Below are 71728 nucleotides of genomic sequence, written 5' to 3' on the forward strand. Positions count from 1 at the left end.
TTATTCAACATGATACTAGAAGTCCTAGCATCAATAATCAGACAACAAAAAGAAATAAAAGTTATTCAAATTGGCAAGGAAGAAGTCAAACTCTCTCTTCACAGATGACATGATATTTTATGTGGAAAACCCAAAAGAAAACCCAAAAGACTCCACCCCTTACTAGAACTCATTAAGCAATTCAGTGATGTGGTAGGGTACAAAATCAATGCACAGAAATCAGTTGCTTTTCTATACACAATGTAATTATAAAACAAGAAATTAGGGAATTGAATCCATTTACAGTAGCACCCAAAACCATAAGATACTTAGGAATAAATCTAACTAAAAGGGTAGAGTATCTATACCTAGAAACTACAGAACACTTATGAAAGAAATTGAGGAAGACACAAAGAGATGGAAAAGCATTCCATGCTCATGGATTGGAAGAATAAACATTGTTAAAATGTCTGTCCTGCCCACACCAATCTATACTTTCAATGCCATCTCTATAAAAATACCTTTGACATTTTTCACAGAGCTGGAACAAACAATCCTAAAATTTGTCTGGAACCAGAAAAGACCTTGCATCACCAAAGGAATGTTGAAAAATAAGAACAAAGCTGGAGCCATCACATTGCCTGATTTCAAGCTATGTTACAAAACTATGATCATCAGGACATCATGGTATTGGCACAAAAACAGACACATAATAATGAATACTGTTATGCTGAAAATAAATAAAAAATAAATAATAAAAAAAGACACATAGGTCAAAGGAACAGAATAGAGACTTCAGAAATGGATCCTCAACTCTACAGCCAACTAATCTTTGATAAATCAGGAAAACAATATCCAACGGAAAAAAGTCTCTTCAATAAATGGTGTTGGGAAAATTGGACAGCCACATGCAGAAGAATGAACCTGGACCATTCTCTTATACCATACACAAAGGTGAAGTCCAAATGGATGAAAGACCTTGATGTGAGACAGAAATCCATCAAAATCTCAGAGGGAAATATGGGCAGTAACCTCTTCAACATCGGCCACAGCAATTTCTTTCAAGACACATCTCCAAAGGCAAGGGAAACAAAAGCAAAAATTAACTTTTGGCACTTCCTCAAGATAAAAAACCTCCTGCACAGCAAAGGAAACAGCCCACAAAACTAAGAGGCAACCCACAGAATGGGAGAAGATGTTTGCAAATGACATTACAGATAAAAGGCCAGTATCTAAGATCTATAAAGAACTTCTCAAACTCAACACTCAAAAAACAAATAATCCAGTCAGACAATGGGCAGAAGACATGAACAGGTACTTCTCCAAAGAAGACATACAAATGGCTAACAGACACATGAAAAAATGTTCAACAACACTAGCCATCAGGGAAATTCAAGTCAAAACCACAATGAGATACCACCTTACACCAGTTCAAATGGCAAAAATTAACAAGGCAGGAAACAATAAATGTTGGCAAGGCTGTGGAGAAAGGGGAACCCTCTTGCATTGTTAGTGGGAATGCAAGTTGGTACAGCCACTTTGGAAAACATTATGATGGTTCCTCAAGATGTTAGAAGTAGAGCTACCCTATGACCCAGCAATTGCACTACTGGATATTTACCCCAAATATATGGGCACATGCACCCCAATGTTCATAGCACCAATGTCCACAATAGCCAAACTGAGGAAGGAGCTGAGGTCCACTTAAACAGATGCATGGATAAAGAAGATGGGGTGATATATACAATGGAATATTAATTAGCCATCAGAATGGATGAACGCCCACCAGTTGTATCGACAGGGATGGAACTGGAGGGGTTATGCTAAGAACATAAGGAATAGCGAGAAGACCACGGAGGAAGGGAGGGAAAACTGAAGGGGTGGAATCAGAGAGGGAAACAAACCAGGAGAGACTCTCAACTCTAGGAAAACAAACTGAGAGATTCAGAAGGGAGGGGGTGACTGGATGGGGTAGCCAGGTGATGGGTATTAAGGAGGGCACATGTTGTGATGAGCACTAGGTGTTATACGCAACTATTAAATCATTGAACACTACATAAAAAACTAATATGTTGGCCAACTGAATATAATAGGAGATAAATTTTTTAAAAAGAATAGAATACCTAGGAATAATTTAACCAGGGAAATGAAAGGTCTGTATTCTAAATAGTATAAAACACTTGTGAAAAAAATTGATGACACCAATAATTGGAAAGATATTCTATTCTGTGCCCATGGATTGGAAGAATCAATATTAAAAAGTCCATACTACCCAAAGCAATCTACAGTTTCAATGCAATCCCTATCAAAATTTAAGGACATTTTTCACATAACTTGAAAAAAATAATATCTAATTTCTATGGAATCACAAAAGACCCCAAATAGCCAAAACAATCTTGAGAGAGACAAAGCCAGAGGTATCATATCCCCTGATTTCAAACTATATTACAAGTTTATAGTAATAAAATAGTGTGGTAATGGCATAAAAATAGACACATAGATCTAAAGATCAGAATAGAGCCCAGAAGTAAACCCATGCATATGGAGTTTACTTGCACAAGGAGGCAAGAATGTACAATAGAGAAAGAACAATGTCTTCAGTACATGATGTTGAGAAAACTGGATAGCTGCATTCAAAACCATGAAACTGGACCACTATCTTACACTGTATGTAAAATTCAACTCAAAATAGGGGTGCCAGTGTGGCTCCATTAGTTAATTGTCTCACTCATGAATTCAGCTCTGGTCATGATCCTCAGGGTCATGACTAAGAGATCAAGCACTGTATCAGGCTCCCTGATCAGTGGGGAGTCTGCTTGATATTCCCTTCCTCTCCTTTGCCCCGCCTCTGCCTCACATGTGTGTGCTCTCTCTTTAAATAAATAAATGAATAAAATCTTAAAAGAGAAACATTCCTTCTCTCCTTCCACCTCTCCCCTCACCCATTCACATTCTCTCTCTCTCTCTCAAAAAAAAAAAAAAATCAGGGGCACCTGAGTGTCTCAGTTTGTTGAGCACCCACTTTTAGCTCAGGTCATGATCCCAGGGTTCTGGGATTGAGACTTGTGTTGGGCTCCTTCCTCAGCAGGAAGCCTGCTTCTCCCTCTCGCTCTGCCTGGTGCTCCACCTGCTTTCACTCTCTATCTCTGTCAAATAAATAAATAAATAAATCTTTAAAACAATCAACTCAAAATAGATTAAAGACTTGAATTTAATACTTGAAATCATAAAATGCTAGGAAAAAACATAGGTGGTAAGCTTCTTGACATTGGTCTTAGCAAATTTTTTTTCTGTGACTCCAAAGACAAGGGAAACAAAAGCAAAATTAAACATATGGGAATATTTCCAATTAAACAGCTTCTGTACAGGAAAGAAGACCATCAAAAAATGAAACAACGAACTACAGAATGGAAGAAGATATTTGCAAATCATATATTCAATAAGGAGTTAAAATCCAAAATATACACAGAACTCATACAATCTAGTAACAAACAAAATAAACAGTCATTAAAAATAGGCAAAGGATGTGAATAGACATTTTTTTTTTTAAAGAAGACATTCAGATGGCCTACAGGCACTGGAAAAATGCTCAATATCACTAAACATCAGGAAAATGCAAATCAAAACCACAGTGGGATAACACCTTACCCGTGTCATACTGGTTATTATGAAAAATACAGCAAATAACAGATCTTGACAAGTATGTGCAGAGAAGGGAACTCTTGCACACTGTAGGTGGGTATATAAATTGATACTATCATTATGGGAAACAGTGTGGAGGATCCTCAAAAAATTAAAATACTGGGGTGCCTAGGTGACTCACTTGGAGTAACTGACTCTTAGTATGGGCTCAGATCCCATTCTGAGGGTCATGGGATCAAGCCACACATCAGGTTCTACAGTCACCTGGAGTCTGCTGGAGATTCCCTCCCTCTCCCTCCACCCACTTGAGCACTCTCTCTCTCAAATGAATAAATAAATAAATAAAATCTTTTTAAAAACTTAAAAATAGGGCTATCATATGATCATCAATCCCTCTTCTTGGTGTTCATCCAAAGCAAACAAAATCACACTTTGAAAAGATATGTGCACCCTATGTTTGTTGCAGCATTATTTACAATAGCCAAGATATGAAAACAATTTTAAAGTCCATCCATAGGTGAATGAATAAGGAAGATGTGACATGTATATAAAGTGGAAAGCTACTCAGCCATTAAAAAAAAATGAAATTTTGCAACAGCATGGATAGACATGAGGCTAAGTGAAATAAGTCAGACAGAGACAAATTCTGCATGATTACATGATTAGTTATATGTGGAATCTCAAAAACAAACAAACAAAAGAAAACAAAACCCAGACTCCTAGATACAGAGAACAGATTAGTTGTTGCAAAAGGGGGACAAGGAAGAATGAGTGAAGAGGATTAAGAAGTACAAACATCCATTATAAAGTAAATCATAGAGATGTAATATAGAGAACAAGAAATATTGTCAATAATATTGAATTAATTTTGAAAAGTGACAGATGGTAACTAGGCTTGTTGTGGTGACAATTATGCAATGTATATAATTGTCAAGTCACTGTGTTGTACACCTGAAACTAATGTAATATTGTATGTCCATTATTCCGCAATAGAAAATGTAATTTTTTTGAGGTATACTTAGCATACAATAAAATAAGTAGATTTTAAGGTGGACCTTGAGGAGTTTTGATTTGTTTGATTTGTAAACACATTTTAGCTTCTTTTGGCCAGTATAAAAAAATAGTAATGACTGGATGGCTTCTTGTTCACAGTTGTGAAGAGAGGAAATCCAAAATCAAGTCACCAGCAGATTCATTGTCTTGTGAGGGCGCTTCTTGCTTCAAAGATGGTTCCTCTTGCTGTAAAGCCATGCGTAGAAGAGGTGAGAGATCTCTCTGGAGCCTCTTTTTTATAAAGATCTAATCCCATTTCTGATGATTCTACCCTCATGACCTAATCACCTTCCACAGGCCCCACCTCCTACCACCATCATGCTGGAGTCTAGGATTTCAACCCATGAATTTTGCAGGGACACAAACATTCAATCCACAGCACATCCCCATCAGTTTCCTCCATTCTTCCATTGCCACAGCGGGAAACTACTGATTTAAATTCTAGTCTCAGGGGCGCCTGGGTGGCTCAGTCTATTAAGCATCTGCCTTTGGCTCAGGTCATGATCTCAGGGTCAAGGGATCAAGTCCCAAGTCCAAACCTTCTTCCTCTCCCTCTGCCCCTCCTCCCCACTCGTGTTTCTCTCCAGCATGCTCTGCTCTGTCTTTCAAAAAATAAATTTAAAAATCTTTTTAAAAAATTCTAGTCTCATAAATTAAGCCTATTCTAGACTATTCCAGAATTGATTCAAATTAAATCCTATATTAAGTTCCTTTGGTCTGATTCCTTCTTTCATCATCATACTGTAAGAGAAATCCATGTTCTTACATGGATCAGAATTTAGTTCTGATTTAATAGGGATTATTCCAATAGACGAATATGCCAGTTTGTTTATTCATTCATCTGTTAAGTGCTGGTTGTTTTTTCCCAGTTTGTGGAGTAAGTTCATGAATCCAGCTGATGTGGACATTCATATTCTAGTCTTTGTGGGTAATCTCCTCAGGCCAGGATCACTGGGACGTAGGGTAGATACAAGTTTGATTTTATAAGAAATGGTTGTTACAGATTCTAATTGTTCTACACATGAACTCTATTTACTCTTTCTTTACACCAATCATCCCAAGTGCACTCAATTGTTGTAAAGTATGAGACCTAATTCTCCTCATTCTTTGAATTCTTCAAAGAATCCTTTGAAGAAACTTCCAATCTCCTCTCCATCCTCTGTTTTAATTACTTGTTGATCCCTTATGCCATTTAGGTTTGAGAAAGAAAAGCCCTTCCCTCACTGAAAATGCTACCAAATGCGCTTATTTTTCCCCTGCGACTTCTCCAAGAGACCATGGGACCTTTCAGCCCATGGGAACTACTGTTCCCAGCTCCTCCTATTTTCTTCTCTTCTCTAAGTCCCCTGGGCTAGGATGCCCAGCTCACTGAGCACAGCCTCCCCTGATGAGCACACCATTATTACATAATAGCTCCCCACCCCCTTCTTGGGGAGCCCGTGCCCCCAGTCCCTCTCTGCTCTCCTCCAGACTCCCCTACTAGAAAAGTTGCTGTATGGGTGATCATCTTGCCTACCTCCCACCCGACTGAATCTTCTGCGGTCACAGGCTCCTTCAACCATGGGGCCTGCCTGGGCCCGGGCCCACTCAACAGGTGACCTCTGGCTGCCTCTCCTCGGGCTACTCCTGTCTGCAGTCTGCTGTTCTCATACCCTCCCAGGATGGCGCTTCACTTTCTCTGAAGTTGTGATCCCCAGGAAGGTGTCCCACAGGGTGGGTGGAACTGAGAGACAAGGCCAACTCTCCTACAAGATTTACTTCAGGGGCCAAAGACATGTGGTTCACATGAAAATCAAGAAGAACTTGCTGCCCAGGCAGTTTCCTGTTATCACCGATAACGATCAGGGCGCCATGCAGGAGGACTACCCCTTTGTCCCCCGAGACTGCTACTACTACTGCTACCTGGAAGGGGTTCCTGGCTCCATGGGCACACTGGACACCTGCTACGGGGGTCTGCATGGCATGCTGCAGGTGGATGATTTCACTTATGAAATAAAACCACTGGAAACTTCTTCCAAATTTGAGCATGTGGTTTCTCTGCTCGTGTCACAAAGAAGATTATCGGGGCTTGAAAGGTGTAAGATTGAAGAGCACAATACAGATCAAGAATACGAAGAGACAATTCTTGCTGGAACTCCTAGAGCCACCCCCGTGTATTTGTGGTGGCCACATAAGAAATACTTTAAAATCCACTACACAACTTCTAAGTCATTAATTGAATTGGACACTAATCTCACACATGTAATAGAGAGTGTGATGATTTTGAACAACATATTACATACCATCTACAAACCAACTCTCCTAGATGTCTACATACGTGTTTTGTGCATATGGGATAAAAGGGATAAGGTAGATTTATATGAAGAGCAAGATATTCAAAATATCATGACTGATTTTGCTTTGTGGAAATACTGGGGTTGGTATAACGATATTCCTCATGATACTTCAATGCTTCTTACAGGGGATAGAATTGGTGGGGCCTCATACTATGGCCAACCCAATGGAGTGTGCAACCCTAAGTGGGGCGTGGCATATGTATATATGACAAGATACCATGTATTTTTGGCTGCGGCTGTTGCAGCACATACCCTAGGTCATAATTTGGGCGTTGATCATGATACACCAGGTTGTCAATGCTTTCGAAGAAAGCACTGCGTCATGGCTCCTGAGCCTGGTTTGTTGGATATGATGAGCAACTGTACTTACGATAAAATACATCACAAGGTCACTATATGGGATCCTTGTTTGAGCAGACCAAATGTACGGTACACCAATTTTCCTTACATAGCTGCTCGTTGTGGTGACCTGTTCGTGGATCAGGGGGAAGAATGTGACTGTGGCTCCTTAAAACAGTGTTCTACTAATAAGTGTTGCAAGAGCGATTGTATCCTCACCCCTGGCAGTGATTGCAATGGAGGAACCTGCTGTGTCGACTGCAAATATGCTCTACCTGGATGGCTTTGTAGAGATAGGCTTGGTATTTGTGATCTCCCAGAATACTGTGATGGGAGGTCGCATAATTGTCCTAATGACTTTTACACCCAAGATGGAACTCCATGTTCACCATTGGCTGTCTGTATGAGAGGAAACTGCAGCGATCGTGACCTGCAATGCCAGTCCCTCTTCGGCCACCAAATAAAAGATGGTGCACCAGCATGCTATCAAAAATTAAATGTCTTAGGTGACCGATTTGGGAACTGTGGGGTGAAGAGGATACAAGGAGGAGGAAAACCAGTGAAGTGTGAAGAGCGTAATGTTTTTTGTGGACTACTGCACTGTCGTGATGTCAAAGAAATTCCTGGTGGAGGTGAGCACACTGTATTTCGTCACATAATAGTACGTGATGTCAAGGAAGAGTTATGCTTTGGATACGATGCACACCATGGGATGAATCTGCCAGAAATGGGGCTTGTCGTGGATGGGGCAATGTGTGGCCCAGGAAGGTACTGTTTCCAACAGAACTGCACTTTTATTCAAGACTTGGGGTTTGACTGTGATGTCAAGACATGCAATTTCCGAGGGGTGTGCAATAACATGAAGCATTGTCACTGTATGAGAGGTTGGAAACCCCCAACTTGTGAAGAGAGGGGAGTAGGTGGTAGTATAGACAGCGGCCCTCCACCTGACAGAGAATTTAGTCTTCGGGCCAATATCATTTTTAATGTAAACCAGACATTACTTCTACTGATAATTCGCTTGATTATTTTACTGATTTCAGGCATCATTGGTGCCTTTCATCATTTAGAAGAGATGACGTAAGAAGAGGATAAGAAGCAGAATTGCCTACACAGAAGTCAATAGTGACCGGAATGCGCCAGGTGGAGAAAATCATCTTGGCAGGGACTAAGAGAAATGACGAGAATCACTCTGATGATTACAGAATCCTATAGCTACTCGGAGGTTGTCATCTTAAAATAAAATGACTTGCCAACTTAACATGAGGTCTACACAGTTAAATTTAGTACCATCTCCTGTCTAGTCCTAGTCTTCTGATTGCTTTAAGACAGTAGAGACTCTTAAATACATTAAGATGTGGATTCTGGTGTTTCACAGATGCCCGTGGAGCAAATCTTGTTTGCACTGGGACGCACTTGGTTTTGACAAGGGGACCATTTCCCAATCGGTTATATACTAGATTTCTGTTCTTTGTTCATTTTATGGCTCCTGTTAAACAAATAACATTCAGAGTGACAGTTGGAAAATACGGTAGGACGGTAAGACCTTTTTCCTCAAGGCACAGGGGTGCCAAAAGATCTACCACCCACCAAGCATGAGCTCTTGGATAAAGTCTTAGGCCATGGGAGTTTCAAGGTCCATGTTACATTGAGAGTTGGAATGCACTGGGCCAGGATTTTGTAATGATCAAAAGAAAGCACCCAAGAAGGGCCTGGAACATGGGAGGCAGTGACTATGTGCCATTACTCTCATTCTTACTCTTGGGCTATGCTCAGCCTGAGGTATTCCAGGATTATGAGTTTGGCTTGGCGTCTTTATTAGAAATAAAACCCACAGGAGGAGCCATTGATCACTGACTGAGAGATCACTGCTTAAGGCCTCTGGTCATTAAAGTCATAGTAACTCACATTTAAATTCTGGGGAATTGCCTGAGCACAGCCTGTGTGTAAAGCACAGGGTAGAATTGGCTGTCTGACACATGTACAGAGAACAAACTCACACAAAAGGAAACAGGAAGCAGTCGCTTCAGAGATCATGCAAGAGAAGACGAGGGTCTCATAAGGGACATGTGTTATCTTTGTGCTGTGTAAATGCCTCAGGCCTCAGATCCAGATTCTTTCAGAAAATACACAATCCGGGTGAGAATAGCGCCGAAGGGTCAGGGAAGTATCCAGCATGACAGACTCAACAGGGGTGCTATTCTGTGCCATCAAAACCTGTCCACCTTTTCTAGAGCTCTCTTACCTTCTTGTCCAAGGGGCGTACGTGGTGGAGTGGTCTGGATCTCCATCCAAGACAGATCTGAGCCCCTGTTCACTATGCCCTTATCAAACGTGTATTCCTGCATCTACACTCAGCACCCGTATCTACTACCCACCGATGAATAAATCATGGAAATAAAAGGCACAGCATAGGGGATCTTGTCAATGATGTTGAAATAGCACTGTATGGTGACAGATGACAGCTTCGCTTGTGGTGAGCACAGCAGGACATGCAGAGAAGTTGAATCACCGTATTGTACACCTTAAAGTAATGTAACCCAGTGTGTCGACTATCTCAAATAAAGGGAACATTTTTCTTAAAGATTTTATATATTTATTTGAGAGAGAGAGACAGAGAGAGTTGGACGGCGAGGCAGACAAAGTTGGGAGTCTTCGAGGGAGCCTCCTGGGCTTGGCCCAGAGTCCAGTGTGGTATAGTCTGAAGTCTATGGGAAAGTGCTTAAAGGGTGGGTTCATGTGCAGCACTGATCTCCTCCGAATGCCGGACAACCTGCCCTCTAGTCAGCCACCACCCCCAAACCCGCCTCTGCACTGGCAGCTGGGGTCTTCCATGCCCCTAGGCCCGAACCCTAACCCTGGGTTGGGTTCTCAGGCTTCCATCCACAGAGGCCTGGCCCTCAACCCCTACAGATTGGGGGCCCATGAGCCATACTGTAGACCTCTGCCTGCCACCCAGGAGGAAACCGTGCTGTTGGGAGCTGTGGGAAACAGAGCAGGAGAAACTTGCACACCCCCCTCAGGCCGCCTTCACCTTCGGTGCCCCCTTCTGCCAAAAGAAGCTGGAACCTGAGGTTCAGGCTCACACCCTAACTCAACTCTGCCCCCAGAAGCTCGCCTCCATGGGAGGCCTCCGGGAGCCCTGTAGCCTGGCCTGTGGTCTCCTATGGCCACAGCATGCACCTAGCAAGAAAGCGCTCTCAGCACGGGGCTGGGCGCAGCCCGAATCACTGCCCAACACAGACCAATTCTCATGAGCTTTCTGCCCAAATCAGTATGTCCACAGAAATCTGCAAGCCCAAATTCTCACAGGAGCTAAAGGTTCAGGACCAGGGTGACAGAAAGGGGAGGCCAATAGCAAGGAACCAAAGGCACACGTCATGTGCATGTGAACTGGCCCACTTCTCTACCTGTCGGAAGTGAGCCATGCCTGACAGGAGAGAGTCCCACCTGCACCGGGTCTGTCCATTTGCTGCCCTTGAGCATCGGGGGAGGTGGCCAGCTGGCCACAGATGCTACCTGTCAAGTACCTATAGGACCAGCTCCCGGTCCTCAGCTAAGATAAAACAGTCTGTGTAGTGACCTATTTCTGGGGGCAGGGCATGTGCTCAGTGCTTTGGTGACTCTATCCCCTCCCTTTGCATTTTTTAAAAACACCTTAGGCAGGGAAAACTGACATACACAAAGCTGTCCATAGTTAATGTATGTAACTTGAGCCTGACCCTAACCCTCATGTATAGTTAAGATATACTCGATTTAGAATATTGCTTGTAATTAGAGGATGGTTTTTAGGAGCTAAGGAATCCAGGGACCAACCTTCTTCGGTCTTCTTCTCCCTTAAATCTGGTAAATGGGAACACATTCAGCTACGTGCTATCTGGAGAGTGACCACACGGGGACAACAGTGAGTCAACGTGCCCCAAAGACCACTGCAATGCCCATTCTTCCTTCATCTGTCAAGCCTAGTTCATTCAATGTTTACAGGTCATTGTACAGATGATGAGAAATGTGACGCTGTTGAATTTTTAAAAAACCAAACTAATTCTTTCAACCTGTTAAGCATAGAAGATGTTTTCTAAAATCTTGGAGTTGGAGAGCACGTGAAGGCCCAGGACCCTGGAAAAGGGCTATGACCATGGAATCTGTTCAGGTCTACTTGGGAAACAAGGAAGGCTTCTATTCCACTCCCTTCCGGGAAGAATCTGTGTCAACTAACAGCACTGAATCCACACCAATAAAACAGTGCAAAATGGTGCAGCTTAGAAGAAATAAAAGGAGAATCAACAGCCTCCAGAAGCAGAGAAAGAGCCACCCCCAGGAACAAAAAGACCTACCAGGAAGGGTCTGCTCAGGCCAATTTGCATTTCTGGAGATCCTCTGGAGCTAGAAGGCCCCCAGTGCCCCCGGGGGTCATGGGTCAGGCAGAGCTCACACCCTGAGGCTGCCCTGTTGGAGCCTGTGACCAGCCTCTTCCTCCACGAGACACCCCCTACCCCCTCACGACTCCAGCCTGCTTCTTGGAACTCCCAATCCCTTTCGGACCCCATTGTTCCCTTTTCCCATCCCTGCCATCATACAGAGTACGTTGAACTACTTACTGTTCTGTAATTTACATGTTTTTTGTCATGTTTGCTCTGAAACGATATCTTGCATCATCTACCCTGATGTAGAATCCCTTGTCTCATTGCTTGACTTCTCTGTGCCCTCACGGTGTCATGGGGCTAGAGTCCTGGGCAAGGTCCTCACTAAGCCAGCTCAGCAGTTGCAGTGAAGACCTGCCCCAGGCACTGCTATTTTTGTGCAAGTCAGGCAGCACAGCCAAAACCTTGGTTTGGGTTCAGGATGGCTCATGTGCCCCTCAGCCACATCAGATGGTCTGGGGGCACACCCTGAAGTCACGGGCTAGTCCATTGTTGCCCTGGGGAATCTCCGTGGAAGAGCCTTTGTGTCCTATGGGGGACCCCATAGGAGCCGGTCAATGGGAGTCTGAACTCCTGAGATAGAATCCATCCCGGAGACTGCCCGGAACTTTCCAGGACTTCATTCCACCGTCTTGCGAGTGGAAGCTGAAACCATTTCCTCCCCTTAGAAAGCATGAGTCTTAAGCTCCAATGAAGGGACTCTCCTAGGTCATCTTAGAAATCAGCGGAAGAGCCAGACAGAGATGGGAGATGGCCTCCAGCAGGATATCCCAGAGTGGCTTTATCTAGAGCCGAAACCACCCATGTATTTTTCCTGGGCTCCCAGACTCTCCTGAGACACTACCTGGGGCATATTCTGGGAACAAAAGGTCACGGCAGGGCCCCAGAAACCTCTGACACTGGTTATAATGAGACTCTGGGATGTCAGTGGAGTCCCAAGCCATGGGCCGTCTGAGTTTGTCTGCAAAGTCATGGTTGGTGGGAAACCCAAATGCTGACAGAAGGTAGAGGAAGATGGAAAAAGCTAGGCTTCTCCATCATGACGGCACAAGTGGCCTAGGCCAGGCCCATGCCAGTGCCACACAGGGTCCAGGGAGCCAGGTGCTGCATAACATTGCTGAGGGCTGAATCAGACTCATCTGGAATTGATGTCGATTTGGGCAGAAAGCTCGTGAGAACTGGCCAGAAAGCCCAGATGAACTCGCTTCCGGCAGCAGAGGCCTTCAGGGGAGTCTCCTGTGCCCAGGCCGGGGCAGGTGGGGCCTGCCATGCCCCTAGGCCAGAACCCTAACACAGGGTTCGAGTCCCGCATCAGGCTCTCTGCTCAGCAGGGAATCTGCTTCTCCCTCTCATTTTCCCTCTATGTTCTCTCTCTCTCTCTAATAAATAAAATCTAAAAAAAAAAAAAAAAAAAAAAAAAAGATGTCAAGATACAGAACTATCTCATCAACACAAAAAAACTCTTTTGAAAACTTAATCTTCAGGCGCCAAGGTGGCTTAGTCGGTTGAGTATTAATTCTTGGTTTTGGCTCAGGTCCTGATCTCAGGGCTGTGGGATCCAGCCCCACGTCAGGCTCCACACAGAGGGCTGAGTGTGCAGCCTGCTGAAGGTCGGCTCTCTCTTCTCCTTTCCTTAGCTGCCCCTCCCCGACCCCCACTCACACACTCTCTCTCTCTGAAGAAAAAATTGAAAGCATAATCTGAGTACGATTCTCACCCTAAATAAATCATTCCTCACTATCACCAAATCCAGCCATTGTTCAAATTTCCAATTATTTCTTTTTGTTTACATTTGTTTGAAACAATATCCAGTGGGTACCTGGATGGCTCAGACGGTTAAGCGTCTGCCTTGGGCTCAGGTCACAAACCCCGGGTCCTGGGGTTAAGCCCTGCATCAGGCTCTCCACTGAGTGGGGATCCTGTGTCTTCCTCTCCCTCTGCCTGCTGCTTTGCCTGCTTTGCCTGCTTGTGCTTGCGCGCGCTCTCTCTCTGTCAAATAAATAAATAAAATCTTAAAAAAGAAATATCCAAGTAAGATCCATACATAGACCCATATGAATCTATAGGTCTCTCTGTCTCTTTTCTCTTTCTCTAGCTTCTGGCTTTTATTTTCAAATGTGTTCTTTGAGGAAAGCAATTTGCCCTGTAGAGTTTCTCTCATTTTGGATTTTCTGATAATATCTTCATGGTGTTGACATGTTCCTCCCTGAAGGCTTAATAACATTCAGATTCTCAGTTTTTGATGAGAATGTTTCTTCAGGAAGCACCCCGTGCCTAGTTACCTCTCTCTCTCTCTTTTTTAAGTAACAGCTTTACTGAAATACAATTCACATACAATAAATTCACTCTTTGAAATGTAACAATTCATATTCACAGAGTTGTGTGGCCAACACTCCACTATTTAATTCTGGAATTAGATAAAATTCCACCACCCCAGAAAGAAATCCCAGACCCCTTGGCAGTCACTCCCCATCCCTCCGCCTCCACCCCTGCTAACACTAATCTACTACTTCCTGTCACTATGTTTGCCTACTCTGTGTGTTTCAAATATGGGTGACCCTTGAGTAATGCAGAGGTTAGCAGTGCTGACCCCCCCATGCAGTAGAAACTCCGTGTATAAGTTGTAACTCCCCCCAAACATAACTACTAATAGCCTTCTATGGACTGGAATTCCTCACTGATAACAGAGTCAAATCAATATTTTGTATGTTACATGTATTATGTGTTATATTCTTATAATAAAGCTAGAAAAAAGGAAAATGTTATGAAGAAAATACACGGCAGAGAAAATATATTTATAGGAATATATATATATATATATATATATCTGTATCAGTGGACCTTCGCCAGTCAAACCTGTGGGGATCAAGGCTCAGCTCTAAGGGAATCATGTAGTATGTGTTCCTTTGTGTCTGGATTTTTTAAAAAATTACTGATTTATTTGAGAGAGAGAGAGTGACAGCAGGAGGAGGAGCAGAGAGAGAGGGAGAAGCAGACTTCATTCTGAGCGTGGAGCCCAATACAGGGCTCAATCCCACAACCCCAAGATCACGATCTGCACTGAAACCAAGAGTCAGATGCCCAACCAACTAAGCCACCAGGTGCCCCTTGTGTCTGGATTTTTTAAGTACTTAGCGGAATGTTTTCAAGGTTCATCTGCATTGTAGCTGGTATCAATACTTCTTTCCTTGTTATCGCTGAATAATATTCCATTGTATGGGTAGGCCACATTTTAAGTGTCTGTTTATTTATTTATTTATTTATTTATTTGGCACAGAGAAACAGGGGGAGAGAGCACAAGCAGGAGGAGCAGGAGAGGGAGCGCAGGCTCCCCAATGAGCCAAGAGCCCAACCCGGGACTCAATCCCAGGACCCTGGGATCATGACCTGAGCCAAAGGCAGATACTTAACCAACCGAGCCACCCAGGTGCCCCGATATGCCACATTTTTAATCCATTCAAAAGTCGATGGATATTCTGGTTGTTTCTCCTTGTTTTTTATGAAGTGCTGCCATAAACAGTTGTGTACAAATTCTTGTGTGGACATATTTTATCAGAATTCTTGTGTACGCACTAAGGAGTAGAATTTCTGGGTCATTACTTAAATCTGTTTAAGTTTTCTTGCAGCTCTTTTTGTTCTTAGGATACATATCTATGAGAAGGTGCAGTCAAATTATCTTGTCTTAAAGTCACTTGAAATAGTTTCTGTTTCTGTGGTCATGCCACAGCTCAATACACAGATGTTATTTTATTTTTTATTTTGACTTAAAGGATTTCTTTTTTAAATTTAATTTGTCTTATGTTTATGTGAGATATTTGTATGGGCTCCCCGTGTTCCTTCTCTGCTCCATTCCCTAATAATCCAGCTGAAAAGTGATTGGGCAGGTCCAGACAAGGAAGACAAACCGGTCTGGAGGTACTCAGCAGGTCAGCGACCTGGCAGTTGGGGCCTCAGAAAGGTAGGTGGCCAAGTTGGCCAGTGACACAGCCGAGCTGGGAGGTTAGTTACATGAAGGCGGATTGAGCAAATACAAAACTATTTTGAGGATAATGGGTAATGGGAGGCAGGTTTCTCAATGTCAGGAGGGAGAGTTCCAAATCTTTTATTTTTTAAGATTTTATTTATTTATTAGACAGAGAGAGAGAGATTGAGCACAAGCAGGGGGAGCAGTGGGCAGAGGGAGAGGGAAAAGCAAGCTCCCTGAGGAGCGGGGATCGTGACCCGAGCAGAAAGCAGACACTTAACCAGCAGAGCCACCCAGGTACCTGAGAGCTCCAGATCTTATAAAGGAGAAATCTAGAACAAACCTTTGGTGTTGGATTGGCGTTGGAGGTATTGCTGAAATCAGTTCCTCAAAATAAAAGATAGCTATGGAAATAGACGGCAAGGAACAATGACAGCACTCAGATCTTGGATTCTAAATGCCATTTTTTCCCCCTAGCCAAATGAACAAGGGACACTTAGAGAAGTTACTGATTCTGGGAGTGGGGCACAGGAAGTATACAATAAACCTGAAACATGCTGGTATCAGAAAGCAAGGAGGTGCTCTCATGAAAGCGACCTGCCAACAGGACAAAGAAGCCAGATTCTAGGACACTTTGAACATCACCACAGCGGGAGAGACAGGTGGTGCTCCGTTGAATGACACAGGAATCCATGAATCTATACACTGATGTCCGCAAATGAACGGATGAGTGAAGAGAAGAAAAAGCACTTCCTAGGGCGCCTGGGTGGCTCAGTGGGTTAAAACCTCTGTCTTTGGCTCAGGTCATGATCTCAGGGTCCTGGGATCGAGTCCCGCATCAGGCTCTCTGCTCAACGGGGAGCCTGCTTCCCCCCTCTCTCTCTGCCTGCCTCTCTGCCTACTTGTGATCTCTCTCTCTCTCTGTTCAATAAACAAATAAAATTTAAAAAAAAAAAAAAGAGAAGAGAAGAGAAGCACTTCTTGCAGTGGAGTGTTACCCAATAAGTGTGGGAGGAGTGGTGGGACTGTAAAACCATCATTTGGCAGTCATTGATTCGGGCACAAAACATCAATGGATGCTAAATTCAGAGGGTGAACCTTGGAAGAGAAAGAGGGATGGCGGGCTTCTCATTGTGTTCCCACCCGGCGGGGAGGGGAGAGCTCTCTGGAAACTTTTCCTAAAAGGGGACTAATCCTATTTAACAGGGCCCCACTCTTATGACTTCACTTAACTACCTTCCTCCAGGCTCTGTCGGTCTCCAAATACGGTCACATCGGAGGTCGGGGCTGCAATATATGAACTCATGGGGGGCACATGATTCCGTCCTGTCGGGGAGCAAGAATTCTTGCCTCCTACAGGGTCCTTCTAACTAGGCTAAGAATCCACTGGACATGAGAAATGGACCAGAGAAACCAAATTTAATTTCATATGTATGGGGAAAGCCACACAGACATGGGAATTCCAAAGATGGTCAGGCAAAATGAGGTACCTACGTCCAGCCTGAAGGAGGGAGAAGAGGCAGGGGTCTGGGGCTTCAAGGGAAGGAACGCACCTCACGAGGCAGTAAAAAAGCAGATGTTAGGTAACTAGATGTTTGCCCTACCATAGGTCACCCCAAGAACATATATCTCTGGCAATCACCCTTATTCTTGCAAAGGCCTTTAATTTAGATTCTTCTATTTAACTGAGGGAGGGAAGAAAGTTTCTCCTGAGCGCACCGAATCCCAGCGTCTCAGAGCTGGAAGGGACCAAGGACACATTTAACACATCTAATTCCTTCGGGATTCCTCTGAGCTCTCTCTTGATGGGGCATGGGGAATGACCGGGTGAGGCTCTGCTTACCCTCTTCACACTCCTCAATCAGGACTGCTCCACTGTGACACATTTTATATATGGGGCATAGACCTAGGATTTCCTTTAAAGAGTTTTATGCATAACGATCACTGCAGATGAGGAAACTGAGGAAGTCCTGAGAGTTCAAGGGAGCTGTCCACAATGCCAAAGCACGGCACAAAACACTGCTTGTTGATGCCCAGGCATGGGCTATAGCCTCTTCTCCACCCAGCCTTGCTGCTAATATAGGACATTATGGGGGTTGGGGACCTCTCAGCAGGAACAAAGGCAGTCTAAGAAGTGGCATAGATGGGGGCCTAGGAGGTTTCATCAGGGGCTCAGGGCAGCTAAGCATTCGGATGACATGAAAAACACAGAATTGGCCTGCCCCATCTGGAGGAACTTCCAGACAAGTACGGGATTATGAAGTTTCTGTTCATCATTCAGGGTCAGCTCATGGAAAGATTACATGCTGTGCTCTATAAATGAAAGGATACAGCAGCACCCCTTTTGCCTGTCAAGCCAGATAGAATATACACACAGACAAACATACATATGTATATTGTAAGTACTCAGTGCCTCCTAATGCTGGAAGATAAAAATGCACAAGTTTCGTTCTTCAGATCTGTTTAACCAGGAAGTATAACCACAGAACCCAGGAGCTGAAGGAACATGGAATCTTCAAATGAGGGTCACAAAATCCCTAAGGGATGCCTGCACCCACGGGACAGGTAATGGAAATGAGGAATATCATTTGATCCCAAGAGGCAAGACCACAGGACATGGGGAATACATTTAGCTTCCTTGGGTATTCAAAGTTAAAAAATAATGAATGTTATTTATTTTCAAAATGGAATAGATTCTCATGGTAAAGGGCACAATTCATTGAAGAATAAACCTTCTTCTCATCCCTGACACCCAATCAACTTTCCTCCCAGGAGACAAAGAAAGTGCTCCTCGAGAGATAAACCCCACCCATAAAAGATGTTTTACACATATGATAGCATATATGAACACAGTTTTTTCCCCTTTTTATTTATTTATTTAATTTTTTAGCTTAACATACATTGTTCAGATCTTGGAGCTCATTTCCTATCTCTACGTTAGCGCTTCTGTGGTGTTTTTAAACAACTGTATAACATTCCATTGGTTGACTATACCCGGATTTTTCTTTCTTTTTTAATTTCAATTTATTTTTTTTTAATTTTTTTTTATTTTTTATGTTTCATAAACATATATTTTTATCCCCAGGGGTACAGGTCTGTGAATCACCAGGTTTACACACTTCACAGCACTCACCAAAGCACATACCCTCCCCAATGTCCATAATCCCACCCCCTCCCCCCAATTTATTTTTAAAAGATTTTTATTGTGTTATGTTAGTCACCATAAAATGCATCATTAATTTTTTGTTGGTTTTTTGTTTGTTTGTTTGTTTGTTTGTATTAGACAGAGCTCACTAGTAGACAGAGAGGCAGACAGAGAGAGAGGAAGGGAAGCAGGCTCCCTGCTGAGCAGAGAGCCCGATGCGGGGCTCAGCCCCAGGGCCCTGGGATCATGACCTGGGCTGAAGGTAGAGGCTTTAACCCAGTGAGCCACCCAGGCTCCCCACATCATTAGTTTTTGATGCAGTGTTCCAAGATTCATTGTTTATGTACAACACCCAGTGCTCCGTGCAATCCGTGCCCTCCTTAATACTCACCCCCGGGCTCACCCATCCCTGCACCCTCTCCCTTCCAGAACCCTCAGTTTGTTTCTCAGAGTCCACAGTCTCTCATGGTTCATCTCCCCCTCGCTGAAATCCCCCAATTCACTCTTCCTTTCCTTCTCCTAATGTCCTCCATGTTATTCCTTACGTTCTGCAAGTTAGTGAAACCATATGAAAATTGACTTCCTTTCCTTGGCTTATTTCACTCAGCATAATCTCTTCCAGTCTCATCCACGTTGATGCAAAAATTGGGTGTTCATCCTTTCTGATGGCTGAGTAATAGTCCATTGTATATATGGACCACATCTTTATCCATTCGTCTGTTGAAGGGCATCTCAGCTCTTTCTGCTGTTTGGCTATTGTGGACATTGCTGCTATGAACATTGGGGTCCATATAGCCCTTCTTTTCACTGCATCTGTATCTTTGGGGTAAATACCCAGTAGTGCAATTGCCAGGTCATTCCCTTCGGGTTGCAAGATTTCCTTTAGTATTTATTATACATTACGGTTTTTTTATTATATATTATTTACTTATTATATATTATTCATATGATTATATTACTATTACTATTTATTTCTCATAAGGCAGATCTTTTAGCCACAAATTCTCTCAGTGTTTGTTTGTGTGGGAGTGTCTTTATCTTGACTTTGTTTTTTTTTTTAATTTATTTTTTTTTAATTTATTTATTTGACAGAGAGACATCACAAGTAGGCAGAGAGGAGGCAGAGAGAGAGAGAGAGGAGGAAGCAGGCTCCCCGCTGAGCAGAGAGCCCGATGCGGGACTCGATCCCAGGACCCTGAGATCATGACCTGAGCTGAAGGCAGTGGCTTAACCCACTGAGCCACCCAGGTGCCCCATCTTGACTTTGTTTTTGAAGGATCATTCTATTAGAGAATTCTTGTCTGACAGCTTTTTTCTCCCTCAGCGCTTTCAACATGCCATTCCACTGCCTTCTCTCTTCCACTGACTTCTCTATTGCTCCTGATATGACATCAGCTTTTATTCTTGTGCTGTGTATGTGATGAGTCATTTGAAAGTCAGGCTCTTTACAAGACTGCCCTGCCTTTTATTCTGCTGGGTTTTCTAGTGTCTCCTCCATATCTATGTAAGGCTTCATGCTGAGGAAGGGTGAGTAGAAAACTAGGGCCATCTCAAGAGTCTTCTGAGCTTACACAGCCTTGCACACAGCCTCCCAGACCGCCAGTGCATGTGGGAGCTTATAAAGTCCATTATAACCATCTCTGGTTATACTAAACTGCTAAACTTCTAGGAAGCCTTCTTGTTGGTTGTTGGACCAAACAATATGGCAACGGCAGGCAGTTGCAATGCTGGCATTCCAAACAGAGGCTTCCCCTTTGTCATGAGGCTTTTCTGGCTCCACTCCAAATCAAGCTGCCTTCTTCGGCTGCAAAGCTGCTCGTTTCCCTAGTTTCCCAGCCTTTGAAGGACAATCTCCATCCAACTGGAGGGCAAGACTGGGAATTGCTCTGGGCTAAAATGTCATACACTCTCACTCTTCCTACCCAAAGTTTAGTAGCTTTACTTGAGTAAATGTTCCTTAATTTGTGCTATGCCTGGGATTGATTTTCAGGGAGTTGAAATTTTTTTTTTTAATCGCAGTTTTGTCCAGTCCCATCATTGCTATTTGGAGAGAGAATTTGGTGAGTTCTTCACTCCGCCATTCCAAAAGTCACAATATAATTGGTTTATAATTTTATTCTTTTTTTAAAAAAGATTTTATTTATTTGTCAGATTGAAAGAGAGAGAGAGCACACAAGCATGGGGAGTGGCAAGCAGAGGGAAGAAGCAGGCTCCCTGGGTTCATTACCTGAGCCGGAAGCAGATGCTTAACTGACTGAGTCACCCAGGCATCCCTAAAATTTTATTCTTAAGCTCTATTCAAATTTATCCTCCCTGGTCCCTGGAGCAGACCAGCTTGACTGCACTAGAGATTTAAAGCAGAAGCTGGGGTCTCCATCTGGTCTTCACATACCTTGTCACCTCTCTTTTTCAAGGAGTTAGCTCCTCTGGTCCATGAGGACAGGGAGGGCGGGAAAAGAAAAAAGCCAATTTTCTTAGCTACTGGAAAAAGTTGTAACCTCTTTCTCTTAGTTGTGCTGTTTCTGTGGCTAAGCCAGTCTGGCCCCAATGACTTCAGAGTGGCAGATTTCTATATGCTGACTGTCTTAGGAAGTACATGTAAAAATTCTGGAAACATTCTTTCGGAGTTTTCCAGAATGGTGGAATATGCTAATTCCTGCCAATTATATTATATATGACTGCTGATATATTTACCACTGCTAATACATTTGACGTGGAGATTTGACTCTGCTTCAACTTCTTTCATCCTCACCCTTTCAATGGATAAGAGCATCGTCTGCAGCCACACTAAGCTGGTTTGAATCCCAGATGCATGACTCACATGCTGCATGCCTGAGCAGCTGCACCCTAGCTTAAAGTCAGCGAGGGTGGCTGATAGTCTGGTGAAGTCAAAGAGCCAGAGACAGTGATTGAGACGTAGGTTTACTGGGGTAACTCACGGGGAGTCCAGGAGCAGCCAACTGGACAAACTATCCGCTGCTGGGATCTACATGCAGCAAGTTTTATATTAAAGCAACTTAACTTAGCAATTATCAGGGGCCTTCCCTTCTTTGCATGGCCAGCGTTGATCAAGGCCTGCCAGCTGGACACTCTTCGTTGCAAGGGAGACACTCTGGGTTGGCCACCCCAGAGCCCCGACCTTGACATTCTGCTGCACATTCTCCTTGACAGGAATATAGACAGAGGACAAGATCTCCACATTTTCAAGATAGTGATTAACATGGACATTCAGAGTATGTTTGCACCACCTAGCTATCCCACATGTACCATACAGTGACCATGGGAAAGGAACTAAACCTCTCTGAATCTTAGCGTCTTCATCTGTGAAATGGGACTATGTATTAATCATATTTCATTCGGTAAGTCTGTGTAGGATACAGCCCCAAATTCCAGTGGCATCTAAAAAGCAAAGGTTTATTTTTCACTCCTATGACCTGTTAGAAGTGGGCTGCTTTAGCGTGTCTTTTTCCTTCCAGGACCCAGTGGGTGGTAGCAGCTCTATCTGAACTAGCCATTCTCATGAGAGAGAAAGAAAATCAAGAGAGCTGATGGAAATACAGAATGGCTCTTAATACTTTGGCTCAGATGTGGCAGAAGGCCTTCTGTTCCCATTCCACTGGCCAAAGCAAGTCACATGATCAAGCTTGACATCAGTGAGGCTGGTGAGGTCACTCTAATAGGAGGCATTGCGATCCTCTGGCAACAAGTAGTGATGTATAATCCTTAATAGGAAGAGCTATTTAATAGTTGGGGGGAAAGGCCACCTATCACAGGATAATAACAGCATCTCCTTTACAGTGGTTGTGAGAATGAAATGAGCTGAAGCACGTCTAGTGTGGGACAGTGTTCTGCACTTAATAAGAGCTCAAGAACTGTTATATAGTATTATTATTCCTGCTGCTGCTAAGTTTTCCCATTCACTAGACGGGGCTAAGCCGACTTGAGAAGAGAAAAGGGAGTTGTAATTACTCCCAATATTCAATTGGAGAAAATAAAACACTGAGTCTAAAGGCAGAGGCTTTGGAGCAATGTGGACTCCTCATGATCTTAGACAAGTTACTTTACTCTCCCCAAGCCTTAATTTCATCAATCTGAACATGGGGATCCCTGGGACTATATTGTGGGCTTGTCATTAGTGGCAAATTAGCCTAAGCCTGAGCACTATAGTGGGAGCTGAGTATTTAATTACTGAATGTGGATTTTAGGCTAATTTCAAATGCTCAATCAACTGTATGCATAACATAACAACAACATGGCTAGACAGAAAGACCCTTTGCAGGTCTTTTCCATCTTTTGGGTCTCGGCTCAAATGTCACCTCTTCGGAGAGACTTGCTCTGATCACACCATTTAAAGTGTTTCCCGACCGCTTAAAATCGTCCCGTTCCATCATTGGTTTATTTAATATCTGTCTCTGCCACTAAAAAGGAAGCTCCGTGAAACCAGGGAAACTGTTCTGTATTCTCATCTCCTCCCCTGGGTCCTCAGCATCCTCCTCCGTAAAACCCGCAGGCAAAGGAGAAGGCTGTCTCGCCCACCTGGGTCTCCCCGCCCGCCCAACTCAGGCCTCAAATTCTTTGCGGGCGGGGCACCGCGTGGGTCACCCCCGCGCGCGGCAGCGGTCCCGCCCCCATGGTGGGCGTGGCCGACAATGTTTTGCCAGCCGCGTGCGGGCCGTCTCCACGGGAAGAGAGCTACGTCACACGCTCCAGGCGGAAGAAGGGCGTGGCCAGGAGCGAGGACCCCGCAGCCGCCGGCGCCGCCGCCTGAGTCGCTTTCAGGTGGCTGCTGTCGGCCCGGGCCGCTCAGGCAGCTCGGAAGTCACTCTGTTTTGGGGTCCTCGCCGCCCTTCCACGTCTCCCGGAAGAGTAGCCGGGCCGCCGCTTGGCCGGGACCAGGTTTACTCTGCCGGGCCCTCTTGCCGCCCGCTCCTGAGTTGGGGGGCGGCCCGGGAGGGCGACGAGGCAGCGTGCACCCCCTCCGCGGTACTCAGGTGAGGCGGCAGCGTGAGCCCTGCTGGCCGGACGGGTCCGCCTGAGGCGTTAACGGCCTTAGGCGCGGGGCTGGCCTCCCCTCAGCGGAGACTCTGGTCTCCCCGCTTTGAGGGGGGTTAAGAGAGGGGACAGGAGAACCCCCTGGGGCCCCAGCTGGGGTGGTTTAGTGCCCTCCCCTCTTCTTCCTCCCCCGCCCCAGCCTGGTTGGACCGCTGCTCCCGCTCCAGGGGCTCTGCGAGCGGGGTGGGGAGCGAAGTGGGGGTCTGTAACTCCTCTAGTTAGGGTCCACTGATGACAAATCCCTAGGACGCACCGGCTGACCCCAGCCTCCCTTCCTCTGTGTTGACATCTGGCCTTCGAAGCAAGTCCTGCCACTGCTGTCCGTGGACCCCTCCCCATGCCACCACGGTCACCCGCTCTTCGCCTCCGTGTAGGCCATTTCTTGGGGGCAGTGTTGAGAAATTACTTGAGGGCACTGCACCTCTAAAGTCCGCTGTGGTTTGTTTGTCACTGGGGCAAGCGCCTGGGGCCCATGTTTGTATTTAAGTTGGGTAATCAATATTAAGCCACGGGTTTTTGTTTTAAAGCCCTATTAACTTTAAAATGGGAGGCGAGATATTAATAAGAATTAATAATAAGAGTGTTTAATTGCCTCATTAGTAAGGACCGCTTGTTGCCCAGTCACCACCACTGTCTACTTGAGAGTAATACTTTACATCTGTAGGGAGTTTTACATACCTCCATTTGATGACACATAAACGGAAATACGCAGGCATGTAATCGTCCCCTTTTGTACAGAGCAGGTTTAGAAAGTTAATTTCTTCTTGAGGTTATTCAGATCCTGAGAGGCAGGAGTTCAAAAAAAGTGGCTTTGGCTGACTGAGATTTGAGTTCCCCAGCTGCCATCTACTCCCCATTTGTGGAAAAAAGGATGTTGTTACCGACCACATAATGTGGTTGTGAAAATGATGTGTGATGAAGATAATGTGACAAGAGAATATCAATAAACCATGAAGGGAAAAGCGTAGCATATGAACAGAGAATGATACGACCTAATCTAGATGGAAGGAAAGAAAAGAGCTGTGTTTTGGAGCCGAAGACTTTCAAGGGGAGACTAAGAACAAGAAAGAGTTAACAATGAAAAAGCATTCCAGGCAAAAGAAACAATGTGCACATTCAAGAAATGGATGTTGATTTTTTTATATAGTACACTTCTGTGTCTACAAGGACTAATTACTTTATCGTTCTGATTCATTCTGGCACACCATAAGCTCTCAGGTCTATTTATCAAATAAATGGCTATGCAGCCTTTTTTTTTTTTTTTAACTTCTGAACTTAGCCAGTGTGCACATAGTGAGTACTGAGTATTTAAATTATTGTAGGTGCAGTTTACACAGGTTATGTACACCTAAATTATCCGTAATAGTGCTGCATTTTAACATGAAGATGGTTTTAGTATCAGGAGTTTCTTTAGGTTTTAGCACCTTAAAGCAAACTAAAGGGAATTGTTTTTATTTGGCTGTACTGCCATTTTGCCATATTCATGATTTTCTATTTGAATGCTTTTTGCTATATTAACATTTGCCTTTTGTTGAAATAGGAGTTGTAATGGTAGTGATAGGTGTAATGATTATGATAGAAGAGCAACTTCTAAAATGATGTCTGCCATGTGTCAGGCGTTTTGCAAAGTTGTTTTTGTTTGTTTTTTTACATAATTTCATCTTAAAACTGTCCTATAATGTAAGTACATTTAGTTTCCTCGTTTTCTATATAAAGCAGCTCACTTTCAGTGAAGTCATTTGCTCAAGGTTACATAGTAAGAGGCAGGGTTCTCCTTTCCGTCCACACGACTGTGTGACTCGAGAGTCTGGTCTTCTTAACTGCTGTGCTCTGCTCTTAGGCCACACTGATGCCATTATGTCCTCTTTATAGGTTCACCAGTAGGATTTTTCTGCTCCCATCATGTCTTGGTTTGCGGATCTTGCTGGAAAGGCAGAAGATCTTTTAAATCGGGTTGACCAGGGGGCCGCCACAGCTCTCAGCAGAAAAGAGAACAGTGGCAACAGCACCTACAACAAAAATGCTGACTATCCTGAACTTCCGCAGAATACGGATTTGACTTACCAGACTGGACCCAAAGCTGCATATATTTCCTCAGCAGCTGATAACATTAGAAATCAGAAAGCCACTCTTTTAGCTGGCACTGCGAATGTAAAAGTCGGATCGAGGACATCCACGGAGGCTTCCCATCCTGTTGAAAACGCATCTCTTCCTAGGCCTTCATCCCAGTTCGTTCGAAGAAAAAAGTCAGAACCCGATGATGAGCTGCTGTTTGACTTTCTTAATAGTTCACAGAAGGAGCCTGCTGGGAGGGTGGAAATCAAAAAAGAAAGGAGCCGGACACCTGTTCCTCCGAGTTCTCGGACAGCGAGCGCCAGCTCTGTGACCACCAGCATAACCGCCGTTAAAGCCACGGAGGAAAATCCTTCTGGGAGCCAAAGCGATGGTAGTTAATTGGCCCTCTGTTTCTTTTAGAGTTAAGCAAATTGGATGTGTCACCCTAGTCTAAGACGTTTTGGTAGTGTTTCTCATCCGCTGTTTTGTTACCTTTCCCTACTGGTGTAAAGGCAGTCTCTGAAGCATGCTATAAACTAGGGAGACCACTTGGCGTGCTACTAGTCAGCACAGGTCAGGTCACGACCTGTATAATAGGGACCTTTAAATGCTGTTGGGTAACTTTACAAGAATTTCTGTCCAGAATGATTTTCCAAGATATTTTGAAACACAGAAAGAACAGTTTTAAAATATGAAAGAAAACATCATTTTGGATTTGGGACGGTCTCATATCATTTCTTTCTGGGATTATAAAAGAGGAGGCTGTACTTCACATATATTCTGGATTGTGAGAATTTTTTTTGTGTGTTTTTCTTTCCCCCTTGCATCCCTGAGCGTAAAGCTGAGAGGCTGAACTTCAGGTTGAAGGGTTGAAGGCATTGACCTGGTAGTGAAGTAACAGTTTAGACTTCTGGTATTCAGTTGTTTAATTTGCTGTGAAATTACTCTATGCGTGTATCTTCTCACCTGCAGAAATGGGGTTAACATGGTACCTACTAACCATTTTATTTTATTTTTTTTTTTTTAATATTTTATTTATTTATTTGACAGAGAGAGATCACAAGTAGGCAGAGAGGCAGGCAGAGAGAGAGAGAGAGGAGGAAGCAGGCTCCCTGCCGAGCAGAGAGCCCGATATGGGACTCGATCCCAGGACCCTGAGATCATGACCTGAGCTGAAGGCAGCGGCTTAACCCACTGAGCCACCCAGGAGCCCCGCTACTAACCATTTTAAAGGTTTTATTTATTTGTTGGTCAGAGAGAGAGAGAGAGAGCATGAGCAGGGGGAGCCGCAGGCAGATGAAGAAGCAGGCTCCCTGCTGAGTAAGGAGCCTGATGCGGGACTTGATCCCAGGACCCTAGGATCGTGACCTGGGCTGAAGGCAGACACTTAACCAACTGAGCCACCTAGGCATCCCCTTCCCATTTAAAAATAGCCATGTACATGACCAGTTTTTGCAGAGATTCTTTGTATAAAGTGATGAATGGAAGCTTGCTATTTTCTTAAATGTTACAATGTCTCCCACAGTCTAGGCTGCTGGTGAATAAAAATAGGTCTTGTATCTTTGAGGTTAAAGTGGTGAAGAGGCAAGTGTTCAAGGCATTCAAGACCAGATCAGGCAGTAGCTGTTGACTAATTATGTGCACCCACACGGCTAAATTTCTCCCAGCAGGGTCTGATGGGTTGGACAGACATGCAAACAGATAATTTACATATATATTAGTGTCTAGGATAGTAAGGATAGCGGCTGTGATACGGTAAAGTATTGTGGAGGCACTAAGGAAAGTAGCTAATCGTCCGAGGTATTTAGGGAAGGATTCACAGAGGCCTATAATTTGAGATGGGTCTTGAAGAATGAGTAGAAATTTTTCAGCTGAAAAGAAGAGGGGTTGGAAATCTGTTATCTCGGCATCTAGCATCATTCATTGAAAATATTTCCTTTCCCTTTCAATCTGCAATATCACCCCAGGCATATTATCAAGCATCCATCTATACATCACTCTGTTTCTGGGCACTTAATTCTGTTTCATTGGGTTGTCTGTTTTTGTGCCAATGCTATCTTTTTTTTTTTTTTTTTTAAGAGTTTATTTATTTATTTGACACAGAGAAAGAGACAGCGAGAGAGAGAACACAAGCGGGCCATAAGCGGGCGGAGTGGAAGAGGAAGAAGCAGGCTTCCTGCTAAGCAGGGAGCCCGATGTAGGGCTCAGTCCCAGGACCCTGGGATCATGACCTGAGCCGAAGGCAGCCAGACATCAACTGAGCCACCGAGGCGCCCCGACCCATGCCACACTATCTTAATTAATGCAGTTTTATAGTGTTTTGATACCTCCTAGAGGAATTTCTCCCACCGGGTCCTTCAAGAATGTTTTGGCTATTCTTGGATTTTTTTTGTACATCCATATTCATTTTCGAATTTGCCAAGTTTCACAAAACTTCTGTTGGTCTTTTTATTGGGAGTCCATTGCTTCTATGTGGACGGTTAGTTGAGGAAGAATCAGTGTCTTTACAGTACTGAGGTTTTTCACCCATTATAACGTGATATAATCTCAATTCTGTTCTTAAGTGTCTTTCACTAAGATTTTATTGTTTTCTCCGTGAGGGTCTTGCATACTTTTTGTCGAATTTAGTCTTTGAAACTTTTAGGTGATATCTTTTTAAAATTTTTGCTTTTTGTGTGCCTTTGACACACAGTAACCTACACAGCTCTTAATCTTCATATTTTTCTGTACATTCATTTAGATTTTCAGCAGTACAGTATCTGAATAATGACAGTTTGGTTTCTTAACCTGTTTATCTTAAAAATCTTTTCCTTGCCTCACTGCATTGGCTTATGAAAACCAGTTTTTTATCTTTGTCGTCAACACAAGGCTTTGGCTGTTTCACCAAATATAATGTTTGTGTAAGGTTTTTCATAGGTACTTTTTTTTTTTTTTTTTCCATAGGTACTTTTTATCAGTGAAGAATGTTTCTATATATCTAGTTTGAGTTTTTCTGTTAAATTTTAGTAACTTTTTTTTCCTGGATATAATGAGGTAACTATGATTTTTTAAAAACTTTTGTTCTTTAATATTGATATGGTATACAAATCAATTGATTTTTTATAACTTAAAACCAAACTTAACTTTCAGTTTGCTAATACTGTGGTTAGGATTTCTGCATTTATTTCATAAGCAAAATTGACTGGTAGTATTGTTAGGTTTTGGTATTCTGCTTATGTTAGCCTTATAAAATGATTTGCAAAGTGCTCTCTCCTTTTCTGTTGTCCTAATTATTTGATGTAAGATTATTTATTCCCTGATTGTTTGCTAGAACTCAGTGGTAAAACCATCAGGGCCTGGGCTATTCTTTTTTTTTTTTTTTTTAAGATTTTATTTATTTATTTGAGAGAGCATGAGCAAGAGAGAGCACCAACGGGGACGAGGGTGGGGAGAAGGGGAGAGGCAGAGGGAAAGGGACAGGCAGAATCCCCGCTGAGCAGGGAGTCCAAAGTGGGGCTAGATGCCAGGACTCTGGGATCATGAGCTGAGCTGAAGGCAAATGCCCGACTGACTGAGCCACCCCAGGGCCCCTGGGGTATTTTTAATGGAAGATTTTAACTACTGATTGCATTGGCTTTCCATTTCCTCTGTTTTTGGTGAGTTACATCTTTTCCTAAGAATTTGTCTATTTTATATACATTTAGGGGGATTATATTTATTTTAATTTCAGGAAAATAATGAAAGTATCACAGCCAAAAAAAACCCATTTGTACATTAATTATTCATATTAACCCTGCAGAAACCAAAGCTTGATCACAGATACTCACAGAAAAATAATAGCTGGCACTGTGCTAAATGCCTTTTTTTCAAATAGTGTTAATGAAGTGTAACTGACAGATAATAAATTATACATACTTAAGTATATAATTTATAATTTATAGTGTATAATTTATAATTTATATAATTTGGTAGGTTTCAACATAGTATACATTTAAAAATTTATTGGCATATTGTTTATGATATATCCCTCAGAAGACCATTTTAATTCTCTCTAGCAAGTTTCTTTTCTATTTTATTAGTTTCTGGTCTTTATTGTTAATTTCTGCTTTGAGGTTTATTCTGCTGTTATTATAGCCTTTAAGGTGGATAGAAAACTCATTGATTTTCTTTCTTTTCATTTTTAATGTAAATATTAAAAACTATAGATGTCCTTTTATTTTTTTTTTATTTTTTTTTAAAGATTTTATTTATTTATTTGACAGACAGAGATCACAAGTAGGCAGAGAGGCAGGCAGAGAGAGAGAGAGGAGGAAGCAGGCTCTCTGCAGAGCAGACAGCCCGATGTGGAGCTCGATCCCAGGACACTAGGATCATGACCTGAGCCGAAGGCAGAGGCTTTAAACCCACTGAGCCACCCAGGCGCCCCTAGATGTCCTTTTAAATACTACTTTGGATGTATCCCATAAGTTCGGATATACAACTTTATTTCTTTCGAAAAATTTTTATTTTGGAAATTTCAAACATACCAAAGTAGATTTTGATGACTCCCTCCAATATTACGTATTGTCTGGCTATATTAATCAACATGGCCCTTCTTGTTCTATTTATACCTCCCACTTTCCATCGCTTTTTACCTCTACTGTCCACAGAATTATTTTGCAGCAAATTACAGATCTCATATCATTTCATCTAGAAATAATTCGTTTTATTACCCTAAAAAAATGCTAACTTTATTTTTTTTTTAAGATTTTATTTATTTGAAAGACAGGGAGCGTACAAGCAAGGGAAGGAGTAGAGGGAGAGGGACTAGCAGACCCCCCGCTAAGCAGGGAGTCCAAGCTTGATCCCAGGAGCCTGAGATCATGACCTGAGCCAAAGTCAGATGCTTAACCCACTAAGCCAGAATGCAAACTTTAGAAACAAACATCCACACCATCATCACCCTGAAAATGTAATAATTCCTTGATATGATCTAGTGCCTAGTCATTATTTAAATTTCCATTCCTCATAATTTTTTCTGTATGTTGAAATGCACAGATCTTATCTATCCAGAGAAACGGCTATACCTATGTAACCCACACTTTTGTGATAACGCTTCTTTGCCCCCTTCCCTCATGTTCCTTTCAGTTAATCTTTTCATCCCACTTCCCCAACTACCACTGATCTGATTTTTTTAACCTTAGTTTTTGTCCTAAAGTTTCATATAAATGGAATCATGTAGGATATACACCCTCTTCTCTGACTTCTTTTGCTCATCATGTTAGTAAGATTCATCCGTGTTATTGGGTATATCAATAGTTTGTTCTTTTTTATTTTGTAGTATTCTGCTGGAGATATACCATAGTTTATCTCTTCTCTTTTATGTACAATGGATTGTTTCCAGTTTGGGGTTATTGTGAATAAAACTGCTATGAACATTTTTGTATTTGTCTATTTGTGGGAAAATGTTTTCATTTTCAAGCCTGGCAGGGGAGTCACTGGGCAAAATGTCACCGGGAGTATTTAATTTCATAAGAAACTGCAAAACCTTTTCCCACAGTGGTTTATACCATTTCGTACTCCCACCAATAATCTGAGTTCTGGCTGCTCCACGTCTTTGTCAACGTTTGGTGTTGTCTTTTTAATTTTAGCCCTTCTAGCAGGTGTGTACTGGTTCTCACTGTGGTTTTAATTTGCATTTCCTTGATCACTGAAGGTGTTGAGAGCTTTTTCATAAGATTATTGATCATTTGTTTATCTTCTTTTGTGAAGTGTCACCTCTTTTGTCCATAGTTATTTAGTCCATTTTATCGAGATACAGTTCACTTTTTAGCACAAATATAATTTTTTTTAGAGTGCGTAAAAATGCATTTGGACAGACACCTGGGTGGCTCAGTTGGTTAAGTGTCTGCCTTCAGCTCATCAGGTCATCAGGTCGGGCTCTCTGCTCAGCAGGAGCCTGCTTTTCCCCCTTCCCTCTGCCTGCTGCTCCCCCTGCTTGTGCGCTCTCGGGTGCTCGCTCTCTGCCAAATGAATAAATAAAATCATCTTAAAAATGCATTTGGATCACGTTTAGTCCAAAACAAGATGAATCTGAATTTATGAGTCTCTGTCTCTTTGTATAAGGCCTTTTAGATTCCAGTTTGGTATGTAACAAATTGGCTCTGACCTATGATTACTGTCTTTTGCCTTGAAACCCACAGCTCTTCTTTTGTGCTTTTCTAGTATTTTCATTATTGAGACCTTCCTCTTGTTTTAGAAAATGCTTTAGAGATGGAGGGAGACTGAAACCCTTTTTTCCTAATCCCAACCGTTTAGATGATCTCTTGATTTTCTTCTTTCCAGAACTATATTCTTGTGTCTGTTGTTTATCACCATTTATTCAGTATATCCAAAATTTGAGATCCTTAGAGATCTATAGCCTCCATGGAGGTGAATGAAATTTCATCAGAAGGAAATCTTTTGAGAATATAAGTTTGAAAAAAAAAAGAATATTTTTTCTTTTTTCTTTTTTTTTTTTTTTAATTTTAGCTACAGCAGTCAGCTTGAGCCAAAAGGCATTCTACCAAAGTAAGCTACTAATGTGTATGTGGTGAGTGTTCCAATATAATAAAAGTGGATTCTTTTTTTCTTTTTTTTTTTCAGTAACCTCTAATAATTCAGAGTCTGGCCATGAAGTTCAAGAGGATTCTTCAAAGGAAAATGTATCATCAGGTGCTGTCCCTGCTGACCACAGCCCAGCACCTAGTCACGATGGCAAATCACATGAACTCTCTAATCTTCGATTGGAGAATCAGCTGTTGAGGAATGAAGTTCAGTCTTTAAATCAAGAAATGGCCTCATTACTTCAAAGATCCAAGGAAACTCAAGAAGGTAGAGCCTTATTTAAATTGTGGAGGGTTAGGAATTTAACATTTCAAAAATAAACTGAAAACCTGATTACATCGAAACTCAGCAATATTTCACATTAGACTTACAAAACCCAGTTTTCATAGAAATATAGGGCCCAGATTTAGAAATAGAACCAGTCATCCTCCTACTAATCTGAAACAGAATGTTGCCTTTGTGTGGCCATTCCTTGGGAGTCATGAAATTTAAGAACTGGGGCGGTTAATAATTATCTGGTTCATTTGATCTCTTCTGAACCTTCAGGGGAGCCGTTGATGAACCAGAGGTGGGATTAAACACAGGAGTGGATACCAGTAGACAAGGTCACAGTGTTGTACTGCTCTGGGGGATATAAAGTGGGCATGGAATTCAGTTTGAATGATACCCTCTGGAAATACGCAGTGAAGTGGCCCTAGAGTAGAAAACTCTTGGATTCCTCAGAAATGGGTAATTTAAAAGTAAATAATCTCATGAATGAGGTGACGGGGATGGACTGTGTTAGTCTTAATACAAGTGTGGCTGAGGGAAAACAAAAGGGAGAAGCGAAGAGGTCTCTGCCTTTGTCCCTGGCAGCAATTAGAAAGGAGTGTGGGGACAGTAGGAAAAGTTTTGCCAAGACATGGATGGAGGCCCAGAAAGTTTAGGGCTTGTTGGACTGACTTCAGAAAAAGCTTCACTTTACCAGACTAGTAAAGACCTAGAAATAGAGCTTTTCCTGAGACCCTGTAGAGTTTGCTTCAATATAAAAAATATTTTTTTTTGCTTGCAAACTGGTATTATAAATGTGTGAGTATGGAAATCTGCACCACATTGCTCTTCTGGCACCAGTGTCCTAGATATTTTTTTTAAAATACCGTCTTTTTGCTACAGTAATCAAGAGAAAAACATTCTCTCCTGTCTTTTATCTTCAGGTTTTGATTTTGTTTGTTTTGGTCTTACTGTGCCCTTGATTTGTATTTGCATTCTTCCTGTCACTAGCAGAACTCAGCAAATTCACCGACTGGGCTGCTCTTCTGAATGCTGCCGTATACTGGTTTGGATTCCCAAATGCTTTAGGATATGTCTCAGAAAGATTGGTTTTGTAGAAAAGCAGCTACTGTTGTGCCCTTTCCAACCTATTAACTGTGATACAGGTGGGAACATTGGCCTTGAGAAGTGGGTATCCCATTTGAAGCAAATAATTTGAAGACACTTGTAAGCTCTTGATTTTGGTAGTAAGCACTACAGGGACACAGAGGAGAATCTGTGTGCTCTGAGAAAAGTGTGTCTGCTTGAAGAGAGAAATCTCTTTCATTATTATTACTATTTTTTTTTTTTTAAAAGAATTAACCAAAGCAAGAGCAAGAGTTGAGAAGTGGAATGATGACCATTCAAAGAGTGATCGAATAACCCGAGAGCTCCGCGCCCAGGTCGATGACCTGACTGAAGCCGTGGCTGCCAAGGACTCGCAGCTGGCCGTGCTGAAAGTGAGGCTGCAGGAGGCCGACCAGCTCCTGGCCACGCGCTCCGAAGCCCTGGAAGCCTTACAGATGGAGAAATCACGGTAGCTCATCCTGGTGATAGTGACAAAGGGAATAGAAAGATTTTTCCCCATGCAAGTAATGATGAACACTGTAGTGTAGATTGTTTTATGAAAACTTAGCTTTCGAAATTTAGGGAGGGATAATTTAGCTTTTGGTAATGTTGTAAATGTGCGTGATTACAAGTTGATTTATTACTTTATTACTTGCAATTGAGATGCATTGTTAGCAAATTCTGAATTTAAAAATATTTGAAGAATATAGTGTCCTTAACTTTTTTTGGCATATAATGATATGTGGTCTGTACTTCTATTTGGATGCCTAAAAATATAGGTTACATTCCATTAAAAGGCAAAAAGATTTCTTTAAGAATATTTTAGTCAAATCATCTTTTTTTTAAATTTTTTTTTTTTTTTTAAATTTTAGGGAGAGAGGGGTGGGGGAAGGGGCAGCAGAGGGAGATGGGGAGAGAGAATCTCAAGCAGACTCCATGCTGAACATGGAGCCCAACACGAGGCTCAGTATCATGACCCTGAGATCGTGACCTGAGCCGAAACCAGGAGTCAGATGCCCAGCCCACCACGCCACCTCGGCGCCCCAGTCAAATCATCTCGTTTGTGCCATCAAGCTGATGCCTTGAAAGTTATTGCATCTTCTCACTTGGGCACGGTGGCAATAAGTCCTTTCAAGTGATGCCTTTTCTTGTAGAATAATGCAGGATCACAGCGAAGGCAGCAGCCTGCAGAACCAAGCCCTGCAGACGCTTCAGGAGAGACTGCACGAGGCGGACGCTGCCCGGAAGAGAGAGCAGGAGAGCTGCAAACAGATGCAGGTTAGAAAGGAGCGATGCCTTTCTGCTGTCTTAGGACACAGGCTGTGATAAAATCCTGCGGCGCGTTCTCAGAAAAATCTGTTTCTGTGACAACAACTAAGTATTTGAAAAGTTAGCCTAGTAATTTGCTAAATTTACTTAACCTTATGTATTAGATTACAGTGAAAATAAATTTCAACATCCTCTATGATCCATCAACAAGGCATTGACAGGAAGCGTGGGCATTTTTCTTCTGAGACAGTCTTTGACGGGGTGGTGCACAGGTTGGGCAGTGGTCCTAGAGCAGCCCCTCAGCACCCCTTTAAGAAAGGAATACACTTAAAATAGTTTATATTCAGTAGAGATAGATATTTTTCACTTCATTTTGTTGTGCAGCCAACATTACCATTATTTGATGAGAAGCTGATTTGGGGGGCACCTGGGTGGCTCAGTGGGTTAAGCCTCTGCCTTTGGCTCAGGTCATGATCTCAGGGTCCTGGGATGGAGCCCCTCATCGGGCTCTCTGCCCAGCAGGGAGCCTGCTTCCTCCTCTCTCTCTGTCTGCCTCTCTGACTATTTGTGATCGCTCTCTTGCTGTCAGATAAAGAAATAAAATCTTTAAAAAAAAAAAAAGCTGATTTGGGCCCTCTTTTTTTTTTTTCAAGATTTTATTTATTTATTTGACAGAGACAGAGATCACAAGTAGGCAAAGCAGCGATGAGAGGGAACACAGGGGGAGCAGGAGGAGAGGGAGAAGCAGGCTTCCTGTCAAGCAGGGAGCCCAATATGAGCCTCAACTCTGGGATCATGACCTGTGCCGAAGGCAGCCACTTAACAACTGAGCCACCCAGGCGCCCAGTCATAAATTTTCTTACATAATACTTGGTCTATATTTAGATTTCATAAATTTGATAGGTAAAAAAGTAATTCCCATGCCCAATTGTTCTAAACAGAAGTGTTTTCCACTAACAGTGCCTCAGAATTTAGGCATAGAGTACACCATATGGTGTAGCAGTTCTGTTCTAAGTGTGTACCCAAGAGAATTGAAAATATCTGTCCACACAGAAAATTGTACACAGATATTCACAGCAGCATTATTCACAATAGCCCCAGACTGGAAATATTACACATATCCTTCAGTTGCTGAATGGGTAAACAAAGTGTACTATATGCATACAAGGAGATACCATTCAGCCATAAAAAGGAAAGAAGTCCTGATTCATGCTACAACATGGACGAACCTGTAAGACGTTAAGTGAAAGAAGGCAGACACCGAAGGCCACGTATTAGATGATTTCACTTATATGAAGTGTCCGTAATAGATCTACAGAGAAAATAGATTCATCATTGCCAGGGGCTAGAAGGAACGGAGAAGTGGTTAGAGGATCTCCCTTTGGGGTGAAAATGTACTGATATTAGGTAGTGGTAATGGGTGTACAATTAACTCTGAATACAAGCAAACCACTGAACTGTACACTGTAGAAGGGTGAATTCTATGGGGTGTGAATTATATCCCCATGAACGTATTATTAATTGAACTAAGTTTTTTTATGTTTAATTAAAGTGAATTAACAAAAATTAAAGTTAATAAACAAAAATTCCATTCTTAGTTGCATTAAGCACATTTCACGTGTTTAGTAGAGATTAGCGTAGTCCTCTTGCTGTATTTATTTAAAACAGGAGTTAATATTGGATCAAAGGTTTGTGGCTTTAGCTAATGTTGTGTGAACTGTAAATGCTTTCAGACTTCTGCCTCACCTGAGTGTTCTGGTGATGAGAACTTTGGAGAACAAAAGTAAAATAAAATCTCAGAACTAGATAGGCTAGTAAGTGATAGGCATGTGTTTTTCTAGAATGTGCTTTGGAAGTTTCTTAAGCTAAAATAATTATATTTAATAGTTAATTAGAAAATTTGAAATAGAAGGAAAATGTTAACATGCTATTTAAAAAGATGTAGCTGTTTACTTAACTCTTCGGTTTGCTTTTTTTTTTTAAGATTTATTCTATTTATTTGAGAGTGAGAGACTTAAGCAGACTGCGAGCTGAGCGCAGTGCCTGATATGGGGCTTGAACTCCTGACCCTGAGATTGTGACCTGAGCTGAAACCACGAATCAGATGCTTAACTGACTGAGCCATCCAGGTGCCCCTTCATTTGCTTTCTGATAGACTTTCTGTTTTATTGATTGATCAGCTTGTATCAGGCTCACCAGATTCACCTTGGAAATATCTTAAACAGATTTCCATTTCTAAGCATCATCTTGGAAATTCCAAGTCAGTAAGCCTAGGGAAGGCTTTGGGTGGTGGTTATTTGTTTAAAACTCCTTAATTGGGGCATCTACCTGGCTCAGTCAGTGAATTGTCTGCCTTTGGCTCAGGTCATGCTCCCAGGGTCCTGGGATCAAGCCCTACATTAGGCTCCCTGCTCAGCAGGGAGTCTGCTTTTCCTTCTCCATCTCCCTCTGTGCTGTCACTCAAAATAAATAAATAAAATCTTTTAAAAAAAGAAAAAAATAAATCTCTAATCGATTCTGATGCATTGCCGTGTTTGGGAGCCAACAGCCTTCGAGTCCCTAGTCTTCAGTTCCTAAAAAATGAGGTGTTTTGTTTTATTTTTTAACCTCCCTGTTATGTTGTTGGGCTGAACTAAAAAAAAAAAAGAAAAAAAAATCCTATAAGACATCTGATTGGATGGTTGGTAAGATATATTTCAGAGGAGATGATCTAAAGATGATATAAAAATTTGTCACAGAGTGAGTTTGCAGCGCGCCTAAATAAGATGGAAGTGGAACGTCAGAATTTGGCCGAAGCAGTCACTCTGGCAGAAAGAAAATGCGCGGAGGAGAAGAAGAGGGTTGAGGAGCTGCAGCAGCAAGTCAAAGTGTGCAAGGCCGGCTTGGAGTCCTCCAAGCAGGAGCTGACTGACTACAAGCAAAAAGCTACTAGAATCCTCCAGGTAGGCAGGAAATGTCTTGGATGTTAAGATCTGCCAAGTTGGTGATGCTTTCGGACTCCATCTAGATCTGTGAGAGGATTCATTCGTGTTTGCCCGGGTTGGCTCACTTCAGCTAACTTCCTGCACCAAAATGGCCCTTGTTCCTACTGCCTTTCTTTCTTTTTATTGACAATTCATTCTGCCACGGCCTGGCGCAGGTCTTCACCTGTCACCTTAAACATGGCAATATCGATGTTTGTCATTAGGCAGCCATTTTACTCTTCCTGGCGGATCCCCCATTGAGTTTTTCAGAGCTAGTGGTCTTGGCCTCACGCAGCTTCCCCCGTGTCACCTCCTGTAGTCCTTGGTTTCTCCGTCCTTTGCCTCCTGAGGGGAAGGTATCCATTCATCTTTCTCTAGGAGGGTTTTCTAGCCTGTGCGCTGGTTCCTATTCTGCTGTATGGAAGCTCTCCTCCTAAGTCTGTCCTGTCTCCGTTTCTTCTTTTCTGCCACCATTTTCTGGCTCAGCTTACTCAAGAGCATACGGTTGCTTGGTAGAAGATCAAAGACTAGGTCCTGGAACTCCTGCTTAAGGAGAAAACAACCCTTTGTCTTTTTTGACTGCTTGGATCCATTTCCCTGTTGTTTTCTTCAGTATCAGACTTACTAGAATTTCCGTAAATATGCCGTCTTTATTTTAGAGCTGTTAACTCTAACTCCTTCGTGTAATTTCTGTCCCTGATACATTTCTGAAACTGTCTTCCCAGATATCTTCAATGACCTGAATACATATTTTCTTTCTTTTCTTAATTTCCATCCACTTTGATTGGGATAGAGCACTGGACACCGTTAGTCCTGCCTTCTTAAACTCCTGCCTCTGGTCCCACTCGAGCTGCCTTCTCTCCCTGCTCCCGAGTCTCCAGAGACCAAAGAGTCCTTTCAAAATCAGGCCCCACCCCCCTCACTGCTTCTTAGGTGATGTAATCCTGTACTCACTCTGTTTCTGTCTGTCACCTCGATGTCACTTAAGTGTGTCTCCCAGCCTCACTTCCTGACCCTGGTTTCTGAATGCCTACCAGGCTTCTCTGTGTGGGATGCGCCCCTCTCCCCCCAGCTTCTCGTTCATTCTCCAGTTTCCGTAAATATGACTCCTTCTTCCCAGGCAGTAGAGCTCGAGCCGTGATACCGTTTCGATTCCACATCCATGAGCCAGCACGTCCATTCCTCCAGACTGTTCTTTCCGATTGCTTCTGCCGTGTCACTCTGATTTATCATCGAGCACCTAACTATCCACGAGGCATTATGATAGATGCTGGGGGTGTGTTTTCTTTCTGTAAGGAGCGTTCAGTTAGCAGAGGGACACTGAGGTACTCGATGTGACAAAGTTCTTGATGCAGTAAGCCCTTAAAATCTGCGAGGGGACGTCAGAGATGACCGGATGACGCGGTGTCAAAAGGAACTTGAAGCATGGGTGAGAAGGCTCGTGGTAGGGAAGAGACTTCAGACAGAACGGCTGTCCCAGAGCAAGGGGTGTCTGAGGGAGCATGACTTCTTTACTGGACGCCAGCTGGCTCCTCTGCTGGAGCATGCAGGCTTAGGGATCAAGTGGGGGCCGGGGGGAGGGGGGCGGTGGTGGTAGAAAACGCAGTGAGGGGCAGAAGCCAGACCATGGAGGGCCTCACATCCTGTGCAGAGGAGATTTTTATCTCCTAGGCAGCGGTAGAGGGGAGAGGAGAGAGACTGAGCAGGGGGAGAGTTGGCACTGGGCGGGGCCCTGGGGAGGTGCTGGTAAGTCTTTATGGACATTGTCGGGTGGGGATGGAGTGGTGAGAGGGGCATGGTACAGAGGAGCCTATCGGAATTAATGGTGAGAAGTGACAAGGACAGGGTCTAGTTTGTGGTCGTGAGGGTGGCAGATGGGATAGGTCGGAGGTGGGGTGTGTGCGACTTCGGGATTCACCTGGAGGAAGGGGAACTGCAAGTGGAGGAAGGGAAAGGAGACCTTAGGAGGACTCAGTTCCCAAGCACAGGAGCGATACGCCCCGCGTGGTGCAGCAGAGACCAGGAAGATGAACAGGCTCGTGCCGATGAGCGTTAGGACAAGTGACAATGAGTTTGCAGGACTGTGCACTTTGCAGGATGTAACACCGAGGTGGAAGTTTCAGGAAGGCAATCAGAAGTAAAGGCCTGAAGCTCATCACAGGGGTCTGGGCCTTTACTATATTAGGGGGCAGAGAGAGAAAATTATGTGTGTTATAGAAAATATGAAAAACACAGAGAATTTTGAAGAAGTCACCCACAATTATACCACATGAAAAGAAAAACTATTTTTGATGGAGGAGAGCGCCTCTCAGGTCGTCATGTTGAAGGCGGAAGAGCTGATGGCCCTTCCTGCTGGCCTAGAATTGTAATTACAGCGCTTCTTAAACTGGTCCTCCACATCGAATCTTTTCTTCTAACTCATCCTTTCTACCAGTGCTCAGCAAACTTTTTCTGTAAAGGGCCAAATAGTATATGTTATAGGCTTTGCAGGTTCTATGTGGTCTTCATTGTATACTCTTTGTCTTTTTTTTTTTTTTAATCCTCCTCTAAACATGTAAAAATCATGCTTAGCTGGTGGGCTGTACACAGGCCACAGGCCAGATCTGGCCCATAAGCCATAGTTTGTGAACCCCTGCTTAATACCACCGCCAAAGTAACCCTCCTAAAATGATCTCTGGTCATGTCACTTCCCTGTCTACTTTTTAGTTGTTTGTTTTAGCCCACCAGATAAAAGGCAAACATTTCAGCCTGGCATCTGCAGCCCCCCAGGTTGACCCTAACGTTCTATCCGAGCGCATCTCAACAATACTTTCTTGTACGCCCTAATGCTTTTGCATTATTATGCTTTGTCCTGTTCTCTCCACACCTGTTAAAATCCTAGCCATTGGGGTGCCTGGGTGGCTCAGTGGGTTAAGGCCTCTGCCTTCAGCTCGGGTCATGATTCCAGGGTCCTGGCATCGAGCCCCGCACCGGGCTCTCTGCTCGGCGGGGAGCCTGCTTCCCCCTCTCTCTGTACCTGCCTCTGTGCCTATTTGTGATCTCTCTCTGTCAAATAAATAAATAAAATCTTTTTTAAAAAAGGTAATAAAAAAATAAAATCCTAGCCATTTTTCAGGATCAGCGTAACTGCTGCTTTCAAGTAAAGCCTTCTCTTCCCCAGTAAGTGGTTTCTCCTTGGAACCCTGCAAGTACTCTTAACAGATACACCTCTCAACTTTTTATTGCCTTCTACTGGACACTTGTAACTTCCTTTTAGTTTGTAAGGCAGAGGGTACCATCCCAAATGAGATACCTCTGCATTGCATGGGACTCTGAGCAGAGTGCCAGACCCATTGTAGGTGCTCTGTAAATATTTGCTGAGTAGCATGTGATGGAGATAAAAAGCACAAGAAGGGATGAGAAGAAAGTACGAGGGAAATCTTGTTAATGACAAGTTTTCAACAGTAGCATGGTCCTGGGGACTAAAATCCAAGGACAGTGTACAGCAAGGCCCTGCTGAGTTCTTATCTCAATGTGGGCTTTCTTTGATGGAGAAGGTAATTGGACTATTTCCGTACTGGCTTACTTGGTGTAATATTGATGGTATTCCGTATACAAGCTAATGTCTGTTTTGCTTAAAGATACTTCTTTTTTTATAATAGTCTAAAGAAAAATTGATTAACAGCTTAAAGGAAGGATCTGGATTTGAAGGCCTCGACAGCAGTACTGCTAACAGCATGGAGCTGGAAGAACTTCGGCACGAAAAGGAGATGCAGAAGGAGGAAATACAGAAGCTGATGGGCCAGATACATCAGCTGAGAGCCGAATTGCAGGTAAGATCGAGTACGGCTCCTCGGCACGGACAGCCGCTGACCCCAGCGATCTGCAGGTGAGCGGCGGTGGTCTGTATTTTGGGAGAAGTGTGTTAGTGAGAGGGTGTGTGGAACTGGTGTGGGAATAATGGTCGCCGCGTAGTAATGCATCTAAGGCGATCGGTTTCCTGTCCATCGAGGGACAGTGAGGTCTGGGAATAACACACAGAGGTAACGAGATGAGATCGTTAGATTCTAACCTTCTGTGCACCGTATGCCAGGCATCTTGTGGGCTCGGGGTTACAACAAGGATCCAGACAGAGTCTTCAGATTTATCGATCTGACAATCTCGTGGTTAAAAAACAATTGAGATCTGGGCTTGTCTATAAAACTGGGACATTTTCTGATACTGGAATGGACACAGGGACAGTCCCTTAATTAAAGTTTCACGAGAAATTTTATGATTTGTAGTTTATGGATAATTGCTGTTTTTAATCCAAAAGTAAGTTGGACCTTTTGTTTAGATTAAACATGGAGCCTCTGACATAAATATTATAGGAGGAGCCTCTGAGGAGGGAGGACAAGGTGTGGGCTGATAAGCCTTCTTCAAAAGAAAAACATTTTGCGAAGAATATTCATCCACGCATTAACTCAACAAATTATTGGTTCATAAGATGGGCGGGACCTACAAGAGGAAAGTGTGGACGTTGTAAGGCCAGGGTTTCTTACCTAGAGTGTGGGCTTGAATACCAGATTTGGATAGAGGTGTCCCGTCTTTGGCACTTAGTAGATCTGTTACGTGCACGAGACGAGCCTTAGTTTTCTCATCCATAAAGTGGAGATAAACACAGGTTCTCCTGTGGATAAAGGTACGTGTCAGAGGGCCAAGCATTGTTCCTGACACGCATCAGGCCCTCAACAAATAGCAGCTAGTGTCCCTTCTGGACTTCTTGGCAGAGTACAAGAGCTGATCAAGGCTTATCCTTATAGTCTGTATGGCTGGATTTTTTTTTTCCCTTAATTAATTTTGAATTCCAAAGACTTCAGTCCTGTGAACCTAGAAACTGAGTACATGCTAATCCTGTTTGTATCTTGTCTTATTTATTATATTCGTATTTGGGTGAGATTATAAATATGACTCGTTTTATTTAATATCCTTACCCCAGCGTCGTTGAGGACATTGAGCATTTCTCAAGAAGTTGATAAAATCTACAGTAAGGATTATGGTATATCTAGCAAAATGGGAGAATTGTTAATGCCTGTAATAGCTAAGAACTTTCTGGACAGGCATTGCACTAACCTCTCAGCGTCTGCTGTCCATTGATTCCCTCCTGTAATCCCCCAAGGGAGATGGTATATTTTCATTTTACAGTTTGAAGAAATTCAGTCACAGAGAAGGAAAGTCGCTTCCTATAACTAGTAAAGTAACAGGATTAGAACCATAGTCTGTCTGATTCCAGAACACATGTTTTGTTTTGTATTTTCCAGAATATGTGTTACTACCCACTGCTCATACTATCTGCCTCTCAGAGTTCATCTGTTTAAGTCAACTTGATGACAAAGATTAGAGTACCTGCTACTAACCCCAAAAACTTAAGGAGAGGGGGAAATAATTGTACTTCTTGCTGCTTTCCTCTAAATCCACGAGGCACGCTGGTGTTCTTATCTGGGTGTGTCATTAATCCCCTGTTCTTTCAAACAGTACCTGAAGTGCCAGAGTTTGCATAGATGAATATAAAAAGACTGTGCCAAAAGATAACAAGCAATTTAAGATGCTGATTTTAATCTCTTGTAGCACTGTATGGACAGACGCTTGGTTAACCTGTACAGGGGGTAACTATAGAAACCTAGAGTCATGTTCTTTGCCACTAGTAGATTCCACAGGAAATCTAGAAGGTGGTTTTTGAGTTTGAAGAAGAGAGAATAATGACGCTAAGTGAAGAAGTAAGAAATAGAGAAAGATGAAAGAACAGATAATGGTAATAAAGCTAAACCATGAAAAAAGAGGCTAACCTCAGGCGAGATGAGAGAGAAGTTCCATTGCTACTGGACCCCCACGCATACAAACTATAACCTGCAAGTCCAGGGGCCATCTTACGGATGTTATGTTTCTGTTCCTTTGGAAATTGTTAGCTTTTGGTGAGAGCTGTACTGTCCAGCGGCTGCTGACCTCCTCATCCAGCCCTGGGCTTCCCGCGCTGTGGCGGCTCTAGGGTCCGTCCGTTGCTCTCACTGTGGGCTGTGGCATACAGTGATGTGTCTGCCTGTGTACCCCCTTTGGGCGGAGACCATGTCTCACTTGTCCCCATCCCTCTAGTGCCTCCTGAGCCCAGTTCATGGCACAGCGGGAGTACTTGAAAGATGTCGAAATGAACAGTTGATTACTGCTCTCACATGTGCGGCTTGTCGTTTCAGGATGTGGAGGCACAGCAGGTTAGCGAAGCAGAATCAGCAAGAGAACAGTTACAGGAGCTGCAAGACCAAATAGCTGGGCAGAAAGCCTCGAAACAGGAGCTGGAGGCCGAACTAGAGCGACAGAAGCAGGTAGCGATCCTGTTTGTCTGTTTGTTTGTTTGTTTTTAAAGGTTTTATTTATTTACTTGCGAGAGAGCGAGCATGCACCCCAGTGAGAGAGCGTGAGTGGGGAGAGGGGCCGAGGGAGAAGCAGACTCCCCACTGAGCAGGGAGCCCAGCGTGGGGTTCCATCTCAGGACGCGGGGACCATGATGCTTAACCGATGAGCCACCCAGGCGCCCTGCAGGTAAGGATTTTAGTTGGACAGTTACCAAGGAAGACGCTTTGCTGGGGGTTCTCTGAGGAGACTCCGGTGAAGCAACTTACTGAAGTTCTTGCAGAACGGGTATGGAGTGGCGATGGTAAAGGGGACCTTCTAGACCTCTACTGTCTTGTTACCACCCACCCCGTCACTGTTTAATTCACAGGGAAGAAGAAGACCCACAGAATGGTTATGGGACTTGCCTAATCTCACGCAGTAAACCAGAGAATAGTCTAGAACCCGGAAGGCCTGTCCCAGACTGCTTGCTGCTACCTTGTCTGTGTTTTATTATATCTCCTTGTCACAGTGTGTATGTATGGAAGACCTAAAAACATCTGTTGATTTTCACATTTTACTACATTTGTACTTTCTAAGAACAACAGTAATATTATCTAATAGAAATATAAATACAACATTAGTGTGGTAATTTGATCTTTCTATTGAGAAGAAATATTTATAGACTGTTCTCACAAATCATGTTTAAAATTACATTTCTTTGTTCAGTTAGCAGTTGTCTGCTCCCCAACTTATTTTTCTTAGTATACTTACATAATAGTTTCCTTATTAAAACAGTTAAATATGCTTACATCCACATTTTCAGATCAAGATGTTATATCTAATGTTAGTAACATTTATAACTTACTGAATAACCACACTGTAAGACACTTAGTATACATGATCTTATTTTACCCTCACAATAAAAATCTGTTTTCTCTTCATTTTGCAGAAAACTATTGTTATAATGATCAGTGCCTCACTTAAACAACATTTTCAGCTTTGTGTGTTTATATTCTTTAGATCTTTTTTATTAGGATTTATCATTTCTGAAACGGGTTCTATTATGAGAAATGTTTGTTTTTATTACAAAGGTCCCACTTGTATCTGTTTCCTGAGTGGTAAGAAAAATGACCGAGTAGCCACCTGCAGAGTACATCATAGGCTGCCCTAGATAATTCTGTTATAAAATTGTCCTTTCAGAAATTGCATTTTAATTTATTCAAGGAGCTATTATATATTGAAAGGCAAAAATTTGATGTTCTTGATGGTTAGTGAGATAATTTTCATTTTATTATGGCAGATGGTCTTCCCACATCCACTGCCGGGGCCTGTTTTTAAAATGATAGAGTCCAGCAGAAACGAGTGCAGCTGAATGTAGCTCTAGGCTATTTATTTAATCATCAGATGTTCTAGGTGCAAGTGCTTAATCTTGGGATTAAATAGTCCTGTAGTGCTCTTTATTAATTTTAAGTAATTTCAACCTTAAATTTTGTGCTAGCCTAGAGCTTTAAATGAAATCATGGAGACCTTCCTATAAATTGCAGTTCTCATTTCCTAATTACTGCCTCATCTTCTCTGCTCTCACTTATCTCAGTTTCTTTCATCTGGGAAGTGAGCAGGTTGAACTAGATGTTCTCAAGGAGTCTAGCAGTTTGATCCTGTCTTGTCTCTACTTCTTCATACGGCTCCCTTTACTTACTTCGTCTGCAGTTAAGCATAATGCTTTTGAAGATTCTTAGCTAATTGTTCTTTCTTCCCTGACATGCACTGTGCTCTTAAATTCCAACTGACACCGACTCATCATATCCATTGTACAAACCAGCAGCGCATTTGTGTAGTTGTTAGTGAATCCGAAGTCTTTATTTTTCCTTGTTTATCCATGATAGAGCAAAACAGGTTCTAACACTGCGTGATAGAAATAAGCACATGAAGAGCTGCTCAGCACCGTTAAGTGTTAGAGAAATGCACACTGGAACCACAGCACGATACTAGGTTGTCCCTAGTGAATAGTTACACTTAACCAAGACTGACAATACCAAATGTTGGGAAGGATGTGGAAGAACTGGGCCTCTCCCATATTGCCGTGGGGCTGCAAAATGCCGCATGGATTTTGAAACCAGTTCAGAAAACAGTTGGGTGAGTTCTTTCCCTGTAAGTTAGACATAACACTTATGTGATCCAGCGGGGCTGTCCCTACATATCTACCCAAGAAAAGTGGAGACCTGACCATGGAAAGACTTGATACATCCTGCTGGAGTCGTGTTCATCAGACCCTTCCAACGGCCCTCATTTGTTCATTCTGCATAGACGTGGCACACGTTGGCTGAGTGCCTCCTGTGTGTCAGGAATGTTTCAGATACTGGGGATGACATCGGGAGCACTGATTTCGCTTCTGTGTATTCATGTCTCACTTTGTAGGAATTCCACTACATAGAAGAAGATCTGTATCGAACAAAGAACACCTTGCAAAGCAGGATTAAAGATCGAGAAGAAGAAATTCAAAAACTTAGGAACCAGGTATGAATGAGTGTTCACTTCTTGGGAAAAGATAACATCGCAAAACTAATTTTTTTTTTCAAGGGATATAGAGACCTTCTTTTTTCATATTTTCAGCAGCGTTCTGCTGTTGGAACAATGAGGTGTTTTTTTCAGTCTGATACAGAATTTTCATCTAAAGCCATTTTAATCTGTGTTTGCTGTATTCTGTGACTTCTTCATCTGGAAGTGTCTTGTAGCCACAGCCATCCGAGGACACGGGACTTACCCCCAAATTTCGTATCTTGTAACTTCAGTGGTGGTTGTGCTGACTGCCAGTTTAATAATTACTGTTTCTCTTTCCTGCGAAAAATCCAGTGATACCTTCCTGTTAACAACTGATAGGTCTTTTGTAAAGTCACCAAGACTTCTTTTAAACTCTGAAAATGTAAAATTTAGGAAATAACATGTGCCCACCGCCCACATTTACCAGCACTTATCATTAACTGTGACAAAATCATGCATCCACTTATCCTGTAACTCTGCTGTTTCCTTTTCTCCCTTATGTTCATTTTGTTTTTTATCCCTTATATTTATTGACTTAATAAATAATGAGGTCATTGATCATTTAAATAATTTACATAAAGATTGATTCTTCTCTTTTTAGTTAGCTGATGATGTAGTTTGAACATTAAAAAGGCAAATGATTTCAGTTTTTAAGTTGTCAGACTTTGTAACAGTCCATGATTTAAACTATTTTAAAATATTCTAGTTTTTCTAAGAGGAGCATCTGATTTCAGTGTTCCATTCTTCCCTCACCTACTTTTGTGAAGTGCTTACAAGTGGTAACATGACTTGTTAGCAGAAAGTCAAAAGAAAGGACCATAAACCACCAATTGGTTTAATCCTTAAACATTCCTGTATTTATTAAATGTTTTTTGAGTGCTTCCTAAGCCTAAGATTCTGTCCTGTTTTTGTTAATTAAGAATTAATCTTAGGGGGTTAGCTCGTAAAGTTTTTTTTTTGATCTAAGTAGAACAGAGGAAATTCTTTGTCTCATAACAGGAAGTTGATTTTTACAATTTTAAAAAAAGATCAGCATCTTCATATATTGTCCAAACAAACAAACCAACAACCCATAAACGAGTGACCAAATACGCACATAAGTAAGTGCTCAAAACCATCCGTCATCAGGGGAGTGCACATTAAAAGTGTAGTGGGCTGTACCACTACACTGATACTCGCTAGAATGATATAGTATCCCTAAATATCATGTACAGAGAGATGTAGCAATTTGTCTAATGTCAGACAGCTAGAAAATTGCAGAGCAGAGGTGAAAACCCAAAACCTCAGTTTGCGGTCTTTGCACTGCACCACAACTGCTGAGTTATGGAGGGTTTTGATTCCTGGCCAAGAAGTTCAGACTGTCCTTTGGATCAATGCTTTCAGATGTCTTTGATCACGACACCACAGTGAGAAGTAAAGTATACCTTGTGTCCCAATAACTCAGATGTACTTAGAAGTATAATACTAAAACAGAAGTTTCACAAAACAATGCTCTCATATACTATGTGCTGTGTACTCTCTGTCCCGTTCTTGGCCATTACTATTTTAAAATCTGGTTGTGACCCACCAAATTGGTTTTGTAGCCCATTAATACAATTTGAAAATCTCTTTCATAGATAGTGAGTTTTGAGAAATTGAATAATGCTACACTTTACATGTGGGAATGTAGGTTCTGTGTTGTAAGACTTACTTTATGTACTAATTTTATGAACACTTTGCCTTTCAGCTTACTAATAAAACTTTGAGCAACAGCAGTCAGTCTGAGTTAGAAAACCGACTCCATCAGCTGACAGAGACTCTCATCCAGAAGCAGACGATGCTGGAGAGTCTTAGCACAGAGAAGAACTCTCTGGTCTTCCAGCTGGAGCGCCTTGAGCAGCAGGTGAACTCCGCCAGTGGAAGTAGCAACAGTGGGTCTTCTATTAATATGTCTGGAGTTGACAATGGCGAAGGTAACAAAAAAGGAATTTCAAAAGAACATTGCATTGCCTTTATTTCCATCCTTGCTAATTGAGGCGTGACTTTGAGAAGTTACAGAAAGACCTTTTTTTTTTTTTTTTTTACAAGAAGGTCCATCCAGCAAAGCACTGCTTTTCTCCTGATGTGAGGCCTGAGCCGTGCACTGTTTGACATGATCTTTAGCAAACAGGACAGTGGGCTATGAATATGCCGCTCCTTAGTATGAGACTTGGAGAAGGGAGACTTGAGGAACGGTGATCATGTTGAAATACATAGGACATTCTACAAGATATTGATGACAAGGTAGATAATTTGGCAGTAAGGGGTTTTCAGGAAACTTGAAGATTTGCTGTAAAAATCTTCCAGTCTGTAATTATGAATATTAAAGTTAATAGTCCTGTAAGTATATCCATGCTCTATAATTTCAATTGAGAAATCTGTAGATTCCCAAAGTAATAATCAAGAAGAATGTTAAAGATTTCAGTATGAGCTTCAGCAGATCTAGTTTTTAATCTTAGAGCTTCATAAAGCCTACAAAGTAGTCATTCAGTAAATTTCTCAGTTCTTAGGCTTTCAACTAAAATTTTTTTAAGGGGCGCCTGGGTGGCTCAGTCAGCTAAGCATCTGCCTTTAGCTCAGGTCATGATCCAGAGTCCTGGGATCAAGCCCCACATTGGGCTCCCTTCTTAGCAGGAAGCCTGCTTCTCCCTCTCCCTCTGCCATTCCCCCTACTTGTGCACTCTCTCTCTGTGTCAGATAAATAAAATCCTTTTAAAAAGTAAATAAAAGTTTTTTTAAGTTTTTTTTTTTTTTCAGCGTAACAGTATTCATTGTTTTTGCACCACACCCAGTGCTCCATGCAATCTGCCCTCTATAATACCCACCACCTGGTTCCCCCAACCTCCCACCCACCCCCTCTTCGAAACCCTCAGATTGCTTTTCAGAGTCCATAGTCTCTCATGGTTCACCTCCCCCTCCAATTTCCCCCAACTTCCTTCTCCTCTCTAACACCCCTTGTCCTCCATGCTATTTGTTATGCTCCACAAACAAGTGAAACCATATGATAATTGACTGTCTCTGCTTGACTTATTTCACTCAGCATAATCTCTTCCAGTCCTGTCCATGTTGCTACAAAAGTTGGGTATTCGTCCTTTCTGATGGAGGCATCATACTCCATAATGTATATGGAACTTGTTTTACATGTTTGTTTTTTAATAACATGGTTGCTATGAAAAGAAATCTCCAAAAAAAGGATATTAAAATCATCCAAATAATCCATTCCCCTCAGATAACATTTTGGAATATCTCCTTCCAGATTTTTTTTGCTGTATATGTTTATATTATCTATTTTATTGGTTTTTAACTTTTTCATATAAATCCATTTATTTTTAAGATTTACTTATTTATTAGAGGGAGAGAGAAAGAGGGAGGGAGGGAAAGAAGGAATTTCCAGCAGGCTCCCTGCTGAGCGTGGAGCCCGATGCACGGCTTGATCTAACCATGAGATCATGACCTGAGCTGAAATCAAGAGTCACACACTTAACTGACTGAGCCACCCAGGGGCCCCTAGAGCTTACTTTAAAAAACAAAAACAAAAAAACTCTAATCTGTGACAAAATAGCCCAGGAGAAGATCCTAATTAATACATAAGAATTAAATATAATCTGTCAGAATTGTGGTTCTGGACTAGCTGGTGAGCTGGGGGGAATTTGTTTAAAGTTAAATCTTCATTTCATTTGCACACAAAATTAATCCCTGTTAGAGTGAAGAATCAAGTATTAAAACCTGGAAAAACTAGAAGAAAATTATGGTATTTTTGGTTAGAAAAGTGTTCAGTCTCACTAGTAATTACACATACCAAAGAAGGCAAATTAAAGCACTTTATTGAAGTCCCAAAGGAGGTAAGGTGATGGTAGACTCGAGGGAGGTCTGCAGGAAGAGTTTCCAGGCAAAGAGAAGAGCAGGTGCAAAGGCCCAGAAGTAGGAGCAGTGCCGGCATGTTGTAGGAACAGAAAGGAGGCCAGTGCAGCTGGAGAAGACTGAGTGAGGGGGGAGAGTAGTCCAAGGGGAATTCAGAGAACTTTGAAGAATCTTGAGAGGGGTGACTGACTGCATTTTGGCAAGATGCCTCTGGCAGCTATGTCCAGAGTAGATTACAGAGAGCTGAGTGGAGGCGGGGGACCAGAGAGGAAGCATCACATTAATCTGTGTGAGGGAGGGTGGCAGTTCAAACCAGAGTGAGATCTTGAGGGGTTTATCGTAAAGGTGAGCGGGCAGGTTGGATGTGGAGTTCAAGAGAAGGGAGTCCAGGGTTTTGGCCTGAGATGATGGCGCGGTGGTGCGATGTACTCAGATGGGGAAAATGGCAGGGTGAGTAGGTTGGCAGGGAGGGCAGAAAGTCAGGATCGTGGTTTTGGCCATGCTGAGCTTGAGATGCTGTTCGACATCCAGATGGAAACAAAACAGATGAGTAGATGAGTCTGGAGTTGGTGGTCCAGGCTGAGGATACCAATCTGGGAGTCATCAGCATTGTAGAAAGGGTGTCTGGCCTCACTCTTGCTAGCGTAGGAAGAAAGTGCTCATTAATATTGACTCCTGGCAACATTTGGTATTTGTAAACTTCAGTTTTTACTAATTTCATGAGGAAATAATTGTTTTAGTGTTTACATTTTTATTTTTATGGATATAGAAATTTAAATATTTTATATGACCAAATTTATCTGTCTTTATGGTTTCACCTTCTTTGTGTAATGCTTAGAAAGTTGGCCTTTGAGAATTTCTTTCATTTCTAATACAGTAATATATTCAACTATAATTTTGTTAGGACATTGCTTTTGGTATTTGTACACTGATTCACTATTTTCTTGCTTAAACAGGCACACGGCTCCGAAATGTTCCTGTTCTTTTTAATGATACAGAAACAAATCTGGCAGGAATGTACGGAAAAGTCCGAAAAGCTGCTAGTTCAATTGACCAGTTTAGGTAAGCAAGGGCAGTAATGATTGAGTGATGGATTGTCAGCTGCTCTTGTATCCTTTTCTGGTGGCTTCAGTCACAGTGAGTCCCCTCAGGCAGAGCTGGTAATTTAGAGCAGTATTTCCCTGCTTCCTGTCACGGTATTTTGATCTCATGAGATGGCTTCATGTGGTGGGCCAGTGCCTGTGTTTTACTGAAGATGATTAACCCTGATCATTTCTCTTCTTTCTGTAGTAAACTCATATTAAAGTTCATTGAGAAAATGTTCATGTCATGTAAATGCATCTTTTGAAATGTTTTTTTCATTACTTTATCATATGATGAGAATAAAAGATGCCACTATGTTTAAGTGAACAGTATTCATGTTAACATATACTTTACATATATTACATCAGCAACATATCATCTGTATACATGTTTTTGTATATTTGTAACTTCTTTATACTAGCAAACATGTACCTTATAAAGAAAATGTTTTAACGGTGTATGTTTGCCTTGATAAATGTCATGTTTAAATAATCCATTAAACTCTTTGGCCTCTTGGTGTTTATAATTAAACACAATTATAATGACTTATTGCAAAATAGAGCAATCTCTTACATTTTTGTGTAAGAATAGAGCTGTGGTGTTTAAAATCAAGAGAATGATTTGCTAAGGTTCTCGAGGCCATGGGGCCAACAATGCCATAGTCGTTACATTCAGATTATTAAGCACATTTATTTCAATTCTTTATTTATTCAACATATGTAATAATTTTTAGACAAATTAGATACGAGGCACCATGCTGATGGCAGTGAAAGAAGCAGAAAGGCCTAGAAGAAGGGTGTATTTGCCTTGTAGGTGTATCCATCTTGACAGGGAAAAATGTTGCAAAGAGGTGGGAGTAGTAAGATCTGGGCTTCATATTCTTCCCATATTTCCTTTAGTTAATTGGTTAGTTGCCTTTCTGTAGTTCTAAGCCTTTTAGAAGCATGTGTTGGGGGAGGGTATGTGCTATGGTGAGTGCTGTGCAATGTGTAAGCCTGATGATTCACAGATCTGCACCCCTGGGGCAAATAATGCATTATATGCTAATAAAAATAATTTAAATAAATAAGGGGAAAAAAAGAAAAAGGAGAAAAGAGGAAAGGAAGAAAGAAGTGAGGAAGGAGGGAAGGAAGGAGCATGTGTCCGTGCGCCAACTTCGGGTTAGCTGTGCAGGTGTTCGCCGGCCGGACTCTTTCTCCTGTGCATGTGTTGATGCTCGCCTTGTCTCTTCCATGTAACTTCTTTGGTCTCTAAAAGAAGAATTATTTAGAGAGTTTTCCCCTATAGTTGTAGCTAAAGACTTAAGAAAACTAGACTGTATTTAAATCAAGCCACAAAGAATAGAGAAAGTATTTGTTTACTGTGATGATTCTGTATGGTTATTTCAAGTAATCACTTAACAGTCTACCATAAAATGATTTTTCTTTTACGGTGGTCACCTTAATAATTTATCCAAGAAATCCTAAAAAGCATCATTAGCTGTTGCCCCAGGAATTTGTGCTTTGAGTGTAACTGTGTCCTCTCCCTCCCCCCGTTGGCACAGCATCCGCCTGGGAATTTTTCTCCGAAGATACCCCATAGCACGAGTGTTTGTAATTATATATATGGTAAGTATATTTGAAAAACTTATTTGAAAAAATAACGCTACACTTGATTTTTAGCAGTTTTTTTTAGTTGCTGATCATTTTGGGTAAAAGTCCAACAATTAGTTTTGAAAGAAAATAGAACTCATTGTTGGCCATGAAAACTTTTTTTCTCACGGATGCAAGTAGAGTTACAGTTCACTTTGTCTAAAACATAAATTGCTCAAAGCCTTGTCCTACAGTAAAACGACCTATAATGCAGTTCGTTACCTCCACTTCTGAGCCCCTCTAGTGACAAAAATGGGGTGCAAAACAGTTGATTTCATTTTTATGTTGATGTAAAGTTTCTTTGATTATTTTCCTGTGTTTAGCTTTGCATTCTGAAAGGACCTCAAGGTTGATTTTCATCCTTCCATGTTTCTTAGCCCTAATACAATGGTCGCCAGGGTTTGCAATACTGTTTCATGTGTCCTTTGACCGTAAAAAGCCCTCTAACTGTTCCGAGTGAGGACATCTAGTTGAGTTCAATTAAGACAAGCAGTCTTCCTGAAAAAGAAAAAGCTTACGTAGAAATTTCTCTGTGATCCACTAGAGGGAAGAATTACTCCTTTGAATAAAAAGTTTTTAAGAAACTGTGGGATGGAGAGAAAAAAAAGAAAAAAATTGAACAGCATCAAGAAGGATTTAGAATAGGAGCACACAGGTGGATTCCGGTGTCGGGGCTGATAAGGAACACCTGCGCCAGGTGTCTGTCCTGCTGTCAGCGCTGCCAGGAGGGAGCTGGGGGAAGTCCTCCCTGTAGGTCCTGTGTTAGACCTTAAATCAGCCTCTGAAGCCTGACACATTATTCCCATCAGGAATGTCTTCCCGTCTCCTCTTCACCAAATCACGGCTCACCCCTTTTGCAAAACGCCAACCATACAACCATGACTCTGTTCTAAAAAGCTTTTGCAAGCAACTTCATGTGCATCTAGCAGTTTCAATCCTGGCCTCTACTCCGAGTTATAATCCCCTGATGGGTTATTTATGTGTACCCGTGTGTGTTATGAGAGCGCTAACAACTCTGATCATTCTCAACCGAGGATTGTGTAGGTTTCAAAACCGTTCCCCTCCCTTGCACTTCGCCCGTCTGTTTGCATGTTTATTTCTTCATTACTTATTCAGTAAACAGGTAGCCAGGCACTTGCAAGGTTGCAGACCCAGTGCTAGCCTCAGGACTGCAAAGATAAGACGTGGTTCCCGCCCTCAGGGTAGACACAGTGAGCCTTTGGTGAAGATTGATGTATTGGTTAATCTATAAATTGTCTGCTCTTTCTTCAGGCTTTGCTTCACCTCTGGGTCATGATCGTTCTGTTGACTTACACACCAGAAATGCACCATGACCAACCCCATGGCAAATGAACTGAGCCCAGTCACCTCAGTGATTGGTTGTCTTTTTTTGGACTTGGGATCTGCAGAAGGACCAGTCGCCTAAAACCGCTGAGAAAGGTGCACAAGGTTATTTCATCACTACAGGCTTTTAACTCGTTAAGTTATTATACAAGTGCTCTGCTACCTAAATCTTCCTCTCATTTCCTTCAAATGGTAAGAGTTTCTAAAACAGGCAGACAGTAATTTAATAAGCTCAGCTCTGCTTTTTCTGAAGTCAGAGGTTCACTGTATAATCATATACACAGAGACCGGCTGGGTTTGTTCGCCTCCGTACGGACCATCCTATTTTAGGTGACACGCATTATGGGTTATAATCAGGGAGACTAATTGTATTTAGTGATACAAATAAAATGTTTTCTTTTTGATAATTCCGTCTGCTTTTGTATTTTCGTATATTTAGCTTTGCAAATATGGATTTGCTTCTTTCATGCTAAAGACTGGATTGGTGTAAGTTTTTGTATAAACACATAAATAAAATTTACTGTGCGTTTTTCTTTTTTAAAATAATAGTTTCTCATCCCCATTGAATAGGACCTTCCCAAACCAGCCGGCGTGAGGAGAGCAGAAAGCAGCAGCGGCGTCTCCCCGTGGGTGATTCCTGGTGCTTTGCCCCCGCGCCGCCGTGCGCACCTCTCCCTCCTGTCCCCACCGTGCCGGCCACCCCTGCTTGTCACGCACTCAGTCACTGTCCTCCTCTCTCCCTTTTCTCGAGCCTGGGCCCTGGGTTAGCTCAGGACATCCCTGCTCTTAGCTTTTAGGAACGAAATCTGTTTCATCAACCTTTGTACTTTTAAAACACTCCAATGCAAAAATGTTACAGCGTTTCTGAAAAGAGACATTTCTTTTACCTTAAGTTCATTGTCTCTCTTGGCTTTCCTTTCCCTCCACATGTCTGAATTCCTAAGTCTTCTGGTCCCTGGTGGTCTGTCTTCACGTGTGATTAATACATGTAGATCTGGGGCAGGATGGGGGGCAGTTCTTCCTGTCAGGAATGTTGTTGAAGACGCCTGCTGGTGCCAACTGAAAACCTGACCGGTTTCTGTTAATGACATCTGTACCATGATTTTAATTGGCTATTAATTCTCCCGAAGTTTTGATACCCTAGGAAATGTTTCTTATTTTTCATGAGAAAATGAAGTTTTGAAGGTTATCTGATGCATGCTTGAGCTTTTTCTCAGCTTAGTGTGAATGAAGAAGGCAGAAGCGCCGCATCGGCTGAAAGCGGAGATGAGAGATGCGGGGTGGAGACTGCGGGTGGGGGGGCTGTCGGCGTGGAGCTGGGAGGCCGGCTTTGAGCTCACATGGGATAAAGGACAAGTGTGGTTCTTGCTGCTCTCTTCGAAAGGTGGTTTTTCCTCTCTTCTAATTTGGAAAAATTTCTGAAAAATGATTAAAACCAGGTTACATAACTTAAATGGAAAACAGCACATGCTTCCCTGTCGTGTCCTGCCAGACTTCCCGTCTCCATGCGTCCTCCTGCCTCTAAATCTTCCTTCAGTCTTTGTACTTTCTTGGCTTTGGAAATAGTTTGACAAAGTGTTTCCAAGATTTTTTTTTTTTTTTAGTTTTAATTTTAATTGAGTTTCAGTTTCAATATTCTTAGCCACTAACAACTGGGGAATTTTTTTAAAGTGTTCCCTTTCATTTATCCTCAGATAGCACGAAACCTTGACTTAATTAAAAGGATTGCATGAGAGCCAGTTGTTTTCCTTTTTATCCAGTGTATTCATTTAAAGACATTATACATACGTAGAGTCTGTATAATACATATACGTTACAGATATGTATGTATACAGATAATCTCAGAACTCTGTACTGCTTTCTATTTATAGCTATCAATTGGAAAATAAGATTGTTTTACTATTAGAAGATTATTTCTCTTTATGTAAACTTTGTGCATATCAGAGGCTACCATTTCTGTTGCTACAGAACAAAACCACCGAAGGAAAAGCGTGGGTTTGTAAACACATGTTTACCAGCCTGTCTGTTCAGGGAGGAAGGGATCGGCTCTCTGGGCCTGGGCCGTCCAGCCTCAGTTTGAGAAGCCTGAAGAATCCAACTCCCCCTGTGGGGGCAAAAACCCCGACTACTCAGATATGCCTCACTGGGTGCTCACTCTCTATGGCAAGAGGCCATATTGGAAAAGGCCCTGTATTGGAAAAGGCCGTATGGGCATCTTGGTAGGAGGAAGTAGAAGGAAAGAATTGTTAAAGAGCATAGTCAGGGACTGACAGCCTAAGGCAGCTCTTCCGGCTGAGACTGGTCAGAAGAAAGAAATGATTGAGAAAAAAAAAAGTCTTAGTGGTCATGCTGAACATGTTTAACTAGTGTTCCTATGAACCCTTTCCTGAGTGAGAAGAACACAGAAGTTCATGCTTCTAAGACTCAAACATACACCTCAAGATAAGAGTTTCTCTTTTAAAGGAACATTAGAACCTCAAGTTCAAAGCCTTATTCTTAGAAGATGCCTCAAAGAAAAAAGCGAGTGGTCAAGTTTTATTTCAAGCTCTAATAAGGCTCCAAAGTCATTCAATGTGTGAATGCCCTGCGTGCTGGTCCCTTCTACGAACTGGGAGTAGCAGGGAGCGGAAGTCTCTGTGCTGGTGGGGCTTAATGTTTAAGTGGGAGGGCAGACGAAACGTGCAGAACGTGAGCTTGGTATTAAATGCTGGGAAGATCAATGTGAAGGAAGAGAGAAGTGGTGGGGGGGGGGGGGAGTCCTCTGCAGAAATGACCCTGGCACGGGGCCTGAGCCCTGGGGTAGGCCGTGCAAAACCCGGCCGGCTTCCTGGGCAGGAGCTGACAGGAGGCCAAAGCGTCTGGAATGGGAGCAGGCTCCGTGAGGAAAGACAGAGCGGTGGGCAGCGTGGTAGCGACCTCTAGCCCGAGGGGAGGACTTGGAATGTGAAATCCTTTTTCTTTTCTCCTTAGTAACCTCCTCCGACCTTGAACCACCAATTCCTTTAAATTGCTTTTCTGAATTTTAAAACTTAAAAATCTGTACTTCAGAAACCCCAGGCTACAATGGCTCCAGATGCCAACGATGCATAGTGTCGATTTCTCGTTGTTGCCGTGAAGACAGGCCGAACCCACAGCCGGCGACTTGTGTTTCCCTGTGTAGCTGCAGGGCAGCGCGTCAATGCGCTTGCGTGTTCCGCCATAACTTCTTGGTCTCCACATTCACTGTTAACTCTTACTGTTTGTTCAAGTGAAGAGCAAACAAAAATGAAATGAAATCCAAGAGGACAGCTGAAGACCAACATGTCCCGTGTTTGTCCAAGCATGGCATGACTCACGGCCTACCACCACCGCTGTCGCACGCCATGGGACCTCAGAAACCCCAACATATTGGGACATCTCTGATCCCCAGAGGTGAGGACCATCCTTCTTTTTCCACTGTTGTATCCTCGGTGCCCAGACCAATGCCTGGCCCGCGACGGGCCTTCCACTGCTGCTCCCCGAACTTCGCCGGCTGCACCAGGCAGAGTACCAAGCGGCACAGTCCCTCTGTGCTCTGATTCCGTCGCTCAGCATCTGTCCGTTCGTGCAGCACGTCTGGTTCCTAAGACCAGGCCAAAGAAGAGCAGCCACCTGGCCAGGTACGTTGACAGTGCTGAGGACTCCGACTGGGCTGCTTGCCAGAATCTCCCCAGAAAGAGAAAGGCCGTAAGTATCTAAAATACAAAACGAAAAGGTGGCCCGAGGATCCTGCCGGTCCTGGCTGCGCACAAACAAGAGCTTTACTCATCGGGGAAGTTCAGTCGTGCTTAATGGACTTTTCCCAAAAGACAGTGGAGAAGATTCCTGAAAGCAGAAAGATACTCAGGTTCAATTTTTAGAAGTTCTGCAAAGCAACGCCTGCATATAATTAGGTTCTTTCCTCATACCAAATTTCCCTCTCTTCCCCGCTGGACCTCCCCCCTCTAGGAGGGCTGCTTAAGCGGAGTTTACATAAAGTAGTAAGATTTGCATGTGCACACTTTTCAGCCACTAGCAATTTGCTTGAACTCACAAATACGCTGTAAGTCAATTGAATTCAAGAATCAATTAAAACCTTAAATGGAATCCTGGCTAGAACATGCTTTCTAATGGGCTGATGTCACAGCAAGGGGGTAAAAATTGGTTTTCGAGAGGGCAGAAGTACTGTTTGTCTATATAAAGCCCAGGTGTGCGTGCCATGCGTACCAGGCAACCTGGCACAGATTTCGTGGCAGTGACTGAAAAGGCTGGGCGACACTGGGCTAGACTGTAAGGCAGAGACCCAGCTCCCGCCCTTATGGAACCTGCACCCCAACAAGGGAAACTGATGCACATCGGAGCCAGGCATGGTCTGGTCCTCACCGCCTCTGAGCTTCCAACCCCCTCACACATCTCAGTCTGCTCTCTGGTCTCTTGGGTCGTTCCAGTCCTACCCTCCCCAATTACTCACGGCCTCTTCCTGTGGAAGCATTTCACATCCTGTCCACCTTGGCCTTATAAACTGACTTCTTTGGCTAGTGAAATACGAGTGGAGGGGATATGTGTCATCCCCAAACAGGAGCTTGTTCCTCTGCCGTGAGCCCAGCATGGCCCAGAGAGGCGTTGCTTTCAGCCTCGGTCCTGGAAGGCTGACGTGGGACACAGTCAGAACATGGGGCATGTTCGCAGTGGACGTGTAGCTTAAATGAGCAGTTAACTCTTGGCTTCTGTGGGACCCTGAGACTTGGGAGGTTGGTTGTTGGGGAATGTAACCTAGTGATGGCTGACTAATGCGCCCCCCAGTGCCTGATTACTTCCTCTCCGCCTCCAGACCTCCCCTCTGCTTACAACTCTCCCCGCCTGCCATCAGCTTACATGCCACTTTCTCTACAAAGTCAAAACACCTCCTTCCTCATCCCTCCAAAAAAAGAGAAGAGATGCTAGGCTGGGTGCCGATAGTGGGCAGGCTAATGGCCCTCCAAAGATGTCCATGTGCTAGTCTCCGGAACCTGTGAATACGTTGTGGCAAAAGGGACACCGCACACGCAAGCAAGTGAAGGATCGTGACGCAGGGAGGTTATCCTAAATTATCCAGTAGTCCTACATTGGTCCTCAGAAGATGGAAGCAGAAGGCAGAAGAGCCAGAAGGAGATGTGGTGGCAGAAGCGGAAGTCAGAGGGGTTCAGTTGCTGCCTTTGCAGATAGGGAAGGGGCTGTGAGCTGAGGAAGGCAAGCGACCCCTCCAAGCCGGAGACAGCAAGGAAAACCGAGTGTCCCCTCGGCCTCCACAGAGCAACACGGCTCTGCCAAGGCCTTGATACGAGCCCAGTGAGACCCAGTTCAGACTTCTGATCTCCAGAACTGTAAAAAGTCATTTGTATTGTCTTAAGCCACTGTGTGGTAATTTGTTAGAGTGGCAGCAGACACCCATAGTGTCCCTCCCTGGTTATGAGCTCCCGACGCACACCACAGGCCCTACGCATCACGGAGCTGCCTCTTCTCTTTCCATCAGTCCAGCTGGACTCCACGCTTGACGCACCCGTCTGTCTCCGTGCTGTCCTCGGAGCCGAGGAGGGCGCATGGCCGATTTCCAGAATGAGTGCAACTCCAGAAACTAGGACAAAGGAGGAATAGTGGTGTGTGACAACGAAGAGATATGAAGCTGAGAACTGGCTGCTGCTACTTTCCGGCTGGCTTCCCTAGCTACGGCCAAGCCCCTAAACATCTCTACTTCTGTTCCCTCATCTTGAAGAATGGAGAAATGGGAAAGAATGACAAAGAATTCCCCCATAGGTTAAAAGAGCATTTTCTAAGTTGAAGATGTATTCAAATGTTAGGTTTTGTTGTTGTTGGGTAGTGTGTTTATTTTAACGTTGGAGTGGACCGAGAAAGTGGAAAAGAACCTTACAGACAACCAGTTGTCCATGTTCCCTAGAGCAAGATGGTGACAAGGCCAGCTCAAAAATGACTACACCTCCCCTCCTCTGACAAGCACTGCTGCTCTCTGAGGCATTGCTGCTGTACCTCGGAGGATAAAACCCCATTTTAACTCCCCTTCTAGACACTTACCGCTGAGATACTCAGTCACAGAATTGCCCCTGCTTCTTGAAACCGCCCAACCCAGAACTTCTCCGATTCTTTCATGCCCTCACCATCATCCCACACAAGCCCAGGCCCTTGAGAAGCCCCTCTCATCTCCACTATGGACGTGCTCCGGACCCACATTCTCCCTTGCTGCAGCAAGCATAGCCCGGACGTTGGGTGTTTGTGTTTTATTGGTTTTGACCCCAGCGGTGGTCTGGTCAGTGGGCTCTGACAGGAGGTCCTCCATAGTCAGTTTCCTCATTCTGCCTGCAAGCAGATGAGTTCAGAGACCCATCAAGGTCCTCCAACTGGTCACAAACACGAGCTCAAATAGATCTTTTGCTTGTTTGTTTTCTTATAGTCATGAGCTTAAACTCCTTGGGCGCTGAACATGTCCCCTTACCAAAACTGTCTGGTACCGAGTCTTCCACTTCCCATCTTGACCAGAACCTTCCAGGAGCTTTTAGTCGCTGGAGAAAACCTGCTATATTTTTTCAAATAACACTTAGTCCTGGGGCAAAGCCAGATATGTTCTGATGAGAGTTAATTGTTCTTTATCAGCATGAGAGGAAGCAGGTGTGTGTTCCCTGCTGCCATCTGATTTATTTCTCCGAGCTCTAGGAGCAGACACTCCATCAGCCACCCAAGCAGGAAATTGCCTTTCTGCAGAAGGTAAACAAAGAAGGTTTGCATTATTTTTAACTGTAAAATTGGACCTAAAAAAACATCCAGATCACTTGGGCTTTTTCCCCTGGTTGTTAGAATAATATCCTTTAATTGTAAGAAATAGAGAAGTATAAAGAAGAAAGTATCCCTCATGCATCGGCCCACCACTCCAAATTAGTGAATCTTCACGTTTTGGCCTGTTTTCTACCAGTCTTTTTCCCCTCTTTGTGTATATGCAGAAAGATCTAGAAATGGAGAAAGAGCAGGTATTGTTGAAATCATAGTTTTCAATGAATCCATGCTCATTGCAAAAAATCCAAACACCAATGTATACAGAACATTCTAGTGTCCTTTCAGCACCTCCTCATCCAGCCCCTTCCAGTGACAACCACCATAGAATTAGGAAGAGATGGGTTAATACACATGATGCTTTAGTGCTAAAATAAATAAGTGTTTAGTGGTGTATGGCACTTGTTAAGTGAATTCTCCTCATCTCCTTTGGGGCAGACAGACTGTAAGCTGACCTCCGGTGATTTCTCACCTCCTGCCGTCTCTGATTTTGGGTAATCCCTTCCTCACGAGTGCAGGTGGGACCCATGACTTGCTTCTGACCAAGAGAATATGGCAAAGGTGATGGGATGTCACTCTCTTGATTTGGTTACATTACATGGCAAAGGCAGTAGGGTGTCAGCCTTATGATTACTTTACATTATATAAGATGCTGTCGTAGCAGACTGGATTCTCCTTGTTGGTGATGGAATGAGTGGCCGTGTTGAGGAAGCCCCCATGTCAAGGGACTGTGGGCAGTGTCCAGCTAACAGCCAGCAGAAACCCCGGGCCCTCAGTCATACAACCACAAGGAAATGAATTCTGACAACAAGTAAATTCTTCCCCCAGGCAAGCCTCCAGATGAGACCACAGCCCTGGCCAACATCTTCACTGTAACTTTGTAAGACCCAGAACAGAGCACCCCACTAAACTGTACCCAGACTCCTAACCCACAGAAATTGTGAGATAATGAGTGTGTGTTGTTTTGAGCCACTAGACTTGTGGTAATTGGTTATATTGTGATAGAAAGCTAGTACACTTTTCTACGCATTTCCATACTGTAGTGGTTGGGCGCCTTGGGTACAAGCAACAAACACCAGCTCAAACTGATAGAAGCAACAAGGAAATTGGCAGGTTCTCCTGACTCCAGGCACATTTAAATCCAGGTACTCAGACACTGTATACTGGTATCTTTTTCCTTCCTTCTTAGTTCTCCTTCAGTGTCAGCTTGATTCATAAGAAGCTATTCCCCAAAGATGACTATACTGCTTCAGTTCATATCCCATCAGCTGGACAGCCTCCATGAAAAAGAGTACTCCTTTTACCCCGTAGGTCCAGCAAAAGCCCTGGGGTTGATATCCATGGTTCTGGTTGGACTAACTGAAGACATGTGGCCACTGATCCCCAGGGACAGATGGATGTGGTTCATATACCCACATCCAGACCTCATGAACCAAGACAAGGAGTGGGCTCCAAAAGTGAATGAGGTCCAAGCAGGTGGGATAGAAGCTGAATGAGTGAAGTAATGACCAGGGGTGCCTGGGTGGCTCAGTCAGTTGGTCGGCTGCCTTTGGCTCAGGTCATAATCCCGGGGTCTTGGGATTGAGCCCCGCATCAGGCTCCTTGTTTGGTAGGAGAGCCTGCTTCTCCCTCATCCTTTGCTGGCTGCTCTGCCTACTTGCGCTCTCTCTCTCTTTATCTTTCTGTCAAATAAATAAATAAAATATTAAAAAAAAAAGTAACAACCATCCAGCATGGGTACCTGCATATTTGTATACGCACGTGTCTATGCAATACTTAGATGACACAACAGGATCTACCAATATTGTCATAAATGCCTCCTGTGCAATTTTTGCCAATGTTGATAAAAAATCAGCACAAAAAATGTTAAATTCATAGGTAAGTTGAAGAAATAACACAATGAAAGCCACATGCCTGTCACGAGATCCCCTCACTGTTAACATTTTGCCCCACCTGTTTTCTGTTTTTGTTCTGAATGACAAAGTAAATTGCAGACCTCATGACTCTTCATTCCGGGATATCTCAGCTGGGATCTGGGAAGAAAGTGTCCTATTTAACAATACCATTAACACATCCAAGAAACTTAACATTGTGCAAGGTCATTCCCTAGTATCCCAAGTTCCTGTTCACATTTTTCTCAGAGTCCAAAAAATGTTCTTTGTATGCTATTTTGTAAGTTTTTTTTGATCCGGGATCTAATCCAAGATCGCACTGGATTAACCTCTCTCTTCAATCTCTATTCTAAAATAGCTCTCCCTTTCCCTTCATTTGTCCTTTGTGCACTGATGTGTGTGTGTGCGTGCGCACCCTGATATTTTGAAGAGTACGGGCCAGCTACCTTTAATATGCATTTGTCTGTCCTCATGATTGGATTCAAGTTTAATATTTTGGGGACGAATACTCTGCAGGTGGTGTTAGGTCATTCAGGAGACATGCAATGTCAGTAATGCTCTATTTTATCACTTGGTTAAAACAGTTTCTCTCCATCATAAAGGCATATTTCCCCCTTTTTTTGTGAATAAACGTTCTGTGGGGGGGTACCTTGAGACCATGGAAATGTCCTGTTCCCCAACAGTGGTTTTTAAATGCTCTGACAATCCTTGCCTGAATTTTTATATCAATAATTGCAAAATAGTGACGTTTCTCAATCATCCTTTTTTCTACCATTTTCCCCTCTCCACTCCTCTTTTTTAACTTGATCACTATGTACTTAAATTCTTTTTGTTTTTCATTCAATGTGCTAAAATTCATTCTCATCACTATACCTGTTGATATTTAAATTGTCCCAGATTTGGCTAGTGGGAGCCCCTGTAATTCTGGAGCACTTCTTTGCTTTCTGGCACACCACGATATGCCAGTCTAACCTGGCATTTTCCCTGCCCTGGATCTGGACTCCGCCATTTCTACAAAAAGCCCCTTGGTCTCTTTTCAATAGATAGTATTTAGAAACAACAATCTCCACGTTAGAATATCTCATAACAATTTTAAAAAATTGCTAACCACCATCTTAAATTGCTTCATAATGTGTCCACTGGGTGGTTGGACTACAACTTAACCATTCTGTTCATTCTGGGTATTTTGGAGACAATCTTTTCACCATTCAAAATAATGCAGCAATGGAAAGGGGTGTGTGTGTGTGTGTGTGTGTGTGTGTGTGCGTGTTCCAACTCAAATGGATAGATATAGATATAGATATAGACATAGATATAGATAGATATAGATATATCTATCTATATCTATATATATGCATAGATATAGATATAGACTATATCTATATCTATGCATATATATAGATATAGATATAGATATATGCCTGAGAATATATCCTCAGGATATATTACTAGGTAAAAGGGTAGAGACACTTTTCAGACTCCCGCTGCAAACTGGCTGATTGCCCTCCAGACAGTGCCAGCTTACCCACCCACCAAAAGTGAGTTCAGTTCCTGGTGCACTCTCACCAGCAGTGTTAGAATTAAAAAGACAGATGAGTCACCCGAATGGTTCAGTCGGCTAAGCATTCAACTCTTGGTTTTGGCTCAGGTCATGATCTCAGGGTCCTGGGATCAAGCCCCGTGTCAGGCTCTCTCCACTCAGTGCGGAGTCTGCTTGTCCCTCTCCCTCTGCTCTTCCCCTGCCCCAACACCAAATAAAAACAAATCTTTTAAAAAAAGAGAGAACAGTTCTAGAAGTCCAGCAGAGAGCATGGTGTCTCATTGGTGGAGCATTCGTTTCTTCGATTATTGGTCAGTTTGAGGATAGTCAGAACACTTTTCTTATTTATTATTTGTGTTTTCTAAAATCAGGTCATGTTAGCAGGAAGACTCTGCACAAGAGGAACTAAGGCATCACTGTGGATGTTCCTGTCACAGTGCAAAAGGCAGGGAAGGGAATCACGAATCCCTGCGCCGAGTTTTTACAATCAGAGTGGCTTTGAAGGAAAAGCGACGAGCTAGTGAAGTGTGGCTCTAACAGAAGGCTGAGGACACAGTGACAGCTCCCAGGCAACATGCTCTGTGCTAAGGGATGTATGTGAGTATCATTTGGTCCTTAGAACCACCCAACGGTTAACCTGACCAAGGTCTCAGAGTGCTAGTAACGGAGCTGGGACCAGAACCAGGGCGACCCTGTCACCCACCACTCCATTGCCTTCCTGCTGTGACACTTTCTGTGGGTTTCAGGTGCTTTGGCTTTTTGTTTTGTTTATTTTTTTTTATAATTTTTTAATTTTTTGTAAACATATATTTTTATTCCCAGGGGTACAGGTCTGTGAATCACCAGGTTTACACACTTCACAGCACTTACCAAAGCACATACCCTCCCCAATGTCCATAATCCCACCCCCTTCTCCCAAACCCCCTCCCCCCAGCAACCCTCAGTTTGTTTTGTGAGATTAAGAGTCACTTATGGTTTGTCTCCCTCCCAATCCCATTTTCTTTCATTTATTCTTCTCGTACCCACTTAAGCCCCCATGTTGCATCACCACTTCCTCATATCAGGGAGATCATAGGACAGTTGTCTTTCTCTGCTTGACTTATTTCGCTAAGCATGATACGCTCTAGTTCCATCCATGTTTTGTTTATTTTTTAAAAAGATCTTTGAGTATATGAGAAAGAGAGAGACTGTGAGGGAGAGCATATGAACAGAGGGAGGGGAGAGGGAGAGGCAGAAGCAGGCTTCCCACGGAGCAGGGAGCCCTAAGCTGGGCTCGACCCCAGGACCCTGAGATCATGACCTGAGCCAAAGGCAGACTCTTAACCCACTGAGCTGCCCAGGAGCCCCCCACCTTTTGTTTTCTTTCAAATGTGAACTGAGATGTAATCATGCTTGGGATTACTTCGGAGAAAGAAAAAACACGAGACAAGTTCAAGGTTAGAATAAAATATGATCAAGACCATTCCTCCAGCGAGTCGTGGAAATGGATGAGCCTGCAACTCAGACCTGGCTCTGCCAATTGCCCGGCAAGTCCCTGGGCCTCTCTGAACCTCTGTCTCCTCATCCATCAAGTGGAGCCCAGCTTCCACGGTGACGGCAGGGATCAGATGCGATGGGCGCGCATCGGCGTCTGGTTCGGCCTGGCGTGCAGCCAGCACCGGGTAAATGAGAGCTCCCGTTCTCGGTCTCTGCCTGTTCACTGGGAAAATCCCGGAGGTGTGGAAGGAAGACTCGGAGCAGCGTTGCCAGGCCACCTGAGGGGAAGAGGGCATCTCTGCGAGCTCCTTTCCCCGCTCATCCTGTGTGGATTGCTGTTCCCTGCCAAGGCTTAATTAAATCCTGGAGCAGCGAGCACTGATAATTAACGGTGAGGCTCGTTAGGCGTGACTTTGGTTAATGTCTATGACTGTGGAAGATTCTAGTCATGGGCAATTAGTATTAACGTGTAATTAGGATGCTCAGTTGGCAGGAAGTGGGTGAGCGGCTTGCCTGCTTGGGCAGCAGATGGAGGGCTGGAGCTTGCCCGGGCGTCGTGGGCCGGATGTAGGCCAGACAGGGACAGGAGTCCTGCGAGGGGGTGGCCCAGCTGCCCTGGGAGTGTGGAGGCCACTGGGCCGCTCGAGCCCTGAGCAGCTCCGCCTGCAGCCGGCACCTTCCGGCTCAGAGAGTCAACATCTGACGCCTGGATGGGGCATATTTGAACTTCGAATTACAATAAAATGGAAAAGCAGACTATTACAATTTTCACGTTGTATTTATTTAAATTCTAAATAGGGAATACATTCATGTGGTCCTACCAGCAAAATGCATGAAAAGACGAACTGGAAGTCTTCCTTCCCCTGCCTCCCCCTGCCTCACTCCCTTCTGCCCGGTCCCCGACCTGTCCCCGCCCCCCCCACCAAGGGTGAGCCAGGGAACTGCTAATACCGGCTTCTGTGGGTCCCTTCCAGAAGCTGTGTTCTGCACATGCAAGCAAATCCAAACACACACTCTGTCTCCCACTTTAAATAAATAAATAAACAAATGACACAATCGTTAGCACATACATGTTGACCTTTGAGCAACATGGGTTCAAACGGGGCGGGGCCACTCATATGTGGCATTTTTTCGGTAAGTACAGCGCTGCGAATGTGTTTTATGATTTTCTAAACATTTTTTCCTCTAGCTTACTTCATTATAAGAATACAGTAGATGACCCATGGGTCATCCGAAATATGTGTTCATCGACTATTCGTCGTCAGTAAGATTCTGGTTAACAGTACGCTACCAGTAGTCAGGTGTGGTTTTGTTTGTTTTGTTTTCTTACTTTTTCTTTTTAAATTTTTATTTATTCATTTGGGATCGGAGTCATGGTGCCCGCTGGCTGCGGGAAACGTATCTAGCAGGAAGCGTACCCAGGAAGAAGAGGGCACGGAACTGGGAAGACAGCCGGCAGTCGGTTCCCAGGGAAACCTCCAGACCTGGGTAGAGATGAGAAAAGAGTGAATTCTTGGTAAAGTGTGTTTGAGAGACAAACATTTCTTGAATCGTGAGCTCAAATGAAGGTCTGACCTGGGACGCATGGGTGGCTCAGTCGATTAGGCAGCTGCCTGCGGCTCAGGTCATGATCCCAGGGTCCTGGAATGGAGTCCTGTGTCAGGCTCCTTGCTCAGCGGGGAGCCTGCTTCTCCCTCTGCCTGCTGCTCCCCCTGCTTGTGCTTGTGCGCTCTCTCTTTCTCTCTGACAAATAAATAAATAAATAAAATTGAAAAAAAAAGAAAAAGTTGTGACCTTTGGGAACCACTGACCAGATGATCCCTCTGAGCTCTTAAAAGAAATTTAAGATGAAAACAGAAAAAAGCAAGTGTTGACGAGGATGTGGAGAAATCAGGACAATCAATAACACAGTTCATAGAAATGTCACCGGTGTGAAAACTATGGCAAACGGGATGGAGTTTCCGCCAGAAATTAAAAATATGATCCAGCAGCCCCTCCTCGAGGCATGGGACTCGGAAGAAGTCAAAGCAGGGACTGAGACAGAAATTGTTCACATACTCATTGCTCTATATTCCTAGCAGCATTATTCACAACAGCTAAAAGGTGGAGGCAACCCAAATGTACATCGTCAAATGAATGGACAAACGAAACACGGTGTCTCTGTACAAGGGAATATCATCCAGCCTTAAAAAGGAACAACATGGGGGCGCCTGGGTAGCTCAGTGGTAGCTCTGCTTTCGACTCGGGTCATGATCCCAGGGTCCTGGGCTCGAGCCCCGCATCGGGCCCTCTGCTCAGCACGGAGCCTGCTTCCCTTCCTCTCTCTCTGACTGCCTCTCTGCCTGCTTGTGATCTCTGTCTGTCAAATAAATAAATAAAATCTTAAAAAAAAAAAAAAAAAGGAACAACATGAATGAACCTTGAGGACATGAGGCTTAGCGAAATGAGCCAGGCACAAAATGACAAATACTGTGATTCCACTTCTATGTGGCATCTAAGGTAATCAAACTCGCAGACACGTGGCAGCTGCGGGGGGCTGGGGGGCAGGAGGAACGGGGAATGGGGAACGGGTTTCAGCGGTAGAATTCTAGATCCCCAAGAGGAAAAGATCTGCAAGAGGAAAATCTGGAGATTATCTCACAGCCTTGAACATATACTTAACATTATCAAGCCGTATGCTTAAAAATCAAGATGATAATTTTTTTTAAGATTTTATTTTTAAGTAATCTCTACACCCAACATGGGGCTTGAACTTTCAACCTCGATTTCAGGAATCACACGCTCCAGGATGGAGCCAACCAGGTGTCCCCCAATTTTTTAAAAAGATTTTCTTTATTTATTTGACAGAGAGAGATAGAGAGAGAGGGAACACAAGCAGGGGCAGTGGGAGAGGGAGAAGCAGGCTTTGCGCCGAGCAGGGAGCCCTATGCAGGGCTTGATCCCAGGACCCTGGGATCATGCCCTGAGCCAACGGAGTCACCCAGGCGCCCCAGGTGCCCCAAATTTTATGTGTTTTCTAACCCACTGAGCCACCCAGGGGTCCCTTATGTGTTTTTTAATCACAATTAAAATACATTTTAAAAAAAGAAGGAAATCAGGATGCCTGGGTGGCTCAGTTAAGCCTTGGGCTCCCTGCTCAGTGGGGAGCCTGCTTCTTCCTCTCCCTCTGCTGCTCTGCCTCCTTGTGCTCTCTCGCTTTCTCTGTCAAATAAATAAATCAAATCTTTAAAAAAATAAAGAAGGAAATCTCTGGGATGTCTTTAAGATATTTGAACTCTCTGACTTAGCAACTCCACTTCTTAGCAAGCGGCGGGGGTACCTATACAATTATTTAAGCACCAACAGCTCAAGATATACTTATTAACATCAGCCTACAGTTGAAAACTCTCCCAGGGTTGAGAAACAGAGGCATGATTAAGAAACGGGGGCATCCCCAGTCGAGGGAAAATACTGGAGTCACTTCAAACCATGCCCAAGAAAAGACGCTTATAGACAGCTTGCAACATGAAGAGAGCTAAGTTATAAGTAACGAGAGAAAAGAAGAAAAATGCTACGTACCACGCTATCTTAAACCCCAAAGCACGTCCGCACACACGCGCACACACGCACGTGCACGGACAGAGGAATGCGAACTGCGTGGTTTCCAGGCACAGGATGACCTGGGGATCGTTGGTCTTCCTCCTCTCTTGGTTTGTCCCCATTTCTAAAAGTCAGCATACAATTTTTTTTTTTTAATCATGAAAAAGTCCTCATTTGGGGATGAACAGACTGGGGCGCATCCAGACAACAGAATAGAATTCGAGGCTGAAGACAAATGAGCTGTCGAGCCACCAGATCCCTTAAATGCGTGAGCTGAGTGCCGGAAGTCACCCTGGAAAAGTGACGCACTGTGTGATGGTGACTACAGGCTATTCTGGAAAAGGCAAAATTCTAGGGATGGTAAAAAGACCCTCCGTTGCCAGGGATTAGGGGAGATTAGGGGGATGACCAGGTGAGGCCCAGGCGAGGTTTAGGGTGGGGAAACTCTACTCTGTGACGGGTCACGGTGGAGACAGGTCTTTCCACGTTTGTCCAAACGCACGGGATGCGTGTGAACCCCAGGAAGCATTCACCAGCAGACTCGAGCCCTCTGGGGGCCGGGGATGGAGGGAGCGGCCACTGCTCGGTGGGCACAGAGTTTCAGCCTGGGAGATGATGGTGGTGGTCAGGGGCACGGCAGCAGCGTGAGAAGTCCTTTACGCTCCTTCGCTGTGCATTTGAAAATGGTTAAAATGGTAAATTCTAGGTGACGTGTGTTTTACCACCACGACCAGAGAAGAAACTATAAACTGTGGGCTTCGGGTACAAATAAGGTCCCAACAGTGGCTCATGGACCGTACCAAATGGGCCGCCCTGATGTGAGATGTTACCAGGAGAGGCTCTGGGGGAGGGTGGGAGCCCCTGTTCGGTCTGCTCAGTTCTCTACTAATTAAAACGGCTCTAAAGAATGAAGTGTTAATTCATTTTTTAAAAAGGCCTCACTTTGCTTTTCATGAAAACCAGAGCCTGGGGTTGATCAACAACCATCTTGAGAGCTGCAAAGTCCACGGGCTGTGTGTCTTCGCAGCAGATCTGGGCAGGCTCTCGCGCTGGGGGAGAGGTCAGCTCTGACTCATGCTTTGGTGCAGAGGTGACAAGCCTCGGCCAGTTCAGAGCAGACGTGTATCCTTCTGCGGGGGGCGGTCAGCTCTCTCTAGGGATGCTCGGGGACAGGGAACGCTGGAGAGTCTTGCTTTCCCCCCAGGGCAGGTCCAGTAGGCAGGGTGAGAGCAGGGCCCAGGAGCGTTCCTGGCTGTCAGGCACCGTGGGGTAGGCGCAGGTGCAATGAAAGCCAGCCCCCCTGCACCTCGGACTCAAGCTTCTGGACCTCAGGCTCCGCATCTTCAAGGGGGCAATAATCTTCATCTCCCCAGGGTCCACAGCAGACATGGAAGGGCGCTGACCCCATCACTCTGTGCTACACACCACACACACACACCCTCTCCTGCCCCACAGGGGAGGCCT

At 43.5% G+C, this 71728-nt stretch overlaps 2 protein-coding genes across 3 annotated transcripts; both read left to right on the forward strand.

Moving 5' to 3' along the window:
* Window positions 1–6234: 6234 nt before the first annotated feature.
* Window positions 6235–8433, forward strand: LOC101685694 (disintegrin and metalloproteinase domain-containing protein 20-like). Its single transcript, XM_045074611.1, has one exon. The coding sequence runs from the start codon at window positions 6235–6237 to the stop codon at window positions 8431–8433; it is 2199 nt and encodes a 732-aa protein (XP_044930546.1).
* Window positions 8434–23613: 15180 nt separating this feature from the next.
* Window positions 23614–55368, forward strand: GOLGA5 (golgin A5). 2 transcript variants are annotated; one of them, XM_004754799.3, is made up of 13 exons: window positions 23614–23870; window positions 25804–26377; window positions 32590–32817; window positions 34156–34375; window positions 35061–35184; window positions 37914–38117; window positions 41780–41950; window positions 44345–44473; window positions 46902–47000; window positions 48751–48976; window positions 51860–51965; window positions 53530–53593; window positions 54890–55368. In XM_004754799.3, exons 2-13 carry the CDS (start codon window positions 25834–25836, stop codon window positions 54968–54970), a joined length of 2196 nt encoding a protein of 731 aa, XP_004754856.1. In that variant the 5' UTR covers window positions 23614–23870; window positions 25804–25833; the 3' UTR covers window positions 54971–55368. The 2 variants fall into 2 exon arrangements, with proteins under 2 accessions (XP_004754856.1, XP_044928912.1); XM_045072977.1 differs by lacking the exon at window positions 25804–26377 and having other exon boundaries at window positions 23616–23870.
* The last annotated feature ends 16360 nt before the right edge of the window (window positions 55369–71728 follow it).

Source organism: Mustela putorius, unplaced genomic scaffold (genome assembly GCF_011764305.1).
Source record: "Mustela putorius furo isolate JIRA1106 unplaced genomic scaffold, ASM1176430v1.1 tig00000129_pilon_pilon_pilon, whole genome shotgun sequence".
Lineage (NCBI taxonomy): Eukaryota > Metazoa > Chordata > Mammalia > Carnivora > Mustelidae > Mustela > Mustela putorius.

Bases quoted from the DNA above. Each gene is read 5' to 3' on its own strand.
- LOC101685694 (XM_045074611.1), top strand. From the start codon at position 6,235: ATGGGGCCTGCCTGGGCCCGGGCCCACTCAACAGGTGACCTCTGGCTG.
- GOLGA5 (XM_004754799.3), top strand. From the start codon at position 25,834: ATGTCTTGGTTTGCGGATCTTGCTGGAAAGGCAGAAGATCTTTTAAAT. The intron at 44,474-46,901 runs GTAGCGATCCTG...CTCACTTTGTAG, and splicing joins AACTAGAGCGACAGAAGCAG to GAATTCCACTACATAGAAGA. The intron at 47,001-48,750 runs GTATGAATGAGT...TTTGCCTTTCAG, and splicing joins TTCAAAAACTTAGGAACCAG to CTTACTAATAAAACTTTGAG.